Source organism: Ailuropoda melanoleuca, chromosome 4, assembly GCF_002007445.2.
Source record: "Ailuropoda melanoleuca isolate Jingjing chromosome 4, ASM200744v2, whole genome shotgun sequence".
NCBI lineage: Eukaryota > Metazoa > Chordata > Mammalia > Carnivora > Ursidae > Ailuropoda > Ailuropoda melanoleuca.
The window spans coordinates 112,625,807-112,697,895 of NC_048221.1; the positions used below are offsets into that span (position 1 = coordinate 112,625,807).

Genomic DNA, 72,089 nt, shown 5'->3' on the forward strand with positions numbered 1-72,089 from the left:
AAGGCAAACACCAGTTGCTACCTTCCAGGATACCCAGGAGACACCATCACGGGAGAGGAATCAGCAGACCACCCAGCCTGAGCATCAGACCAGGGGACGTACCAGTCCCAAAAATCTTTGAAGGGTTCAGCCTGTGCCCTTTTTCAGTCCTCTTTATAAATACGCCACTATCTCACTAAGGATTCCATTCATATATCCAAAAATATTTAAGGCATTCTTAACCTTTCCTTCATTTCAGGAAGCTAAACAATTTCAACTCCTTTAAGCCTTTCACATAAGATTTATTTTCCTTAGTTCCTTCTTCAATTTTTCTTCTTGAACTTCTCTACTTTCATATCCATGTCAAAATGAAATGATTATACTAGTCAGAAAAACACTATATTAGATCATAGTAAATAAATATGAAATTTGTGGTCAGTTTGCAATCCATTTTTAGCAGTTAGGTTTAGAACAGTTAGATTTGGATTAAACTTGTGCCTCATCTGTCCTTCTCCATTTTTTTTCCTTGCATTTGCTCCCACCAGCTTTATCCTATTATTGGGACATTTTTTCTCAAGTATTTGAATATCGCTCTGATGGCAACTGGGTAGAAGTCTAACCATAAATTTCCCAATCAAGTTATCACCTCATGCAGTTTTCAACAAAGTTATGTGCATGAATGTTTTTATTCTGTGTATAACCAATTGGAAAGAGCAAATACTGATCATATTGAGCAATATATTTAAAACATACGGGTGTCACATTGATCTGGAATTGTCTGGATTAACGATGGTTTCTAATCATTTGTCACAAGTGCTTTGTCTTCTGAGGAAATCCAGCTCTTCAAAACTGTCACTGCTATTTTCACAGACAAGAGCCTCGAAATTTGTAACAGCATCTCTCCCCTCCTCCAATACACACGTTCTATCACAACTCTAGAAACTCATCATTTAAAGAAGCCAAGCTCACCACCGCAGTGAAGAAGACTGCTGCCAACTTAAAGAGTATCTGTGCTCAGCTTAAAAAGTCTGGGAAATCCACGCTAGGATTTACATGCAATGTAGACAACCAGTATAATACCTGGTACAAACTACCATCTACTATCCAGATAAGAGATGTAAACAATTCTGATTAATGTGATTAATCCCCGTGCTACTGCAAAGCTACTACTATTTTAAATTTTTCTTAAAATCTAGAAGAAAGTGATCATCCAAAAATACAAAATTGAGACTGTTAGGCCCAACCCCTGATTCCCTGATTCAATCCCCATTAGTTAATCTACAATGTCTACCAGTGCTTAAATATTAGACACTTGGTTTATATAAAATTTATTATTCCAGGTGAGGGACAAATTCAGCTGAACCCAGCTGTTGACTGGATTTCCATCATTTGAAACTGGCCTGCATCCCCATCCTATGTCTGATGACCCCACGCCCCTCTCTGTACATTCCCTGGTAATAGACCCACACACTTAGGTTTCTCTTACCAGCTCTGCTCTGAGTTTCTGCTTCTGCTGAATTTTCTCAGATCAGAGGCATCCACAGTCCATGTAAAGGGTGCTGCCTTTTTTTCCATATCACAATACCCTGGTACTTTGAATCCTAAAATACCTCAGGCAAAAAGCTACGTCTTGTCCATTTGTTTTACTGGAAGTTGGGGTCACAGAAGAGGGTCCAACACCAGAAACAAATTTAAATTGAGCATTGAATATCCTTAGAAGTTCTTTAGGTACCATACTAAGTCCATCTCTCACTGGTTGTTTATCCCCACCAGCCTCAGTTTCCCACGCTGCTGTCCCACACATTCCCTTTCCTTATCAGATTTTCCCTCTCACAATATTCTCTATCTCCTGTTGACTGTTAGGCAGAGCAGTTTAATAATTTGTATATTTCTCTGGTCGGTGACTTGAAATCTCACTGAATTCCATCAAGGCAATTTCCTAGAGACTATTTTGTACCTAAGATGAATTCTGAAGCCAGCTTTTAAGATTTTTCCCAACCTGGCTACATTTAGATTTTGAAGATTCAAGATAATCTGTATTGTATAAGTTAATCAGAGTGACAGGGCAATAAAGCAACATATCGTAATAAAGATACAAGTATTATCTGCCTGTAATCTAGACGCTCATCTAGTACTAAATAATTCCTGGCGTTACGTCCTATTCTGAAGGTATTTCATGGAAGAACCAAATGATGGCCTAACCCCATGTTGCAGGTTGCATGGTTTTATTTTGTATCTATATTGTTTGCTATTTAGCCAAGTAATTCATATCATTATAAAAAATCATAACATTAAATATAAGTAGTATATTCTTAATTACTAAATTTGAAACTTTCTGAAAAAAGAGTGTCGAAAGGCAAGTCTGATTATGTGTGGATATATAACAGAAAAAAGTTTTCAAGGGTGCTAAAATGTTTTTTTTCAAAATAGCACAAAATGTCCACAAGCAGCGAAAAATTATTGCCCTCTAACAAAAAGAAAAATAGAGAGAGATGAAAACATAATAAGCTTGCTTGCTCCACAGTCCACTCTCAATTCTCATGCCAACAATGCGAGAAAAGTTCACTGAATTAAGCCAACGTGCTGATAAAAATCTTCAGATTCTATTCTGCCAAATACCATTCACATTAAAACAAGGTACTCTCTATCGGTATTTCTGAAGAAATAGAATCTGTCCTTGGTTGTTTTTGTTCATTTGCAGATCATATTTGCTTGAGTTTTAAGGTGATTCTGTTTAAATTGCCACTGATAACACAGGCAAAATAAATGACCATCTACTAGAAAGGAGTGAGTCTTACTGGAAAATGGAAGAGGGAAATACCAAAATATGGGAATCCTAGCCAGTCTGGGACATTTCTGGGGCTTTCCTTGTACTAAGAAATAGGAAGATTGGTAATAACAAGCCTCTAATGGAAAATAATTCATAGTAAATATGCACATAAATACAGCACAAGGAAAAAGAATATTAAAACAACAGTCTGAGTGAGGTGAACATAACTGCAAGAAGAAAATGGCTTTGTTTTATTTAGGCAATACAGTTCAGCCAAGTAAATTGAAGAAAATTGTATATTCAGTCATTTGTTCAGTTAGCAAATGTACCAAAGAAATAATTTCCATACCCTCTTCCCGCTGGGACATTATAAGGGTCTATCAGATATAAATACAGTTTTATGAGCTCAAAATGTATTTAAACAAATAAAATCACATCAAACACCCTAGTGTTTTGAAATATGCATTAAATGTATGTCACACTTTTCCCAAAAAGCACTGGATATACTAAAGTCTATTTGTATATCAAAATAATAATGAAATAATAATTTCATGCACTGCATAACTAAAGCAAGATAATACATATAAAAGAATTGTCTCTCCCTAGATCAAGGCAAGGAGATTGCACCTTTTGAATTTCGATGCTACATTGAAACTACAGTAACATAAACAGTAATGAATAAATAATGTTTCACAAGTATTTAGGCACATAACGCAATAGTTTTCTGCTAAATTTTCTCTTTTCTAACTGTATATTTAAAGGAGTTCAATTCAAGGTGGTTATTGGGTACATATAAGTGGTTTAAATGATTACTATACAACCAATAGCTTTTTCTCAAATTGCTTTTGCTGTTGCAGCCATAAAAGTACGTTGATTCTTTCACAATCTATATTGACTTGATTGGAATGTGTGTCCAACAGACATCTGTGTCTGTATCTGAGGTTTTACCATGATGTCGTAACTCCAGTGAATGCTAAAATTTTATGAAATCTTAAAGTTACTACCCTGGGTTCTGTGAGCAAGAGTTCACTGTATCTCCATCGTGTGTATAAACCTTGGGGAGGTGAGTTTCAGAAGATGGAGAATCAGGGCGCCATGGCGGCTCAGTCGGTTAAGTGTCTACCTTCAGCTCAGGTCGTGATCTCAGGGTCCTGGGATCAAGCCCCACATTGGACTCCCCGGTCAGTGGGAAGACTGCTTCTCCCTCTCCTGCTGCTCCCCCACCCCCACCCAACTTGTGTTCTGTCTCTATCTCTGTCAAATAAATAAATAAAATCTTTAAAAAAAAAGAAGGAGGAGGAGGAGGAGAATGTCCTGATTTGGCAAAGATGCTCAGAGGTAGATGAAAAGCCACAAACATAAATGCTCACTGGACTTCAGGATAAGTTCATTTATTCAACTCCATTTATTTATTAAGTGCCTACTATGCACCAAGCCCAGTTGCTTTCCTTTCCTTACCATATATTGCACTGCATTGTCATCCTCTATGTGCCTCTATTAGCAAGCCAGCACCATCATCATTACCCCCCATTAAACTGAAAGTTTCTCAATGGTTGGAACCTTGTCATATCAACTGATACACTGACATGGACTCAATAAATATTTATGAATGAAAAAATAACAAAGTCATAAAATATGTAAATTGAAGCATGATAGAAAAGCAGCAGAGAACATTCTGGAAGATGTGGCATTCTTCCTGAGCCTTAAAGGAAAGAAAAGGAAGAGATGAGAGAACAGTATAAGCAAAGTCCTGGGAGGAGGGAAAGAGTGGACATTTTGGAAAAGTTGGCAATTGAATCCATTGGGATACAGCAATGGTTTCTGTTCTCTTGGGGAGAAGGAGTCTGGCTCGCCACCAACCCCACTCAACTGTACCAGAACACAGGGGGTGTGAGGGGGTGGGCAAGCGCGACATATTGAAAAGACCCTAAAGGTCATTCTGACAAGTATTCCTAGTTAAGGAACATTATTTATAAAGTATGTGGGGATGATAAAAAGGATGCTGAGGAAGGAGGGGAAGTAGCGGCAAAAACTGCAAAGAAGTTTATCTTTGGGGTCCTTCTATCCCCTTACTGCCCTCCATTGGCCTCACTCCTCTACTTTTATCCCCATACCTCACTCACTCAGGGCCCCTGCTAGTGTGGTGGTCACTGCAATCCCTCCTAGCTGAGGAGGACTTCCTTAGTGAGTGACCTTCCATTTAGTTACCTCCCATCCAATTCAGCACACATTGACTGAGAAACTACCATAGGCAGGCCAGCATGCTTGCTATGGATGCCCAGATCAAAGAAGTCATCCCACCCTCAAGGATCTCACAACCTAAAGCATTTGCATTTTAATATCTAAGTACAGATATCAAACACTTTTCTTTAAAGATTTTATTTATTTATTTATTTATTTATTTATTTATTTGAGAGAGAGAGGGCCTTGCGAGAGCATGAGTGGGGGGAGGAGCAGAGGGAGAGAGACAAGCAGACTCCATGCTGAGTGTGGAGCCTATGGGGCTTGATCCCATGACCCTGAGATCATGACCTGAGCCACTTAACTGACTGAGCCACCCAGATGCCCCTACATCAAACACTTTTAAGAATTAAAGGAATTGCCAATTGCACCAAAACATGGAGATCTCGAAGCAAATAATCATGCCCTAAATTCCTAAAATGGTCCCACTTAAAAGTATATCTGTTGTAAAATTGTTCCCGCCACCTGCCAACTTCCTACTTGTTGAATATGCAATACTGAAACAGCAAAACTCAGCTGGATATGCTAAGCATCTATAGGGATCAGCGGTTCTTTTTCAGTAGAGACATATTTTATTAGAAGCAGAAATGATGGAGCAAAGAGTATTTGAGTAATGAGGAGAGAATGCTAGGCAACTCTTCTCTCAGAAAATCAATTATTTTCTCCCTAAACAGGAGAAACTCCACCTATTTCACCTCTTCTCAAGCACTGTGTGAAAGGCATTCTTGCAAGTGCTGTGCTTCAGGAAGGCCCAAAGGTGAGCAGATGCACTTGCCCCCACCCCGACCCCCACCCCCAACTGCGGCAAGAGTAGCCCCTGACCTCGCTGACCAAACACTCCTGGCGGCAGAAAGACAACAGAAGAAGGGAAAAGAGGATGTTAGGGGAAGATTGGCTCTGTAGGACTGCAGCCTCAGCTCAGTAGTGGTTCTGTCCAGTAAGGCATGTGGCTAGCCATGGAGAAGTCATTTCTTCATCCACCGTGGGCAGCACCACCATAACATTACCCCCATCCACCTCTCTACCTTTATGTCTATCAACTTCCGAACTCATATAAATATGCTCTAATAACCCCTAACTGATGATGTGGCTGTCCCCCACCCCTCCACACACACACATTTGTATCTGTTGCTTCTACTACCTGAAAGGCTACACCACTACCAACACCCCCACCCCTACCCTCCATCCCCAGAGAGTCGTTTAACTCTTACCCAAATTCAACGCTTGGCTCAGGAATGATTTTCATCAGGAAGCTCTCCCTGCTGCCATTCTGTGCTGCCACACCATCCTCGGTATATCCTCGTTAAATCAATCTTACCATTCTCTAAATCCCTTAAAGTCCAAACCCTTGCTTACTCATCTTAGTATCCTCAAAACTTAGTGTGAGGACTGGCAGAGCGGGTGTCCAGTATTTACTGAACTATGTCTGGGTCTTGGGTACAGAATGTAGGAAGTACTACGGTGGTTTCATGGGTCTCCCCAGAGTTGAGTGTAAGGAATCCCAAAGCATAAAGAAGTTGGGATGAGCTATGCCAACTGCCAAAAGAATGAGAACAGAAGTCTGGAGGAAAAAAGAGAAGAAAAGAAAAAAGAAAAGAAAAGAGAAGGGGAAAGAAGGGAAGGGAAGAGATAAGAAGAAAAAAAAGGAAAGAAGGAAGGGAGGAAGGAAGGAAGAAAGGAAAAAAGGAAAGAATTTGTCAAAATGAAAGGATCTCAGAAGAAGTTCTAGGACTGAAACTTTGTAATACTCATGTGACATGATTCCATAAGAATTTTCTTACTACTGTCCCAGTAGACCAGGAGCTGCGGTGGGGTGGGGAGGAAGAGAGGGAATACCCATAATTTGCAAAGGTCCCATTGGGAAGCACGTGAGAGGCACTTGCCAGAAAGATAGTCATTTGTTTAATAGTTTCTATGTATCTTCATATAACTACATATATGACTTCTATATAACTTCATATAACTACAGAGCTAATGCAATGCTGTCCACTTTGTAATATGGGTTCTATCCCTCCCAAGTAATGTTTTCATTGCCAATTGAAAATTCAAAATTAAAGAAGTCCCTTCAATACCGTTAAGAGAGCCAATTAAATCAGGTGGCTCAAACTGGATGGTGCATTCATTACCTTAGTTACCGCAGTAGTGCAAGAAATGTGACCTGTTCCATGAACATAAAAACATTCAGTTGGAGAGTGGGAATTTCTGCTCTTGGTCCTAAGGATTCCCAGCTTTGGCCCAATTCTTGGTGAACATAGAATAGGGCTCCTTATTTGAGGAGAGTAGTGGGGCAGGATGGAGAAGAGGAGAGGAGAAAGTTGGGAGAAACAGAAGAAAGCTCATTATACTGGCTATCATGACCAGCCTCAGCTGTGCCACTAACTGTCCCTTGGCCTGTCTAGGGATCAACTTCCTCGACTTCAAAAAGACGACAGTTGGATTAGATGATACGTATCTTTTTATAGATCCAATAACAGGTCCCAATTGTATCCAGTCCATCTGTGATTCTAAACAGTTCCACATGCCTAATCAGGGAAGTTCCAAGCAGCTAACCAAGAAGACCCGCAGCCACCCCTCCCAGGGGGCCGGACCCCCAACCCCACCCGGGGTTCTCCCCGCCCGCGGGCCTTGCGCTCCGCCCGGCCCTGCGGTCCCAGCGCGCATCTCCGGGAACTCGGGGATGCGCCGCGCGCGCCCCCAGGCCACGTGACTCCGAGCCGCGGGGCCGCGCGCGGGCCGTCATGGCGGCGTTGCCGACAGATTCCGGCTGGTGGCCTGCAGCGGGCGCCCGGTTTTTCTGCACCGCGGGCCGCGGCCTGGAGCCCTTCCTGATGCGGGAGGTGCGGGCGCGGCTGGCGGCCACGCAGGTGAGTCGGCCTCGCTGCGCGCCCCGGCGGGAAGGAGGGCGGCCCTGCTCCCTCCGCGCCAGGGTCCGTGTAGACCCTGGAAAGCGACGCGAGTCCCCAGCTCTCAAGCCCGGGACCCACCGAGGCGATGGTCCCGGGCCTCGGAGTTCTGACACATCCTTTAATTACTGCTGGAAAGAACCACCAGTCGTTCTCCCCTCCACATCTATGACCGCGTGTCTCTCACGCCTGTAGTTTTGGTTTGTATTTTTTTGGGGGGGGGGTGTTGAGGCGAGTTAGTTCCTAGATTCTTTAAAAGAAGGTATAGGATAGTGCCTGTAGTTAGAATTCGATCTGTCAGAGTTAGTTAGAAGCCTTTCTCCATCCTTTAAATACAAATACTATCTTCAGGGTCAGTTACTTGACTCTTGCCAGTTTCCTGATCCTGACTGTATTTACTTCATAGGATTGTTGGGAGGATTATGTGATACAGGGTACCTCAGGCACACCGTCAGCACCGAGTAAATAGTAGCTACAAAAGTAACACGGTCTTGGAGGCCTCACAGTCCAACTTCTGGAGGAAGTTAACAGTTGCTGGTATCTATCTGCTCATTCCAATGAAATGAAGAAGGTTTTAAACTTGAGCTTAGGTTCTAGAACATGCAGAGCTGGTTTCTTGAAAGCAGAGGGAAAAGATGTAATAGAAACAGACTCCAGTAGCTTGATGGGCTCTATATGACAGTGTGAATGTGTTTTTGGAAAAGGAGAACTTCAAAATGAAATTGACCACGCCACTCTAGTAGCGCCTACAGCGTTGGAAGCCACAAAAGGATTTTCCGCCATGGGGGAGTTGGAGGCGTGGAGGATAGAGGGGGTCATGAAAAATGGCATCAGTCTTAGATTACCAGCCATTTGTGGTTTGGGTCACAGAATTTAATAGAACGCTAAATGTAACTAATCTAAAAAAACAACAGTGCTGACATTGATTAAGCATTAAATATGTGTCAGGCCCGTGTTCTTAGGTCTTTCCTCTGTATTCACCTGCTTAATTTTCACAACAACCCTATGAGATAGGTTCTACATTTAACAGAAAAGGAAAATGAAGCACAGGTAAGTCCAATCAATTATTCAAGTCATGTAAAGTGGCAGACCTGGGATTCAAATCCAAGCTGTCTGTGAACTCAGCCATGAGTATATAATCATGTCCAGCCCAGGCAGGCCAGTACCTGGGTCCAGTTCCTTGACTACTGTGCAACTGTTAAATCATGCTAAACTGATTTTTTTTTAATGTTAACTTAGAGTTCTTATTATGAAAAATAGATGGCTTGACCCAATTGGAGTATGTCTAATCAGAAAAATTACCTTCTCTGCTTGTTCTCCATCTTCTGTAAAGACAAAACGAGATGTGGGAGGACTAAGCAGTTCATCACAGGAAAAAAAAAATCAATTAATTATAGGGAAAAATTCTTGGCAATGAGAGGACTTAAATGCCAAGAGATTTAGGTATTTTCATATTTTGATTGTGTATGTTTTAAGGACAGATACGCTGGGACCCCTGGGTGGCTTATTCAGTTAAGTGTCTGCCTTTGGGGGCGCCTGGGTGGCACAGTGGTTGAGCGTCTGCCTTCGGCTCAGGGCGTGATCCCGGCATTGTGGGATCGAGCCCCACGTCAGGCTCCTCTGCTGTGAGCCTGCTTCTTCCTCTCCCACTCCCCCTGCTTGTGTTCCCTCTCTCACTGGCTGTCTCTATCTCTGTCAAATAAATAAATAAAATCTTTTAAAAAAAAAAAAAAAGCGTCTGCCTTTGACCCAGGTCATGGGTCCCCAGAGTCCTGGGATTGAGCCCCACGTTGGACTCCCTGCTTAGTGGGGAGTCTGCCTCTCTCTCTGCCTCTGCCCCTTTCCCTACTCCTTTTCCCCCTCTCTTGCTCACTCTCTCGAATAAATAAAAGATATTTTTAACAAAATTAGAATAGCTATGCTTGAAATGGAATCTGAACAAATAACCTCTGAAATTCCATCTTGGTTTCACTAATACAAACTCTCAAAGTTAAGGCAATCCTGAAAGAATAATGATAGCATCTAACATTTATAAAGCATTTAAAGTGGGTCGGATACTTTTATGTACATTGGACATGATTTAATCCTCAAAAGAATCCTATGTGATAGGTCATTTTTCCTCCATTTTACAAAGAAATAAAGAGAACCTGATGCTACGTGGTGGAGCTGGGACTTTATCAGAAGCTTTCTTGCCTTGAAGCTCGTGTCCTTTACAACTACATTAAATTATGGTGGGAAACTGCCCAGAAGCATGTAGGTTATTTCTGTAACAGCATGGAAAAGAGTGTATGTAGACTTTAGAGGCCAAAGATGTGTTCAAATCTTAATCTTCTTTTAATAGATTTTTTAATTTGGTCCAAATACTCAAATTTCTGAGCCTCACTTCCTTGGATATAAAATGGAGATGATAATACTTACTTTAAAAGATTAGAGCAGGGGCGCCTCCGTGGCTCAGTCTGTTAAGTGTCTGCCTTCAGCTCAGGTCATGATCCCAGGGTCCTGGGATTAAGCCCGACATCATTGGGCTCCCTGCTCAGCAGAAAGCCTGCTGCTCCCTCTCCCTCTGCCACTCCCCCTGCTTGTGCTCTCTCTCTCAAATAAATAAATAAATCTTTAAAAAAAAAAGGGATTAGAGCGATCCTTGAGATAAAAAATTGATAGCACGTGTAACACAATGTCTTGCAATTAGTAGGTAATCAATAAATGTTCCCAAAGAATGAGTTGCACAGGAATACTTAAAATCATTCATGCAGTAACAAGAGTCTTATAAACTTTGGTTTGCTTCAAGAGAATTGATATTGTAAAATCTGAATTTACAAAACAAATTAATTTAGAAGTGATTGTTTACTTTTACAAATGAATCACACCTTTCTAATCAGTGTTTTTCCAGTTTTAGTGAACATAAAAATCATGTAGGGAGCTTGTTGAAAATGCGTGTCCCTTTTGCCACCCCCAAAAACTTTTCTTTCAGCAGGAATGTACTGAGCCCAGTCATTTGCGTTTTAACTTGCAAACCCTTCCCTCCTCAGGGGACTGATTTAGGTGCTTCCTCCAACATGCAGCTTGCAATAGAAAATGTCCTGTGTACTCTGTTTAGCTTTTTATCATGGAGAATTTCAAACATACACAAAAGTAGGATAGTGTGGTGAATCTCACATACTTGTCAACCAGTGGCAAGAACGATCCCATAGTGAATTCTGCTGCATTAATGCTCCTCCCATTCCACCCATGTTATTTTGAAGCAAACTCAAGATACCACTTCATCTGCAAATCACTTCATCACAGCACTTGCCTATATAGTAGTCACCCTTATCCATGGGAGATACGTTCCAGGACCCCCAGTGGATACCTGAGAACATGGATAGTACCAACCCTGTATATACTATCTTCTGCTATATATATACATACCCACAGTAAAGTTTGATTTATAAATTAGGCACAGTAAAAGATTAGCAATAAATAGGCCAATTATAAATATACTGTAATAAAAGTTATGTGAACATGGGCTCCCGCTCACTCTCCCTCTCTCTCAAAATATCTTCTTGTACTGTACTCACCCTTCTTGTGATGATGCGAGATGACAAAGTGATGAGATGAAGTGAGGTGCGTGACTTTAGGTTACTATTGACTGACTTTCTGACGGAACTTCAGAAGGAGGATGGTGCTTCCGGACTGCAATTGAGTTACGTGACCTTACGCTGTTAACCTTTTTTTTTTTTTAAATGATTTTTTATTATATTGTGTTAGTCACCATACAGTACATCCCCGGATTCCGATGCAAAGTTTGATGCTTCATTAGTTGCGTATAACACCCAGTGCACCATGCAATACATGCCCTTCTTACTACCCATCACCAGCCTATCCCATTCCCCCACCCACCTCCCCTCTGAAGCCCTCAGTTTGTTTCTCAGAGTCCATAGTCTCTCATGAAACATGAAAAATACGCTGTTAACCTTAGGTCAGAGCGGAGCTCACCTGCTTCCGGAATCCCGCGGTTGAACGCGGTAACCGCAGGAAGCGATACCTCCGGTTAACGGGACTACCGTATATCTAGAATGAGAGAACTCTTATAGCATAAGAGTTTATGATATAACATAGAAGAGATAATACATATACTGGCTCTTTTAAAATATAAACCACAATATCATCACACCTAAAAATAATTTTCTTAGAGATTTTATTTATGTATTTGACAGAGACAGCCAGCGAGAGGGAACACAAGCAGGGGGAGTGGGAGAGGAAGAAGCAGGCTCATAGCAGAGGAGCCTGATGTGGGGCTCGATCCCATAACGCTGGGATCACACCCTGAGCCGAAGGCAGATGCTTAACGACTGAGCCACCCAGGCGCCCCTAAAAATATTTCGTACCAAATATCCAGTCTGTTCAAATTTCAGCTTGTCTCATAAATGTCACTTTTGTTTCTAAGTTTGTTTATTTGAATGAGGCTGCAAATAAGGGCTATACATTATGATTGGCTGATATTCTTTTAAGTATCTTTTATTTTTCTAAAAAAATTTTTTAAGTCTGTTTTAATCTATAGATTTTCCCTTCACCCCTCTTTTTCCTCCCAGCAATTTATTATTTGTTAAAGAAGCAGGATTGTTTGTCCCATAGTCTAGAGCAATGGTCGGCCAACTTTTTCTTTAAAGGTCCAGATACTAAATATTTTATGCTTTGTAGATCACATATGTGGATCACTTTGTGGTTTCTGTTACATGTTCTTTGTTGTTATTGTTTGTTTTTACGTCCCTTTAAAAATGTAAAGACCATTCTCAGCTCACCAGGCCTTATTTTCTGACCCCTAGTCTAGAGCTATGCTATCCAATAGGGCATGGTGGCTAAAATTAAATTAAAAATTCACTTTCTTAGTCATATTTCAAGTGTTCAGAAGCCACATGTGCTAGTGGTGACTGCATTGGACAGCAGAGGTTATGGAACATTTTCATCATCACAGAAAGTTATAGGACTTCACTGGTCTAGATATTGCCAATTGCATCTCCAGGGTGTAGTTTAACATGCTTTCTGTCTTCTCTGTTTCCTGTAAATTGAAATCTTGTAAGGTGTATCTAGAGTTTGGTCAGATTCAGGCTAGATTTTTTATTCCTCCTGGTGGTGGGGCAAACTTCTTTATAGGTTCCTGGCTATGTTTAAATATTTAATTTATATTGTATAATTTTATATTGTTATATATTTAATATATTTTATATACATACCTAATATATATTTATTTTACCTGGACTACTTTAAAGAAATATATTGGGAAAAATTAAGCTTTACTTTATAATAATGTTTAATGTATTAAATACTGGTATTTATTATAACAATAATAGCAAGAATATTTTTAAGATAAAATTAATAAAATAGAGGTGTACCTAATGCCAGCTAGGCAGAAACGTCCTGTCAGTGGATTAATTCGTCTTTATTAACCCACATAGCAAGACTTAAGGCAGCCAATTTTTAATTTTTTAGTGGAGTGTTAATGATAGATGGTAGTGCGTACATCTAACCACATAATCAGGTTATTTCATAGTTATTTTATTTAATGGGATAATTGTATAAGGTTGATTGTTTTTTAAGATTCCCTGCATTTCTTGTAGATTGAATTTTTTAATTAAGTAAAACATGTTTTTTAATTCTTCTAAAATGAATTTAAAAAGCTCATGTACCACCTCAGCTCTTCACTTAGCAATTTAAAATTAATTCGAAAACTAAATGGCATCTGTAGAATTAGAACTTTGGTATCTCCCTATCTTACTACGCGTTTTTGCCTAAACTTAGTCTTTTAATTTTTGTGTTAGATTTGAGTGCCTCAATTTTAAAAGGAAGGCAAAAATGCTAACTGCTTAGATATGCTAGCTGATAACAGAACTGTTTTTATTTTAATAAAGGCTGTTATTTCGTCTTCAAAAGTGTTAGACATAAAACCAGCTGGTTTTAGACACTTGGTTATATTTAATCCCAAATGGAAAAACAATTGTATATATAAATAAATTTTCATGTAACAAGTATTAAGATGAAATATCCTAAAATGACACATTTCTCCCCTAAGTATTGTAATTGAATATGATCAGTTACAAGCAATAAACTAAACAAAAAGGTTAACACCAGCTTCAGCAGTTTTTGAACTCATGAGCACCAAAATTCATTCTCCCTACTGCTTTAAGATATAGTACTGTATCTTCACCAGAGGTAAACCGTTATAGTGCTTTCATGATATATTTGATTCTCATAGTGACTGTTTTGTAATTTAGTAAACTACTGATTACATGTGTATTACTTGTAAAAAGAATGTAGGCCTTATGTTAATTTTTAAGTAAAGAGAATGTTGTTGCAACATTAGTTTTGAAAATGTATTTAGCATTTTAATGCCTCAAAACATTCTTATGATTTGATTCCCCAAATAAATTAAGCCTTTTAGTTCCTTTTAATTAACTTGATTGTCAGTCATGTTCTTTTTTTGTTGTTCTTCCCACCTCCCCTAAATGATGATATTTTTAGAGGAAGTTCGCTGTATACAATGTTTCCCTTCATGTTCAAATAAGTAAGAAAAGATAAGATCTTTGTACAGTTAAATAACTATAAATTAATATCTAGATCACTGACTAGGTTAAAAACACTGGTCTAGAAGTGTGCATCAGTTTGTTTGTAGAACTTGAATCTTAAAAACATACACATTCAGTAAAATATTTATTTCATTTTCCCCACAATCTTGGCAAGGTATTTCATGTTTGTTAGCTTGTTTTGTGATGACTTTAATATCAGCTATATTTTTATGTCAGGTAACATAAAATCTAAACTTTTAAAAGTTACTTTTTAAAACTTTGTTTTCAAGTTCTAAGCATTTTGAGGTATATATTTAGTTATGTCTTTTGTGGGAAAATGTCACCTTTGTAATGAGAAAGAAGTAAATTCTAGAAACTAGAAATTCTTATTTTTGTAACTTCCTTATCCCCTTAAATGTTTATTCCTAAACATTCTTCTCACTCCCTGCTTTCTCCATCTATCTTGGTCAGCTGCACTTCTGGTACTTGGCTGTTTGGGTTTTATTTTTATTTGTTTTTCCAGCTTTATTGAGATATAATTGACATATACCATTGTGTAAGTTTAAGATGTGCAACATGTTGATTTGACTAATTTTCTATTGCAAATGATTACCACCATAGCGTTAGCTAACACCTCCATCTAGTCATATAACTACCATTACTTTTTTGTGGTGAGAACATTTAAGAGCTATTAGCAACTTTCAATTGTATAATATAGTATTAGTAGCTGTAATCACCATGCTGTACATTAGGTCCCCAAAACTTGTTAATCTTATAATGAAGTATTTGGGTTTTACTTGATGTCAGCCTAGGGCTTCCTCTGCAGAGATTCTTCTTCATCAGGCTAGAATGGTAACCCCGGAAATTACTATCCCAAAAGCTTAATTAGACCATATCAGATCAAAAGTACAAAAATCCTTGGAATTCAAGTTCCCATTGAATGGGAGCTGCCTAAACACATGGCATACTCCAAATTCCCCATTACCTCAGTTCTAGGAGATAACTGAGAACCATCTTAGTCAGCCCATGGCCACCACTAAAAGGAAAATTTTAAGACAATCCACATCCATCCTGAGCTTGAGAGGATTGGGTTGATCCCAAAAGTTTTAGGAGTCCATTGGTTCTGAGCACCATTTGCCATACCTCACCAGACTCTCTATAGTCAGTGCATTTTTTTATTTTCCTTTCTTCTCTGGCTTTTACAACATATCCATCCTGTCTCCAAAGCCTCTTTCTGTGTGATACGTATTTCTTGCTATTTTCCCTTTTCCAGTCCCACAGACAAGTGTCTCATTATTTCTACCTCAGTAATCTACTTCTTCCTCCAGCATCACAATCTACACTTAGTACTTTATGCCTCTTCTAAAGTAATTTTTTCTGCTAGCTAATTCAGTGCTGTCACAGCTTTCATCAAAAGTCTATAATGGTTGACCATTACCATCTGGGGTACTCAAATTTTCATGACCATCTATCAGGCTGGCCTGAGCTACACCATCCATCCACCTGACACTATCAATCAGCACAACACAGCAAATTTTACCATGCTGACTTACAGTTTACTTCAGCCAGTCTGTCACTCCCACCTCTGCGTCGTGCCCTTTCTTCTCTTAGAATCTCTCTTCCCAGATCTTACAGGGCTCTTTCCCGAGACTTTTACTAATGATGGTTCCCTATTCAGGGCTACTTATTGTACCTTGTACCTACAGTTTATCCAATGCATTTATTATATTAACTTTTTTTGTTTTCTTTTGGGTTTAATTCAAGTTATTCTCTTATAAATTTTACATTTTAATTTGTATGTCAGTGTATATGTATTAAATTATCATTAATCTTTAGGACATATGCTGGATGCTTCCTGGTAGACCATGAGGTAGGTGTTTAATCAATGCCTACTGATGACTAGTCACCTGATTTGTCCTAGGAGTGCCTTTGCACACACACACACACACACACACACACACACTTTACAAAAGGTACCATGACATAGATTATGATCTTGGTCACTGTGTGACTTCATACAAGTTATTTAACCTATCTAAGCCTCAGTTTCATAGTCTAAGAAATGGGGGTGATAAAATCTACCTTAGAAGGTTGTTATAAAGATGAAAGGGAAAATCTATTCAGATTACCTAGGACAGTGTCTGACAAATAGCACATATTTTAGAAATTGTTTTTATTGTCAGTCTAGACGCTGTGTTTTAATTCCTTAAGAGGGGGAAAAGGGAAATGACTCTTACTCTGACACAGGACTACATTAATCTTTTCTGTCTCTAGGTTGAATATATTTCAGGAAAAGTTTTCTTCACCACCTGTTCTGATTTAAATATGCTGAAAAAATTAAAATCTGCAGAAAGGTTATTTTTGCTGATTAAAAAGCAGTTTCCACTTAATGTTTCTTCTGTAAGTAAAGGTACGTATATGCCTATTGCGTTTAACCCCATGATGTATTGTACTCCAAAGTTTTCTGCTTGATAAATAATTTGTAGCTATTTCACATTTTTAAGATTCAGTCATACCTGTGGGATCATTAATTATGTGTTTTTCCATATTTCCGGAATATTATCACCATATTAATCGTATTATCAGCTAATTTTGTCTCTTTGCAATGCTGCCTATTTTCTGAGACTTAGTGTCCTAAGTCACATTTTTTTCATTTTAATTATGTTCAGACACCTTCTCTAGAGATACATATGGTCAGATGCATTTATTTAGACCTAGGAGCATGTAATAACCCAGAATGCCTGGTTTTATAAGTTGATCAAAACTGTCACTTTGTACCTTTTAACCAATGAATTATATAATTGGAAAAAATACTATGTAATAGAATCTCCTGCTTAGGGGACCTTAAATTTAAGGTTTTGAATAAATTTATACCCATTTATAAAATATCGTAGTTAAAAGGGGCGTACAAGATTCCTTCTCCCCTTTCTAATTTTATAAATATGCTACTAAAATAATTTAAGGATCTTAATAGAAGCAAGGGTTAGATACTGTTAGACTAAACATTGCCTTAAACTTCATTTTAATTTCTGAGATCATGTAATATTATGGTCTGTACTAAACTGTGTCGATAAATATATGAATGGCAAGGAGTCAAAACAGGTCAGAAAAGTTATTATAAAGCAAATCCTAAGGTGTTTTACCATGGGGTCAATATAATTTCATCCCAACATTCCACACATTCTCATCTTTAGAGAACGCAGCCATTACTCTTGGGTCACCTTGATGAACTTTGTTCATCAAAAAAAGATTACATTGTACTGAGCACGCTGGCAAGTCCCTAGGTTATGAATGGGTTGTGTATCTGAAGTATTACTTTATGAAAACTCATTTTATGATGTACGCTAATATTGTATGGTCTAAGATAGTTTCAATATTCATTTGCTCTCTTTTGCAATTTATTCTGTTTTTTTAACTTAGTTTTTATAGGCAAGATCAGCATTATTTCAAAAATCAATACATACTCTAGGTGTATGCATATATTGAAGATATAGATATATATTATCATAGGACAAATGATCTTGCTAAAATATAATTCTATAGGAATTTTAAAACAGTTTTGATTTTAAGTATGGAATATAAGAATGAACTTTATTTGCACAATATTCTTATGTTAAATTATATAAATTCCAGGTGAAGGTGAACTCACTATTCATGTAGCAGTTTAGTAAAACTTATTTTAAAGAAATAAAGGTAATGGAACTTAGGGGTGTGAATGTAATAGACTGTCTTTAAGACTTTAGTATAGGATAAACTGAGATCTTATTTATTTAGGAAAAATATTTAACGAAATGCAAAGACTTGTAAATGATGATCCAGAAAGTTGGTTGAGTGCCATTTCAATTTGGAAAAATCTTCTTGAACTTGATGCAAAAGAGGACAAACTTTCTCAGAGAGATGCTAACCCACTAAAAAGAAAAGTAGAAGAAAATGACATCATCAATCCTAAGAAATTAAAAACAAAACAAATGCAAGAGCTACAAGAGAGCAGGGAATGCCAGCTGGAAAAGCAAATGGAAGAAGCAACAGTGGAGCAGGGAGATTTCCTCACTAATAGAGAAAAATCTCAAGAAGCATTTCAGAATGATGTTGTGAAAGCAGTTGCTGCCCCAAACCAGAAGGACTTGACTTTCAGAGTTTCTTGTCGCTGCAGTGGATCTATGGCCAAGACCTTTACAGCACAGGTATGCTCACCTCCCAGGGTGAAGTTCCATATTCTGAAAGAATTAACCACTCTTTAGATTTCAAATGAGATGACAGCCTTTCACAGAATAGATAACTCGGCCTAGGCAGATAACTAGGCCTAATTTCATATAATCATTTTTTTTAAAGATTTTATTTATTTATTTGACAGAGACAGACAGCCAGCAAGAGAGGGAACACAAGCAGGGGGAGTGGGAGAGGAAGAAGCAGGCTCCCAGCAGAGGATCCTGTTGTGGGGCTCGATCCCAGAACCCCGGGATCATGCCCTGAGCTGAAGGCAGAAGCTTAACGACTGAGCCACCAGGCGCCCCTAGTTTCATAAAATTAAGTCTCTTTAAAAATGCATTTTCCTTTTCAACTTTACCTCAGATGCTTAAGAGTCATGGTGTGCCATTCCATTTAATGACCTCCTTTTTTTTTACTTTCTCCCTCAAAGTTTCCTTGAACTCATAGATATCCTTTACATTTGGAAATCCTAGTCGTATTGTCCTAAGCTTTTTGGGTTTCTCTACAGTTCTATGTTTATTAAATGGTTGCTCTACACTACACCTTGTATGTGTGATTGTCACCAGGACCCAGACTGCAGAGACACACATGCGGTCAAAGTCTCAACTATCTAGGGGAGAGTGAACACCACAGTTGCCTTCAAAACACTTTATCACTTGGCTCTTAACAAAGTTCAGTGACATAAGAGCACAGGTCTGGATAATTTTCACTGTATATGCATCTGTAGTATTTGAATTTTTTTTACTATATATACTTTTTCAAAAGAAAGGAATTTATAGAAATAAATCTATGCTCCCAAATTTTGCTGTTTTATTTTCCCGTAGGTAAATAAAAAACTATGTGTAGTCAAAAAAAAAAAAAAGCACAGGTCTGGGTCCTTTGGCGCCGGGCTTAAAATCAGATAAACTAAAGATTGAGTCTAATGCTATTGTTCTGGTAATTTGTAAACATGTAGGATTGTAGTAGCTCAAATAGTTCATCTTTCGCCTTGCATTATTTCCAAAAACCCACAATGATCATCTTTCTTGATTCATGATCTAGTTATTACAAGAATAGAGGTTACACAGGAGTAGACATCAATGCCATAGAATGTTTTGGGGGGTGGAAGAGGTAAAATGCAACCTTCTTGCCTTGAGCAGAAAATGCTTTCGTGTCGTATTTTAATATTGTAACCCTAAATTACCATCAGATAGTCTGACTCATGCTTTTAGTTTTTGTTTACACTTAAATGTAAAATTTTCATTTTTAGTATTCTTTTCTATACCTTTCTGCTTTTTCAGGAAGTAGGAAGAGTAATTGGAATTGCTCTTAAGAAACAGTTTGGATGGAAAGCAGATTTGAGGAATCCAAATTTAGAGGTACTGAATGTTTGTTTTATTTTATATGCCTATAACCTAATTGTTTGAAGACAACGTCAACTATCTGTATTGTACTTTTCAGTTTTGCTTGAGAGTTTTTTAAAAAGCATGTCTACATGGATCCAACGGTCTATTTTCTCTTAGCAGTAGAATAGTGCAGATAATTTTGCAAGTACTTTTCACTGTGAAAAATGTCTTATCCAAATAAGATGTTTTGGGATGGAATTGTTTTGTCACAGTTGAATTTTTAAAAATTTATTATAAGGTGCAGAGATGCTCTCTGCAATTACTACAATCTGTAACAAGTCTCTAAAATAAAAAATTCTAGCTGATATTAAAAACAAAAAAAGAAAATGAATAGAAAACCAAAAGGCCCAAACAAAATTCAATAGTATTTTAATAGGATTTTTGTTAGGATTCTGGGATTATGTTTTTCTTTTTGTTTTCTCTATTTTCAAAATTAACTTAATGAGGTTAAGTGAGATTTTTTATTGGAACAAAGTAAAACACTTATATGGGGAAACCAGTGCTAGCTATAAAAAATATTCTTCACAGGGCGCCTGAGTGGCTCAGTTGGTGAAGGGTCCAACTCTTGATTTCTGTTCAGGTCATGATCTCAGGCTCCTCTGTGCTCAGCAGGAGTCTGCTTGAGATTCTTTCCCTCTGCCCTTCCCCCCACTCACGTGGTTCTTTCTCTCTCTCAAATAAATAAATCTTAAATATATAGATATAGATATATTCTTCACTTTTTTAAAAACCATATGATAAATTTGATAGGTAGTTTAGTCATTGGCATGATTCATTGACTCATAAATTTATTCTTCTATAGCTCTGAATGGAGTAATAGCTGGCCATATCAGAACATTTTGTGTTTTTATATTTCCGTGTTTTCATTTGATATTTTCACTTTTACAAAGTAATGCCTGATGTATGTTCTTCATTACTGTCATGAAAAATATTTTGGGGCACCTGGGTAGCTCAGATGCTTAAGAGTCTGCCTTCAGCTCGGGTCATGATTTCCAGGCCCTGGGATTGAGCTCAGCAGGGTGTCTGCTTCTCCCTCTCCCTCTGCCTCTCTCCCCTGCTTGTGCTCTCTCTCTCTCTCTCTCTCTCTCTCTCAAATGAATAAATAAAATCTTTTAAAAAAAGAAAAAGAAAAATATTTTGACCCCAAGAATGTTTTGACATGAGGGTGTCCTCCTTCCATCTCTCCTTTCCAGTTCTCTTATCTTATGCTCTGCTGGTTCCTGTCTCCCTATTCCCCTTGGCCCCATATCACTGCCTCAAAATTACACTTTTCTCATAGTTTAGCTCCTAAATAAATATAGCTCATTTAATTCCTATCAGACATTTAGTGTAATTAATAATAGCTATTAACATAATTGACAACAATAAAAGCACACAGTAAAATTTGTGAGCAAAATTAACAGAAGAATCAAACCTTAATAAATTTTGTTCAGCAAAATTAAGAGAAAAAATGTTATTGTGGGAGAAGCTAGTCTTAATAACATTTGACATATAAAAATATCAGCGTACCTTCTCTCAAGTATCAATTTTAAATAGAAAGGAATCCTAATAAATACTTTTGCTGAAATGAATAATGCAAAAAATTGGAAAGTTTAGCTTTGGTGATCAAGGATTTAAATTGTCTAAATGGAGTCCATTCCACGTCATTTTTTTCTTAATAAAAATTTGTCAGTATTGGAGTAATTCTGATTAAACTACATAGTAAAAATAACCTTGGGGTCAAAGTATTAGGGATCAGATGCTCTTGATGTCAAACAGCAGAGTCAGAATATTCCATAAATTTCATAAGACTACAGAAGTAATATTCTAACTTTTAAAATTTAAATGGGGCACCTGGGTGGCACAGCGGTTAAGCGTCTGCCTTTGGCTCAGGGCGTGATCCCAGCGTTATGGGATCGAGCCCCACATCAGGCTCCTCCACTATGAGCCTGCTTCTTCCTCTCCCACTCCCCCTGCTTGTGTTCCCTCTCTCGCTGGCAATCTCTATCTCTGTCAAATAAATAAATAAAATCTTTTTTAAAAAATTTAATTGAGCTACTAATTATAACTTGAGACATTTAAATCCTCTTTATGGCCTAACAGAAGAATGGTAGTAGAGAGGACGAGGCTCGCCTACAGATAGTAGATCGAGAATATTCACCCTTGCTATGATCTTTTGGCCTTATTTTGTTACCCTGGAAATATATGTTGCCTGTGATGGTCCTGTGTGACCTCAAGTCTTATTTGAAGTTAGAATTAAGGTGGGTTTAGGAAGTCTTCTCTAACCCACAATGCTGAAAATTCTGATCCAGTTATAATTCAGAGAATCTCTGGAAAGCAAGAACTCAAGGTCTCTTCAGAACATGAGTCTCCCTCTGCCTTGTATACTGAATGAGCCTCAGAATTTTTCTATGGAATGTACTAAAAATTTACTTTGCTCAAGAAAAAATATTGTGGAACGTCTTTCCATATATGATAAACAAGGCCTTAGATTTTTTATTAAAATATAGTTATTAAAAAATTAAAAATAAAATTAATTTAAAAACAAAACATAGTTTCAAAATGGAACTTTTCAAATTGTCAGTGCATTTGGTAATGCATTTCCTGTTCTGTTCTAACTTCTCTATTTGTTCTTTCAGATTTTCATACATCTAAATGACATTTACTCTGTGGTTGGAATCCCTGTATTCAGGTAGATATTGTTCTCTAAGCTTCATGTTTGTCCCTTAGAGTTTGTAAAAGTAAGAACTTTATGTTCTTATTTATAATATGAAACATCGATATAACACAGGGGGGCTAAAGGCAAAGCATTTGAGTTCTTTACTTGAGTGTTTTCTTGGTGCTTAATGCGTATGATTTAATCTGGCTAGTTTGAGCTGTAAAAGATTTGATTACAATCATTCACTGATTACGTGATTCATACTGAAAATTATATCTAATTCTTTCTATTATTAAATGATTTTCACAGGCCCTTAGTCTGTTGGCATCTGGAGTTTTTATTTAAATAGAAAATAGAGCACAGTTCTTAAAATTCACATTTGAACAGTCTACAAATTTTGTTGCCATTATTCTTTTATTGTGGGAGAGTATTTCCAGTTTTTCAAATCTACTTCAGGTATCTTTCTAATCTTGCAGGGTACTATATGATAATAAATGCAAATGATTCGTTTCCTTATTCTAAAATATCTGTTGAACACTTACCATATAACTGGTACTTTTCTAGATGCTTTGGGAAGAAAGAGCTAGTTGGATGAATATAATGATTTCCAGTTCCTTGGAAGCATGTAAATATTGTTGGCATCTTTAAAACATTTTATATGCACATCCCTGTGTACATAGTATAATGTGATATAGATTCCCTTTTTCTAGATTCTAGGCGTGGAATATTTTTAAAGATTATAAAAATTCAATAGGAATACCCTATTAGCTCTAAGATCACATTTATGCATCTGTAAGCCAGGGTGTAAAAAACAATGCTTAAGGTTATTGTAATAGCTTTTCTCAAGCTTTCTTGTTCATTGCATTAGAAAGATAGAAATAATATTTTGAAAACTCCTATCAAATCTGGAAACACTGATAGTAACAGCGACGAGGTAGAGGATAAAGTATGAAGTGATATATAATGGAGGCCAGTGAACTCATTTGGTAGGTGTCTGCTTCAGCTCTTCATTCTATAAATTATTTTAGACAATGCAATGTCATGCTTCATTTCATCTTTTGAGAAAGATGCAAATGAGCAAAGAACAAATTTATAAAAGCGATTTTTTCTAGAAAACAGATTTCAAGGGTTAGCACCTCTTCAGTCCTACTTCCCATACTACATCCATATCACAAAACGGTATGTTCCTCTTGATGACTCCAGATCAGCAAGAAAAGTTACCATATATTCCGTATGGGAAGGCAGGACAGTATATTAACATTTGAGAAAGATTTTTCCCTCCTACGTGATTTGATTTTTTATAAATGAAACACCTAAGAGTTTAAATTTCAGTGTCCAACAAATTTACCTTTCTTTTCTTTAAAAGATTTTATTTATTTATTTGAGAGAGAGTACAAGTGGGCGGAGAGGCAGAGGGAGAAGCAGGCTTCCCGCTGAGCAAGGAGCCCAACAACACAGGACTCCATCCCAGGACCCTGGGGTCATAACCTGAGCTGCAGGCAGGTGCTTAACCGACTGAGCCATCCAGGCGCCCCACAAATTTACCTTTCTGAAATACCACACTGGCTGGTGAGACATGGTGCCTATTAGAGAAGGTATTTTTGTAATAAGGTTAAAATATTCTGTAACTTAGCAGATACGTAGCTGTATGTTAGATGAATGTGTTAAGATGAGTCACAGATGTGAACAGGTTAATCATTTTTATTTATATCATGATCTTCTTTACCATACAGTAATACTGGGTGTATCATCAGGTCTTTTTCTTTGTAGAGTTCCTTTAGCCAGCAGAGCTTACATCAAGACAGCAGGCCTGAGATCTACCATAGCCTGGGCAATGGCCTCTCTCGCTGAAATTAAGGTAAGGAAAATATTTGCATTCTTATTGATAGCCAGGTTCTTTGCATAATCAGCTGATTGGTGGACGTCTTGGTTGCTTGCTTTCTTTTCCTTTCTGTTTCTCTTTTTTTTCTATCCGTTTCTTTCTCTTTCTGTTGCCACTTACATTTATCAACTGCTACAGCAATATGGTTTATGTATTGTTGAACTTCTGAGAGTATTTTGGCTATGAAAAAGCTGAGTCCAAAGATAGCTACATTTTTATTACTTCTAATCTTTTATGTCACAATCACATGGCCTGTAAAACCTCTACTCAAATTTTAAGTTTTTCTCTGTGACCAAGATCTGGATCAATTTTTGGAAGTGTTCTGTGGATATAGAAAATAATTTTATTTTTTAGTCAAGGAATGTCTGCTATATTACTGTTTTACTATCTGCACAATTCTGAAAGAGGTATTTCAAAATCTCTTTAGGTTAGTATATTTATATTTTTAAGTTTTTGCACTTTTGCTACTTTTTGCCTTAGTCAGCTTCTGTCTAGTTTGGTATATGCACATTTATGACTTTTATTGTTTCATCAGGAATTGTGCCTTTTTATTGTAACACAGAGTTCTCTTTATCTTGATTAGTGAATTTAAACTTAAATTTCATGTCCTATTAATATTTTTATTCCTTTCTTTTTCTTTGCATTTGCTGCATTTCTTTGCCACTTCTTTATTTTCAACTTTGCTTTCAGTATGTTTTTTTAGAACACACAGCTCTGTTTTTATCCTCTCTGATGGTCTCTGTCTTCCCATGAGAGTTCAATATTATGACAGACATACTTGATTACATTCTTCATTTTACTCTGTTTATAACTTTTTACACGGTTTCTTAGTTTTATTTTTGCTAGTTTGATCAAGTTACTTGATAATTATTTCATTGCTGTCCTTGAGGTTGGAGATTATACTCTACTGTTCTGTTCTACTAATGGTTCCTGTTCCCAGCTCTCTTGATTAAACACATAGAACTCTGGGGCGCCTGGGTGGCACAGCGGTTAAGCGTCTGCCTTCGGCTCAGGGCGTGATCCCGGAGTTATGGGATCGAGCCCCATGTCAGGCTCCTCCTCTATGAGCCTGCTTCTTCCTCTCCCACTCTCCCTGCTTGTGTTCCCTCTCTCGCTGGCTGTCTCTATCTCTGTCGAATAAATAAATAAAATCTTTAAAAAAAAAAAAAACACATAGAACTCTGCTGTTTCTTTAAAACAAGATATCAACTCTTTTCTCTGTCAAGACACTGTTTTTAGCACCAAGGTACTCCAAACTTACCCTCTTTCCTATCATAATGAGGGCCCTAGAGTGCTTTTCTTCTCTTCTCCTGACCCATCTCCTCCTCCCTTGTAACATTTTTATACCCTTCCACTCTCAACCCCCAATGACAAGATTGAAGTAAATTATTTATCATGTGTCAGAATTTCCTTTGAAATATGCCCCTCCTGTTTCAAAAGTTCTTATTTTGCACTTACATTAAACAGCCTGTCCTTAATCACTAAGCTCTAATTGTGTATACACACACACATTCTTGTATAAATATGCAAAGACATATCACGAGGTGTGTCACTCCTCCCCATTGTGCTTCACTTTGTCTTTCCGTATTTGAGGTCTCTGCTCTGGTTTATTTGTTGCTTGGTTATAGCCTTTTCTTAGGTAATTTCCTCAAATGTGGTTTCCAAATAATACACTGTCTGAAATTCCTATATATCCTCAAAGTAGTTTTTCATCCTGGATACATACCCATCTTGGCTGGATGTTAGAGTCTTGAGTGGCAGTTCCTTTCCCTCAGAGGTCTGTAGATGCTGTCCTGTTGCCCTTTACTTCCCTGTGTTCTAGATGAACAGTACATGCCAGTATGGTTTTCCTTTCCCTGTACAGCTGCCTGTTCTTGCTGCTGGGAGGCTTGGAACACTTTTCTCTTCAACACTTTGCAGTTCAGGGGATGGGTTAAATGGCTGATGGGCATTAAGGAGGCCACTTGTTGTGATGAGCACTGGGTGTTTTATACAAGTGATGAATCACTAAATTCTACTCCTGAAACCAATACTACACTATATGTTAACTAACTTGACTTTAAATAAAATCTTGGAAGAAAAAAAATCCTCTGAAGTTCAGGAATATTAGCAGGATATACTTACATATGTGTGTTTTCTACTCAGCCCAGAACTTGGTGTATCTGACTGCCTGAGTTCTAATTCTGGCTCCACCACTTACTGACTGGGAAACTTTGGGCAAGGTATTTAACATCTCTGTGCCTCAGTTTCTCATTTGTGAGATGAAAATAATAATCTCCTGGGGGGAGCACCTGGGTGGCTCAGTCAGTTAAGCGTCAGACTCTTGATTTTGGCTCGGGTCACAAATTCGGGGTTGTGAGATCGAGCCCCGCGTCAAGCTCCACGGTCAGTAATGAGTTTGCTTGAGATTCTTTCCCTCCCTCTCCCTCTGCTCCTCCCCCCACCCCCACACATGAGCTCACTCACTCTCTAAAATAAATAAATCTTTAAAAAAAAACTCCTAGGGTCATGTGAGAATTAAGTGAATTAGCATTTATTAAGTGATTACGACAGTGCATGGCATATAGAAAATGTTTAAGTATATTAGCTGCTGCTAGGGTAATAAAGTTATAATAATTATTTGGAATATATAATAATTATAAAAGTTATCATTTCTCTGGCTCAGGCACTCTTTCTTTCATTACTTATTTGATTATTATTGCCTCAACTGTTTTTGCTTTAGTGACTTTTACCTTAAACTACTTTATTTTCTGCTTCTGAAATAAACATGTTAAGCTTCCTGGAGCTATCCTCCATGTTGCTTATCCTTTCTCACATGGTTTCCATCTCTTTATATTTTGGGTCTGCATTTTGAGTTATTCTTGAACATAATCTTCCAAGCTATAACAAAAGTCATAGAGATATGTTCTACTTTATTCATCAGAATTTTTAGCTTAAAAATCGTGGTCTTTTAGCTTTGAAAAGTTTTGTGTGTGTGCACACTACATTTGAATATCTCTAGAAGTTCTTAGTTCTTTTCTTCAAATACTTATCTGTCTCCTGCAGGAGCTCTGTTTCACTAGATGTATGTTCTGATTGTTCTGCCTATTTACCCTCTAGCTACTCATGGACCCCTGTCCTTTGGATGCACCATTATTTTCTCGTTGGCTCACTGGGACTCAACTGTGGTTATTAAAATATTTTAAATGGCTAAAATCCTCTAAATGGTAGAAGGCAAATGGATCTCTTGTGCCACCAGGCTTGGCAGTGTAAGGAGACTCTGTCAGCCATGCTGAAAACTTTTCTATTTCTAGGTGACAGCTTTTCTATTCACTGGTCTCCCTGAAGATCTGTAGATCTCTGAAGACCAGGTTCTCTCTGGTTCCAATGATTTCCCCCCAAACCCGGGCTCCAGTGCTGTTCTCTAATCTCCCACCCAGCCATGGCTGAGAGGCCCCATAGCAGCTCCTTCTGGGACCCGAACGAAGCCCAGGGCTTTCTCTTAGCACTAGTTGCCTCTACGTCTGAGCGTCACTTGGGCCCAGGGGAAGTAAGTAGCTTGGAGTTGAGAGAAAAGGAGAAAGCTACTTTAAGATTATCATGTTCCCAGAATCCAGGATCCATGATTTTCTTTTTTATTTGATTTTAATCTTTAGTCCAAATTTCTTTTAGTCTAAGGAGAGAGAGTTATGGTTACCAAACTGCCAGTGATCTCACCACAGTTTATATAACTATATAACTATATATATGTATATGTATATATATATATATATACATATTATATAAATATAAATTTATATAACCACCTTATACAAGTTTGAAATGTTACCTTTATCTTGACATAAACATCCATTTGTCAGAAAAGTAGAAAGTAAAATATCCAAAGCTGATATTAGATAAAATTTTTCCTTACTGTGGGTTTGCCTTGCTAGAACCTAGAGTAAGAACTGTCTCTCTAAATGTGACCACCAGCACAGGAAGCCTGTTGAAGCATGTGAAGAAGTAGCACGGCACAGTTGTTTTGGAGGAGTTTAGTAATTGTTACAGGATTTCTTTTCCTTTACCGCCCCGTGGTTCTTGGTCACGCTGCTTCAAAGAATGCAGAGGTACACCAGATGAAGAGTGGTGGGCAGCAAAGCAGAGTTTACTGAGAATGCAAAGCTTCCGAAGAGGGAGGGAACTGGAGAGATTTGCCAGTTTAGATCTAGGGGTTTTATGGGCTTGTTGGGCAGACTGTTTTAATCTGATTGACCCTCCCTGCGCCTGTCAGGTTCTTGTCATCTACCTATCCCATGAGAAAGGAGGGCTACTTCCAGGGTGGGTGTAAAATCCTTTTAAGATGGTTTCCCCTTAGCGCACGGACCCTTTGTCCCTGTCTGCCTTTCTTCCAATTATCCTTCATTATAATAACCCACAGTGTAAATGATCCCAGTATCCAACCTTGGGTATGGCAGTGCCACTAACAGTGAAATCTAAACATGAGGATGTTAGATTTTTTTCATGTTTACCACAAACTCTTCTCCTTCCTACATATCCAAACAGGGGAAATCAAGTTCTGTAAGTCTTAGTTATTAATAATAGAAGCATACAGAGGGGCACCTGGGTGGCACAGCGGTTAAGCGTCTGCCTTCGGCTCAGGGCGTGATCCCGGCATCATGGGATCGAGCCCCACATCAGGCTTCTCTGCCTGCTTCTTCCTCTCCCACTTCCCCTGCTTGTGTTCCCTCTCTCGCTGGCTGTCTCTATCTCTGTCGAATAAATAAATAAAATCTTTAAAAAAAAAATAGAAGCATACAGAAATACTTGTCGACTTCTGCCCAGTTACCCAAATGTCATAGCTGGAGAATGTGGTAACATAAAGACATTAAAAATATTTAAGGTCAGATTACACCATGGAGTATGGACCATGTTGGGGGGAGGAAGAGCATAGTGTTTGACACAGATTAAGATCTTAATAAAAAATAGTTCTCATACCATTGTTATTTTTAACTAAATTGTCATTTAGACCATTATTCATTTTACTGAGAGCCCCTTCATGGGGTAGCCAAAGGATACTATCCTTAGAATTTCCACCCAGAGGAAAAATCTCTCTCTCTCTCTCTCTCTCTCTCTCCTGAAGGACATTATGTTTCTTTCCATTAGGTGCCCTCTGGCTCGGACTGAAACCTGGCTGTCCACTGAGCACTCTGCTTCCTCTGTAGACCTATCAAGGGACCATGGGCCTGGAGGGGTAGGTGTTCTGCTTGCTTCTCTTTGCTCCTTCTGCCCAGAACCTCTCAGTGAATTGAAGCACATACCATGAAATTAGCCTGGTCACATGCAGACCTCTCTTCCTGTCATTTCTATGAGAGTATAAGCCACTATTCCTGTCATTGTTCTTTATGATCTCAATGTCTGCTCTGTAACCTGACCCCTTAGCGTCTTGGTTTCCCTACCTCTAATGATCTACCTTAGTCATATCCTGGACCTATCATACCCAGAGGGGTATACCTTCCAAAAATCTCAATTTCAGGAATCCTGCTCTTAGCTTCTTTCTCTTTCCTGTTCAATTCCTCTAGCATGCTACCACACAGTTCCTTAACCCTGCGGCCTCTAGTCATTTGACCTTACCATTGTGCATTACTTACTACCTGTCTTCACCCCTCCTTCACAGCTTGGATTCTATGTTCTACCATTATAGTCATTTCCTTCCCCACACTTTTCATTCTCTTGCTTCTTATTTGACTTAAATATTGGAATCAGAAAAGAACTTCGGCATGTTCTCCTCACCAAATCTACCAACATATTGGAGTCTGTGCCCACGTACTTTGCATTATCATCATTGCAATAAGTGAACTGTCCTTGTTTCACTCTTGTACTTGCTTCCTGGATTCTATTACCTCATGCCTACTTCAGGACTTTTCTCTCTATTGCACATTCCCAGCAGCATGTACTCTTGATTTAATATCTTGCAATTTAAGAAAATAACCCTTTCCTGAACTCACATGCTCCTTCTCTGCTTCCCTTTACAGAAAAACTCTTAAAAATAGTTGTCCATATTTGGTGTCGCTACTTCCTCTCTTCCCCTTTTCTCTTGTGCCCACTTCCATCAGGCTGTCGTCACCAGTGACTCCACTGACACTGCTCATCTTACTTACCTATTAGCACTTGGATACTGTCATCACTCTCCTTCCTGAAACGTGTTTTTCCACATTTTTTTGGAACACCACTCTAGTTCTCCTCCTACATCAGTATGTGCTGCTGTCAGTATGCATTGCTGAATCTTCATCTACCAACATCTATACTTAGGAGATCACCAGGGTCCAACCCATAGACTTTTCTTTTTTAACTTCTCTCACTTTCTAGATGACTCATCTAGTTCTGATGCTTTAAATATCATTATGACTAACACTGAGTGCTCCCAACTTTATATCTGTAGCCTGAACCTCTCCCCTGAACTCCAGACCCATATGTTCAACAAATCACTTGACATCCATACTTGGTCTAAGAGGTATTTCAAAATTAACATGTCCAGAACTATACTCTTGTCTCCTTTGAAGCTTCTCCTTCCCATCTCAGGAACAGGGAACTCTTCCAGTTGATCAGGTCAAAAACTTGAGTCATTTCTGATTATTGTCATTCTTTAACATTCTACGTCCAGTCCATTGGCTCCACCTTTAAAATATATCTAGAATCTAACCACTTCTCACCACTTTTGCCAATACCATTCTTTTTTTTTTTTTTTTTAAAGATTTTATTTATTTATTTGACAGAGATAGAAACAGCCAGCGAGAGAAGGAACACAAGCAGGGGGAGTGGGAGAGGAAGAAGCAGGCTCATAGCAGAGGAGCCTGATGTGGGGCTCGATCCCATAACGCCGGGATCACGCCCTGAGCCGAAGGCAGACACTCAACCGCTGTGCCACCCAGGCGCCCCTTGCCAATACCATTCTTAATTCAAGTCACCATCATCTCTTGCCTGCTTCCCCTAACTAGACTCCCTAACACTCTTACCCTTCTCTTGTCCATTGTCAGCAGAGCAGCCAGAGTGATCCCTCTGAAGTGTAAATGTCATGTGACTTCTCTGCTCAGATCCCTTCAGTAGTTTCCCATTCTGCAGAATAGAACCATAATCCCTGCAGTACCTACAAGATGCGACACGATGTGACTCCCCCAGAATGGGAATAATTCCTTTCTTCTCCAAATTTCCTGTTTTCCCCAGGCACAAGTAGGATTACACTTTCCTGGCCCCTTCAGATCGTGTGTGTCATGTGACTAACATGCTTCAGCCAGTTAAATGGCAGTGGAAGTGATGTGTCTCACTTCCAGATGGCACCTTTAAGGGCCAGTACACCATCTGTCATGCTTTTCTGCCACAGCCACGGCACTGCTCTGGATGGTGACCACTTCATGAGTCTGGCTTCCACAGTAAGAAGCAGAAGCCTCAGATGCCCTACTGTGGGCTGTAGCATGAGCTGTGTATTGTTTTCTACCTGCAAGATGCGGGATTGCTCCTCCATGCCGCATATAACCCCGTGCATCTTGACAGACTCTCTAGCCTCCTCTCGTGTAAACACCACATTTTCTTTCACACTCACTGTACTTTGGTACAACCAGGGACCTTCCTAATCTTCATGCATCACATATATGCCGAGCGTACACCTGCCTTACAGCTTTAGCCACCTGAAATTCCTAATACAGTGTAAAAAGCAATCATTACTCTTGAAATGTGGCTTTAGGTTTCAAGTTTTAGGTTCTTTTATAATACATATTTATGGTAGGCTGAATAATATGAAATCAATATTTCTGTCTGTAGGCTGGTGCACTTGTCTTAGATCCAATGTGTGGACTTGGAACAATACTTTTGGAAGCTGCTAAAGAATGGCCAGTAAGTTCTAAAGTTTGATGAGCCAAGCAATATATTTACTTTAATCATTATATGTATATTCACTTCCCAGTTATTTACAAATAGCTTGCCTTTTTAGGATTATTAGCTTTGACTACATGAGTTGCTATTGACTGTTGTCAAAATGGATTATGAAGGGTTAATTAAATAGCTTAAAATACTATGATGAATTTAGGAAAATGTGAGCAATTTCAGTGATTAGTCCTAACAGATTATGCTAATCCCCAAACTCTTTAGACATTTGTTATTGTAAAATATGGATAGTTTTGTAAAATTAATGAATCCTTCTAATTTTTCGCTATTGAATATCATTTTAAAGAAATACTGTAAATGTGTTTTAAACTGAGTTAACAAATCTATTAAATTCATTTTCATTATCTGGGAAGAAGCAAGTAGGTTTTCTTAACTACGTAAAATGTCCGATAGTTTAATTCATACTTAAAATATGACTTTCTTTCCTCATAGGATGTGTATTATGTGGGTGCTGACGTCAGTGACTCACAGTTACTAGGTGCATGTGATAATTTGAAAGCTGCAGGCCTTCAGGATAAAATTGAGTTACTTAAAGTCTCTGTTATAGGTAAGATATTAAAGTCTCTGTCATAGGTAAGATATTAAAAATGCAAACACCTGGGGTTACTAGGTGCATGTGATAATTTGAAAGCTGCAGGCCTTCAGGATAAAATTGAGTTACTTAAAGTCTCTGTCATAGGTAAGATATTAAAAATGCAAACACCTGGGGGCGCCTGGTGGTGCAGTCGTTAAGCATCTGCCTTCGGCTCAGGGCGTGATCCTGGCATTATGGGATCGAGCCCCACATCAGGCTCCTCCACTATGAGCCTGCTTCTTCCTCTCCCACTCCCCCTGCTTCTGTTCCCTCTCTCGCTGGCTGTCTCTATCTCTTCAAATAAAAATAAAATCTTAAAAAAAAAAATGCAAACATCTGGGAAAATGAACATATGTAAATATATTTAGAATCATAATATTAAACGAAATTCACTTTCCATATATAAAAGTTGAATTGTTCGTACCCTATAGAATATCTGTAGCACTAATCCTTGATTTATTTCCAATAGTATAATTACAATCAATCTTATTTTTCAAAAGATTCATTATTAGTAACAACATTTATTCAGTCTCCCCAAACATTTAAGCAAAAATACCTTTTTAAGATGTGTTTGTTGTATCTGAACCATTTCTCAAATCATAACCAGGGATCACTTAATATAAGCATAAAATAAAAAGGACAGTATGATGATGATAATAATAATAATAAAACTTCAGATTTCTTTGAGATAAACTGAAATGTTCTGAATTATCTTACCTTTCCCATTGTCACATTGGACAGTATTCCTGTGGCGTATAGGAATGAGGTAACCAACCATCCCTGTTTGCTAAACCAGTACTTCCAATGCTAAAACTGGAACAACTGGGGCAAACCAGGACAGTTGGTTACCCTGTGAGGTAGAGGGAAACCTCTCACTGATGGGGGGTCAGCAATGACAAACGTGACTAGAAATCAACTCTGCCCAGTCCAATCAAAATAATATTTCCTTAAAACCCAGAGTATTTAGACCATTTGAGACAAGCTTCACATTCTTTATTTCTTCCCCTCTCCTCTAGTACATCTTTCTCCCTTAAAAACGAGGACATTCAATTCCCAGCTGAGAAAATGGTATTCTCTTGACACAGTGTGAATAGGTAGATAGTAGATGGTCCCAGTGTTGAACCTAAAATCTGGAGGAACAAAATGTTGTTTTAAAAGTTTTTATTGTAGTGGGAAAGTAGTAGAGTATCAAGAAGAAAATATTAAGGTGACTTATGCATAAAAACATAATAAAACAGAATAAAGAAGAAATTGTATTGTTGATTGAGATCTCATAGTTGTTTGCTGCCAACAACTACTTTTTCAACCTTTCTGTCAAGGTTTTTCTTGTTTTCTTTTTAAAGATTTTTTAATTTATTTCTTTTTGTGAGAGAGAGAGAATGTGAGCGTGCACTCACGAGTGGTGGGGGTGGGGAGAGGAGGGCAGAGGGGGAAGCAAACTCCCCACTGAGCAGGGAGCTCCATGCAGGACTCGATCCCAGGACCCTGGGATCATGACCTGAGCCAAAACAGATGCTTAACCAACTAAGCCACCCAGGCGCCCCTCTGTCAAGGTTTTTAAGGGGACTCTGTACATAAGACACAGGTTTCTAGAGGAAACCAGTGTATGATGAGGCTGAAATCAGCTTTTATGACTCTAATGTCTTTCAGAAAGCTGTTTTTGGGGGACTTTCAAGAAGATTGGGATGGCTTCCTCAGCTGTTGCAGAGCAGTGATTTCTCAAACCCTTTACAATCTCCAGAGTGCTTCAGAGGCATCAGGAAGGAAGTACCCAGCTGTCTGTCTGACCTCTGCCATGTTTCCAACTCCATTTTTATCTACTTTCATGTGGGGGGCATTTTCCATAAGATTTCACTTTAAAAACAAGCAAAGGGGTTCAAGTGTTGTTTTTCAGTGTTGAAAACAAAAAGTTCTCTGTGGCACCAAGCAGACAAAGGAAGGATCATTCTAAGTGCCATGTTAAGACTAGACAATAGCAGGGAGGATGGAACCAGGAAACAAAGAAACTAGTTTCAGGCTGTTGCAATAACCCAGTAAGAAATGAGGTGGCTCGGGCCCAAGTGCTATTTACAGAGGTGTTGAGGAGAGGTCAGATACTTAATTTTTTGAAGATAGAGCGAGCAGGATTTATTGTTGGATTGAATGTGGCATGTGAGAAAAAGAGCAAGAATGACCCAGCTTCCTGGCTTGCGCAGCTGGAGGGTGGGGTTGCCATTCACCGAGTCGGGGAGAACTGCTGGGGAGCAAGTTGAAGTTCTGGCGCCTGTTAAGTTCCACGTGATCATTAGGCACCAAGTGGAGAAGACGGCAAGTTAGTAGCCCCAGACCCAAATCTGGTGTGTAGGGGAGAGGTGAGGCATCGTCAGTATAGTTAACTTTCAAATCCAGGAGATCGCCTAGGGAATGAGTGTAGAGAAGAGAAAGAGGCCTGGGGATGAACAGAGCACTTGAGAATCGAAGCTATGCTAGGTTACACCAGCGGCAGCTGGCAGGGCACATTTCCCTAAGACATTGCTGAGGCTAGATAGTATCATCCTATTGCAGTATTGCTGTCTTGGAAACTATAAATTTGATACATTTTTCAAACTTTTCCTCAATTACTACTGCGATAAAACATTTTTCACATTATGTCATTTGTAGATTGTTCTTTTGTGAATTGTACTCAGAGTAACTTTCTGGAGGAAAGAATAAACCATCTATTTTAAATTGCTTCATCATCCTAACCTTTTAACATTAAATTTCAGTCTAGAGGGAACCATATATATCTTGTGTACATAGGGCCCAGCATTAACTATTTAATAATTAGCCCTTCATTACACATCTTTACTTGAGAGGTGGACATTATAGCTAGAGCCAAGTGTTTATTTTCTTCACTGATTTGGTTTTCCCTTTAAAAGCTTTAGTCATAAACACAATTTAGAATGTCGAGACCCATGAATCAGTCCTTTTTTCAACATTGACAGGTGTGAGGATCTCACACCTTTTTTTACTGTAGTAAGAGCACGGAGACACTGGAGAGTCAAACAGACAGAGTATAAATCCTCGCTTCCTCATTGTTTCTCCAGTGTGTGGCCTTCAGCAAAATCCTGGACCTCTGTGTCTTGTCGTGTAAATGTGAAGATACTCCCTACTTCATAGAGCCTGTGGTGGGGGTTTACCACATGAGCACATTGAGTACATTGCCTAACTCACAGCACGATTAAAGACCCCTGTAAATGTGGATATGTTTAGGAAGTTAGTAATACTCCCATCATGATTTGTTTCTGCAGAATCACTGTCTTTGTTCTCTTTGTGCTTTAATGACTGTATTTTTTTTCTACTTTTTTAGTGATGTTTACTTTGTAACTTTCTCCTGGTATGAAAGTAGATGATCCTTTAATATGCAGAAATTGCTTGTGTTTATTCCTAAGTTTTAATTATCATGAAAGTTTGGAACCAAATGAATATTATGTTACAGGCTATCTTAGGAACTAATTAGTCATTGGTCAGGCTTTGTTTTTTGTTAATCTACAGATATATATACATTCCTAGGATAAGACAGAGAGCTGTAGTATATACACATTTGAGCAAAAGAAACACACGTATAAGTTAATTAAAATGACAAAATTGTTGACAGGTGAAAAAAGGAATGTTTTCATTTCCAGTTAGACACTATATTGTCTGTCACACATTACTTTGGGGAGAGTTTTTAACAAGCTTATTGCCAACAACTGTGCTTTGTTCTCAGGTGTCATTCATTTCAACCCTGTAGGAGGAAGACGTGCTTTTTTCAGTACACCCATAAGCTGCCATAATGTGCTGGTTGCGTTTTCTTTCATATCAGTGTGAGTTTTCCTGCAGTACCTATCCTGCCCTTGCTGGCCTGGGCCCTGTGTTCCAGCCACGTGCCTTATGGCCCATGCCGTATTATGTGAGACTCATGAAGCCTCCAGGCTGCCCACTGGGGAATCAGAGGAAATGTGGGAAGTGAAGGGTTAGGTGTACGTGGAGTATGTGGAAATAGGGAATAAGAAGTTTACCCCAAAGAGTTGAGTGTTTTTTGGTATAATGGCTTTTAGTTTGTTGTGTGGTATCAGTCCTTTTTTATTATTTGATAACACTTGTATTCTGTAACAAACTCCACAGTAGTAAGTTTTTTAAAGCATGTGTTGAATGCGAAAGTTAATAGTTTCCATTTCTCAAGAAAGCTGATGAACACATTACTTAAGTAAAATGTTTGTAGACATTTATCATCCACTGAGGGCCATGGTGACATCACGGATCAAATGAAACCAATCTGTGTATAGGAGCATTAGCATTTACTCCAGAACATAGTAGTTATTTTAAGGAGACTGAGCCCTAAGACAGCTAGTTATCAAGTGCAGCTAAAGAAAATGCATCTAACTCTCATTCTGTGAAGCATGACTTTTCATTTAGATCAAATGACTATTCTAAATTAACTTTGCTCATTTTCAATTCCAAGTTTTCTTATGTACATAAACAAAATGAAGTTATAGCTATTAATTTATTGGTTCTGTTAGAAGACCTTTGCAGACAGTTAAAGGTTGCCGGTTTTATATCAGTGTTATCAGATGCTTCAAGAAAATCCATGAAATCTGTTCCAGTGCTGCTTTAGGTTTTCTTTTTCCCAGTTCTTGGAAATTTAGGAAGTTTCTTCTGTCAAAGATAACATCTTTCATGATTGTGAGTGCTATTGCAAATTCAGCTCAGAACTGCATGTGTGTTTCTTCATGCAGTATCTAATGGTAATTAATATTCTACCAACGAAATCTATGAAGCAGAAGTGTACTTGGAGTTTGGCCTGGTACCCGCATAATTCACAACTGTCTTCAAACAAGCTCTGATGTCCTATAAATGAAATAGAAACTTAAGTTATCAAAAATAAACTTTTCAAAAAACATGTTTTCAAAAAACATTTTTAAAATATACATGGGGTGACTGACTTGCAAACTTTGTGATGAAGATTGTTGCAAAAAAATAAACAGACTTCATAACAGAACACATTTTATTCCCTTGCCCTTCATCAGTTGGGTTTAAAAATATTTAAGCCTTCAAAGAATGGCTTTGTGGATCAGCCAAAGTATTCTACAATTGTCCTATAAAAGTTTTTTTAAATAAACCAATAGGTTCATTGTGGTTGCATTTTTTTTTTTAAAAAATCCATTGGAAATCTGTAATCAAAGAATTTAATGTAATGCCCCAAAAGTTAAGTTTTTGCAATTTTTGATGAATTGCAGCTATGAATAACAAAGCTGGCAACAGGAGGACATTAAAATCTCTAAAAACACCAAGGAAGAAATGAACAAGTTAAAACTGAGAGCTTAATAATGCACAAGATTTAATTCTGAAATTCTACAAATACACCTTGGATATCTTATAGGAAGAATCTTCTAATGGCTTTCTTTAATTGGATAAATGTATATTCTAGAATGGAATGAAATCAAATTGAAAAGGGCTTAGATTCTACAGCCTCTGCCCTTGATAAACCAATTAAAAGAACAGTAGAGACAATTTATCTGAGGCTTGTGTTGCGAAAATGTTTGTCAAAGGCACTCTAAGTGGAGAGACTGAACTGGAGAGCTGAAATATTTACACTTTCCCTATGAAAGAAAGAAATAGAATTGAGAGTATCCTCCAGTTAGCAGAATTTGCTCGGAGCTCTACTGTTACTTTAGAACCTATGGCTCTACTATTACTTTAGAACCTGTAAATAAAGTATTTTCTCAAAGAAAAATATTAGAGTCTACAGAGAAGTTTATTAGCCATACAAGTGAAACTTTGAAGAGTATTGCAGGCAGCTTTATGAAAAAAATTTGAAGTCCCTATTTAAAAAAATACTATATTCTTCAGAAAAATATCCACAATGGCATCAGATTAGAGACTGATACATCTAAGAAATGAATCAGTATAAAAATACAGACCACAAAAAGTCATTGTACTTAATTTTAATGTTAAAATAATATCTTAAGAGTTTGTGGGGTTTTTTATTTCAATGTGCCCAGATATTATTTTTTGGTCCACTGTAATAATAAACCCAATTTGTGAGAAAATAAATATTTCAAAAAGTATGTAATCTTATTTCTAATCATCTTGTTCTTGAAAATGTTCCTGTTTGGACTATAAATTAAAAGGTCATCAATTCCAGATGCCAAACTACATTTTGCATATTTAAGACTAATTATGAGCTTCTGGATTAGGACAACAGAGTGAAAATTTATTGAAGGATTCATATTCTCCTGCACTTATTGAAATAAGGAATAATAAAAATAGAAGGAAAAAGAATCAGCATCAGCAACCAAAGAAAGGGCATAATCTATATGCAATAAACTTCAAAATCTGGCCACAATGGAAAGAAACAGGAAGTTATAGAGCAGTATAGTGAATAGAATAGTGGCTGTTTACAAGGCTACTGACACTAAGTGTGACCCCAAAAATATGCCCATCCAAGATGTCATTTTAGTACAAAGACGTTTTCAAATATAAAGTTCAGGTGGGGGCAGCTGGGTGGCTCAGCCGGTTAAGCATCTGATTCTTGGTTTCAGCTCAGGTCACGATCTCAGGCTGGTGAGATTGANAAATCTGGCCACAATGGAAAGAAACAGGAAGTTATAGAGCAGTATAGTGAATAGAATAGTGGCTGTTTACAAGGCTACTGACACTAAGTGTGACCCCAAAAATATGCCCATCCAAGATGTCATTTTAGTACAAAGACGTTTTCAAATATAAAGTTCAGGTGGGGGCAGCTGGGTGGCTCAGCCGGTTAAGCATCTGATTCTTGGTTTCAGCTCAGGTCACGATCTCAGGCTGGTGAGATTGAGCCCTGCGTGGGGCACCACACTCAGCATGGAATCTGCTCAGGATTCTCTCCCTCTCCTCCACCTACCCCTTGCCCTGCCCCCACTGATGAACACGCTCTCTCACTCTCTCTCTAAAAATAACATAAATAGAATCTTTTTTAAAAAAAGTTCAGACATTTCACTAATAAACCCTTTAGTGGAAAATTTTAATAAAATCTAAACATCTAAGAGATAAATCAATTGAAGAATACAGAAAGCCAAGACAAAATGATTGGTCATGAGGCCTGAATCAACTTAAATATACAACTGATTTTAAACAACTGTGAGAATTACAGACACAGGACAGAATACAAATTCTATAAATCCAGACAGTGGAAAGAATGTTCAAACAGTAGAAAGTATGAGGAAAGAAAATTGGAAGGGTCTGCCCAATTTTGTAGAAGATCTTTATTTATTTAGTCATTTGTCTGAATATATGCACAAAAAGGTATCTTAAAGGCTCTTAAAACCTATTGGAAGAAAATATATTAGGGCTGTAATCCTGAGTTTTAAGCAGTTCTTACCCATTTTGCTCCTGGAAAGAGGGAGAAATAGAGCATTTCTTTTGTTCAAGACACACCAGTATGTTAAATTTTTTTCATGGTCTTGAATCATCCTGCAGAGTTGTAAAAAAGAGATGATTTTTACATATTTGTTTTGAGCTATGTTTCTATTTCAGAATTGTATCTCCCTAGTTACAGGCAAACTCTTTGTTCGCAGGCAGCTCAAAGCATTTAATAATTTAAAAGATTTTACTGTGTTGAAGATCATGGGTCAGGTGCTCATGATTTCAGGAGTTTCCTCATCAGAAACCCCAGAGGTGGGGCCAACAGTCTGTTTTACCAGGCCTTCAGTCAATTCTGATACACACTAGGTAGTAGATTTGGGATGAAGAGGACGAGGATTTGCATTTGCAGTTCCCAGGAGATACTACTGCTGGTAGCTCGTGATGACGCTGCCTGGGAGATACTGAGGCTCTGAGAACCACCGCACGAGGAAAGGAGTAGGAAAGAGGCCCATCTGGAAGCAGTTGCCCTGCATGGCCTTGGAGGAGCTGGGGGAATGACGTGCTATGTTCTGCAGAGCTGCTTTGAAGGATTCTGGCCCCCTGGTCTCTACCCGGCTGTCATCTTCCCGTACACCTGGAGAGGACATTGTGCATAACAACCACAACAAGACCTAACCGTTATTGAGTGCTCACTCCGTGCCAGGCACTGTTCCAAATGCTTTCCATAAATGACCTGTAAACTTCTGAGATAGGTCCTCTTAGCACTTTACAGACAAGGAAACTAACACAATAATTTCCCAAAGTCCCCTAGCTAGTTAGTGGAAGAGCCAAATCTAAGCTGTCTGATACCAGGGCCTGCCTGTCCTTTCATACACATCCACAAAAGCTTATTTTATGTTCTATTGGAAGAGAGCATTGCTTAGTTCTAGAACTTTTTGAAAGAATTGTTCTGTTAAGTTTGTTCCTTCAACTTCTAAAATTATTTAAAGCAGTTTAGCAGATTATATAATACAGAGTAGGAAAGTTGCAAATAAAAATAGAGACTGACAAGAAAAAAAAAGTTAACCAAACCTGAACAAATTGGGCAGCTAGTGTGTGTGTGTGTGTGTGTGTGTGTGTGTGTGTGTGTGAATGCAAAAGAAAGACGAGGGCTCAAACCTAAGAGTTAACTACTTTGTGGTTTCTCATGTATAAAACATCCGATAACCATGATTGCCTTCACTGTACATTGCCTTGAGTAGCTCTGCAAAAAGGATAGAAACAGTATTTAAATGTACATGTCCTAGATCAATACCCTAAAACTAAATGCATGAAGTTAAAATATGACTTGGGTGCACCTGGATAGCGCAGTCAGTTGAGCAACCGACTCTTGGTTTCGGCTCAGGTCATGATCTCAGGGTCACGAGATCAAGCCCTGCATCGGGCTCCACACTTGGCACAGAGTCTGCTTGAGATTCCCTCTCCCTCTCCTGCTGTGCTCTCCCTCACCCCCAAATAAATAGAGAAATCTTTAAAAAAATGTATGACTTAGAAAGAAAAAAAAAATTCATCCCTGGCTTTAAAAGAATATTATCCTGAGACTTTCTCTAACAACCTATTCTTTCTTCTACTAATTTCAAGCAAGGGTTAGAACTAGGTGAGATTATCAAGTATTCATTAGACTTTCCCAGGTAATGGGACTTTTTGTTTTGTTTTTAAATTTCCAGCCAACAAAAATTTATATGGTATTCAAGTAGTAATGAATATTTAAATTTTATTTGATTTTTACAGAATTAGATGCTATTCAAAATGAAAATTGGGACATCTACCTTATGAATATCCAATTTACATGATGGATGGCAAGTAAAATAAGTAGAAAATGAAAAGTATACTCAGAAAATGTAGAAGTTAAGATTATGTGTACTACCTTCTGATAATCTAATTTCTGAGAAATGTAAACATGAGAAAAAAGTTTGGATTTAGTAATCAAACACTGTATTCAATTTTGTTTAGTGATAATGTTCATTTTGTTGATTTGTTTAGCTTCTTGTCTGGTCTTAGGACTTAAGTAGATGTTCTTAATTAACCTTTTGGGTCTCCTTTAAAATTTCAGTGAAAGCTAAGATCATCTCCTTTAAAAGCAAATAGACCTACACATGCAAAATTATAAATGTAACTATGAAGATGGAGATGAAAGTTATAGAATATCATTTGTAGAAGGTTCTTGTAGACAAATGAACGTTTTTCTTCTTGGATCTGGCAACTTTCTAGTCATGTAATATGTTTAGAGAATTCAATTTTCTGATTAATTTAAGATTCTGCTTAATTTATGTCATTTTACATAACAGAAAAACCAATTTTCAAAGGACAGAATATAATAACGTTACCATTTATTTTTTAGTAAAAAACCTTTTGGAAACATAATTTCTTGGAAACAATGTTAGCAACCCTAAATTTTATTTAATATGCAAAAGTAATTCTGCATACTTCAATTTTCTCGTATTTAGGTTGTAAATATTTGAACTTAACGTAACTGGATTCTCTGGTTTCTGTATTTCAGAATTGCCACTGCCCTCGGAGAGTGTCGATATTATTATTTCTGACATTCCATTTGGGAAAAAGTTTAAGTTAGGGAAAGACATCAAAAACATTCTACAAGAAATGGAGAGGTAAGTTGTTGAGTTTATTTTTATAATTTTTGAGTTATTGGGCATCTAACTAAAATATATCCTAAGTCTTCAGTTAAGATTTGATTGCATCTTAGTAATTCCCCAAAGCTTTTGTAGTTTAATTTTCTGAGGCTTCAAATCAGAAGCTTATAATTGAAATAGTTATTCCATATTGACTTATACTATGACAAGTTTTATTCTGAAAAAGATACTAATTTGTCATTCTTGCCTGAAATTTGAGCATCTGAAATAGTGACGTGTATTTTATTCACCGAAGTAGGTAATTTACGTATTTACTCCTAATCCTCACAAAAACCCTGCCTCCTCTGTGTTAATCCTCAGCACTTTACAGATGAGAAACCGGGACCCAGAAAAGATGAACTTTCTCAAGATCACAGCCACTAAACCACACAACACTTCACATAAGGAACATTCGGTAACAGAGCGGTTACAACACTGCTGACTGTAGAAGGAAGATGCAGAAATGTTATTCATGTCATGGTCTCTAAGGTCAGCCTCAGGGAATCTAGTTCAGTGAAAGTATTTCTTTGAGAGGTTCAAACAGTGAGACCAGTTTTCTGATCATTTAAGCTGAGAAAGGAGAGAACCTAGAACACAGTGAGGAATAAAAAGATATGACTAAGAGGTCAGTTCATGAAATTGTCTCAGTTGGGCATTTGATAGAGCAAGACAACTTAGATGTTCGACAGCCTGTATATAAATAACGTCACCAACAGAAAAAATGAGCCATGGGTTTTGGGTGGAGAAAATTCAGTGTCAAGGCTGACATTCCATAAGAAAAATTAAAGCTTGATGTAAAGTCTAAGCCCGTCTAAGAGCCATCTCAGCTCCATCGTGTGAACTGGGCGCTCCACACTCCTTTGTGTATTATCTTATGTCTAAGCAGCTTCCCCTGCTGCACAGTTACCTAACCCTTGACATGTGAGGTGAGATCTCTTTCTGGGCAACACCTACAATTCAGACATTTCCTCAGCTCCTGTACTCCCTTCTGCCTGATAACACGTTTCCCTCAAGCAGATTTTGCAACCCTGACTTCATATTAAAACCATTTCACGAGCTTTTGAAAAACTCTGACACTCATTCTCCACCCCTCCCCACTGTGGTTCTAATTTAATTGGTCTGGAGTAGAACGTGGGTGTATTTCTTAACCACTCTGGGCTGATTCTGTTGTGCAGCCAGGGTTAATAACCATAGCCTTTGTGCCTAACTAGGTAACTCACCAGCCATACTATTAAGCCAGCTCATGGTGAAATACTAATATGTGTGAGCAATGACTTACATTTAGCCTGGAACTTTCCAGAAGGTATTCAAGATTTCCCCTCTAATCTGAAGGCCTCAGTAGGATCAGTGTATGTTATTTGGACATAAGGAACTTCTATGACCATGCCTCCCTGACACCTGCTCACAGTCTTTATGGTTTGATTTTTTACTTTTTATATAGTTCGAGGTTTTATACAGGCAGTGTAGCGTAAGACAGTGTAGTTGGGAGACAAACTTGTCTTGATTTGCTGATTGTTGAGGTGAGAGAAAGCTACTTGAGCTCCTGACATCTTTGTCTGGCATGGGGGAGATTCCCTGAAACTCTTGGCCCTTGAGCTGTCACCTATTTCCTTACCAATACAGCCAAACTTATTGAAAGAATAGTCTACACTTGACATCCCTGCTTCCTCACCTTCCAGTCCCCCTTCGATTCTGGCAGACCAACATTTGCTCCTGCCCTCAACCACAATCGCTGTGTCCAGGTTCACTAACGACTTCTTGTAATCCTAGTCACTTGTACGTCCTGCAGCATTAGACGCTGTTGAGACCATTCCCTTCTGGAAAGTGTACACCTTTGTCTTCCATGCCATCACTATTGTCCAGACTTTCTCGTAGGGTTATGTTTCATGGACCCTCATCCTCTCTCCTCCCTTAAGTGTGAAGTCTCTGTTCCTTGGCCCTTTTTCTCTTCTCACTCAGTACTGCCACCCCCCGCCTTTTCCTCCACTGTTATGGCTTTATCTACATGTACTATTGAAAACTCTGAAATCTCTACCTCGAGCCCTGGTCTTCTCCTTGCCTCCAAGCTGTATATCCAACTGTGGATTAGAATTCACCCCACCCTGTTCCTTAGGTCCTCACCAGATTCCAAACAGTGTTCTTTCCCTCCCTCCCCTCCCATCCTCTCTGATTCACCCTCCTGCTGAATTCTTTCAGTGCCGCCTCCTCCTCGCGGCTCCTGTCTGCTGCTCTTCTGCCTCCAGCTCCCTGTCTTGCTCCAGTCCCTCGCTGTCGCTTAGCCTGCCTCGCTTCCGCTTGTCCTTAACTCACAGTGCAGGTCTGGGAACCCCCCTGATGCGTTCCCGGGGCACCTCAGACTTGCCTGGATGGTAGCATTTGCCACCCTCCTTAACTCTCTACTGGCCTCTCTCCAACTTGCAGTAATCCCTTCAGCAGCTCGTTGGACGATGGTGTGCGTCCTTTTTCCACCTAGACGTGCTCTGCAGAATTTGGTCAAGCGATTGCATCTCAGGGTCTTCCCTTCCTTTCCTGCTCTTCCCTGTTGTCCTTCCCTTGAGCTAGTCCTCACTCTCTCTGGTGATTTTCTTCTGCCATCAGCCTACTACCTCTAATATATGCTGATTCTGTAGGATTCTTTCATTTGCCTTTTCCTTTGTACTTATTAGAATGTGACTATGAATTACTTGGAGGCTTGCCTTTTAAGTAGAGTAAAAATAGATAATTAAAGCAGATTTGTGCTAGTGATTCTGTAATTACTATAATGAATATGCATTATGGAAGATACTACCTAATTATCAAAATCCTTGTGTTTAAATAGATAAAATTAAATTTCAAATTAAAAACACCAAATATTTTAAATAAAGTGGGATTGTTTGTTGTCTAAAAAGAAAGAAATACTCATGCCGATTACCATTTTTCGTCAGAGTGCTGCACGTCGGCGGAACCATCGTGTTGTTGCTCAGTGAAGATCACCACAGGCGCCTTCAAGATTGTGAACCGGGCGGCATCCCTCGGAATTCCAAAGGCAGCCACACAGATGAACCTGGAATCGAAAAGTGCTTGAATCCTGGAGGGAAGACTGACCTATCAGACACAGTGTCATCCTCAGCCGAAACCGGTGGCCAGGGGGATTTAGACAAAATGCCACCGTTTGGCTCTTTGGTGCCGGTGGACCACTACAGAGTGAGCCTAGGGAGGACAGGTGCATTCATATGCAGGTACAGGAAGTCGCCCTCTTCGGGCCGCTAGCCAGCTTGCTGCTGTGAGCCGGTTCCAGTCGTCACAGGGCAGCTGCACAGCCCTGAAGGCGGTTGTCTCCGGATCCTGGTAGGCCCCGCAGTCCCACAGAAGCAAACTCCCCTGAGGATGGGAGGCGTGGCTGCTGGTCGCAGGTTCCCAGTAGAGTTCCGCTTTATACCCTAAGGAGCTAAATGTCGCCGACCAAGACCGATGAATGAATATTTATACTAAAGGACTCTTAAACTTCGTATTCCGTCAGAAGGTGAAAAGTTCTGCCCTGCCTGCACTGTTTCTGAGCAGACGCTGCAACTTGGAGCAAAGGTTTTCAGAGGTTCACGTAAAGTATGTTGCAGTCATCAGAAGGTTGGTGATGTTTTCACCATCAGATTTTTCTTAATGTAGAAACTTTTTTATGTCTTCTTTTGATACTAAATTTGATTTTTAAACATGCAATTTTCTTCTCCATTGGAATAAAAATAATTTTTATTTGCAATACCTTTTATTTGTCTCATGCGACATGAAACATTAATGGGAATAATAACAGTATCAATCAAGCCAGTGTCCTCCAATATGATAGAAAATAAAGTTTGCTCTTTTTCTAAAAGCATTGATAAATTATCACCTCTCTCATTTAAATTAAATACATTTCTGTGTTTACTACTTGAGAAGATCTTCTTAATAGGAAGTTGATGAAAATACAATTTTCATTTTTTTCCATAGTCTAAAGTAGTGGCTTGGCTTCTTGGCTGTTTTAGTACTATTTCAACAACCTTCCCGTGTTTGGGAAATTTCTCACCTTGTGAATCCCACCTCTCCAAAGGAGAAGTTGAAAAGTTCTTTTCCAGCTGGGGCATGGCATGTAACCTAGTCCACTAATCAGTGTGGGGCTAGTGAGGCACAAGTGATGTGTGGAATTTTTACCTGAGAGCACTTCACAGTAATGCCAGTGGGAGCCGAGCCTGTCACGTATTCATACAACAAATATTTATGGCATACCTATTATCTGCCCAGGCATTGTTCTGGGTCCTTGGAGCACATCAGTGAACCAAAGATGCTTGCTCTCATAGGACTTAAACACTCTAGTAGGGGAGATAGATAAGAAATGGTAGACATAATGAATAATTTATTTGATGGGTTAGAAGGTGATAAAGTGTGGGGTTGGGGGAAGGAAAGCAGAGTAAAGTGATCGGGCAAACACAGGAGGATGGGGATAGAACTGTTCTGCATTTTTTAATAGGCCAAGCCTCATTGAGAATGGGAGATTGGAGTGAATATTTAAAGGACGTGGAGGAGTGTTCCAGGCAAATGGAATAGCCAGTTGCAAAGGCCGTAAGGCAAGAGCGTGCCTGATGTATTTGAGGAACAGCAGAGAGGAAATCGGGCTGGAGCAAAGTGAGCGAGGGGGAGAAGGAGAGGTTGAAGAGCAAGTCAGGGGCAGGTGGCGCTGGCAGGTTAGACAAAACGGGGCCTTGAAGATCGCTGGGAGGACTGGCTTTGACTTACAACTACCGGACAGATTCGAACAAGAAGAAATTTAACATATATTTTACGGAACCACTGTGACAACTGTAGTGTGGGGAGGCAAAGGTGAAAGTAGACCAGTTGGGAGCTTTTTGCAATAATCCAGGCAAGAGACAATGGTAGCTTGCCCCAGGCCGGTAGCAGCGGAGGTGGTAAGAGGCAGCTGGATTCTGAAATATATTTCATTTCTCAAACCAGCAGATCTGCGGATGTGTTTGATGGGTGGTGTGATACGTGGAGAGGAGGCAGGAGTGACTCTAAGATACTTGGCCAAGCCCCCTGAACAGGGTGCTTCCATCAACCGATCAGGGAAAGAAAGGCTGCGGAGGGGGCAGGTTGGGTGTGAGATGGCAGACGCTCATTTTTAGACTCACTGACTTTGAGGTGTGCGTGAACCGTCCCAGTGGGGGTGTGGAGTAGGCAATTGAATACATGAGTCTGAAGTTTAAGACAGAGTTCTGCCCTGGGGATTTAAATTTGGGGATTTTCAGCATAATGGTGCCATGAAACTGGATGGGATCACCAAAGGACTAAATGGAGGAGAAGAAGGAAGAGAAATAGGGCTGAGGCCGGGGTTCCTCCAGCACTAGGAGGTCAGGAGAAGGGAAGGGAGCAAGAGGAGAAGGCAAATAAGCAAAGGACACGGAGGAGGCAGTGATCTGTTAAATGCTGCTAGGTAGGATGAGGACTAGAAATTGACCTTTGGAGTTAGCAGTGAGGTCATCAGTGACCTGGACCATGGGAATTTTGGTGGAGTGGGGAAGGAGCAAAGCCACACTGGATTGGAATGAAGAGAAAATAGAGCGAAGAGCCAGAGATAATGAATACAAACAACTCTTGCAACTAGTTTTGCTGAAAAGAGAAGAATGAAGTTAGTAGGTTGGAAAACAATGTGGAATCAAGAGAAGGAGAATTTTTTTAAGACGGGAGAAGTAGCAGCATGTTTTTCATATTGAAGAGAATGTTCCGGGAAAGGCGAAAAACTCATAAGGTAGGAAAAGGATAAGAGCAGGAGCAGTGTCCTCAAAAAGGGGTTTGGAATACATTCCACACATGGGGGAATTAGCGTTTGATAAGAGCATGCATAATTTCTCCATGGTTACAAGTGGGAAGGCAGCATACAGGCATTTATGCAATAACATGATAAACATACTCCCAAAAATTTTTCATTCTCAAATTCATACACTAAAAATAACAGAATTTACGGAAGAAATACCCGGGAGACCACTCCAAACCTATCCAACTTTGGAAATTGCATACTAACAAAAACACCAATTAACATAGTTTTAAAGAACAGGTTAACATTCCCAATAAATAAATACAGTTGACCCTTGAACAACCCAGGAGTGAAGGGGCCCTGACCCCCACAAGGTCAAAAACCCACATATAACTTCTGAGTCCCCACCAACCTAACTACTAATAGCGAGCCTTTGAACTGAAGCCTTACTAACAACATAGTTAACATATATTTTGTTGTATGTATTATACCCTGATTCTTACACTAAAGGAAGCTAGAGAGAAGAAATGTTATTCAGAAAATCATAAGGAAAAGAAAATACATTTGTAGCCCTGCAGTTCTGTTTGTTGAAAACAAACCATGGAGGCCGGCTAGGTGGCGAGGCAAGGGCAACGGCAGCGGTGGGCCCGGCCCTGGGACAGCTCAGTCGCCAAGCGTGGTGGCCCCAGCTCAGCAGCAGCAGCCACAGGGCTGGCCTGTGGGTAGGGCCATCAGCCTAGCACAGCCCCGTCTGCCAGAAGGTGGACCTCCAGCCCATGGCCAGCGGCCGCTGGCCTCCCAGAGGCCACGGGGAGAGATCTGTACCTGGCCCGCAGAGGCCCAAGGCCCATGGCCACCCCAGGCCACCGTGGAGCCCAGCGTCAGGAGGACTGAGGCGGGGCTCACCATTTGCAGGCCTGCCCCCTGCCTTCTGGGCATTGTCCTTCTGCTTCAGTCCAGCCTCCTCCCTGCTCTCATGAGCTCTCCACCCACAGGCTGACCTGCAGCCTGGCTGAGTCCTGGGCCCCAGCGGTCTGCTAATGGCCTCTGATGGCCTCACCAGGTAGTCACAGGGCAGCAGGCATGACCTCTGCACCCTTCACCTATGATTTGGTCCCATGGAGACTGAGGCGGTCAGCTATAAATAAATGCCTTGTGGCTTTTGTTGCCAACTCTTAAAAAGCAGGGAGGGGCACCTGAGTGCCTGTCATTTAAGCCTCTGACTTTTTGTTTCGGCTCAGGTCATGATCTCAGGGTCGTGGGATCAAGCCCCATATCGGACTCCACCCTGAGCACAGAGTCTGCTTGAGATTCTCTCTTTCCCTCTCCCTCTGCCCCTCCCCTCCCCTCCCCACGTGTACAAGGTACATAAATAAATCTTAAAAAAAAACAAACATGTAAATGTGGACCCCACAGTTCAAACCCATGTGGTTCCAGGGTCAACTATATATCAATAAATGAAGGATTTCACCTTTCCAAGAAAAGGACAAAGGCAGCTTGATAGAATTTGGTAGAAGGAAGGTAGAAGCTGCTAGTACACAATCAGGACTTCCAAGACAGAACCTGTGGCCCAACGGAATCAGTAAAAAGATGGAGTGAAAAGGCCTCATACAAATGACCTTATTCTTTCTGCAGTTTACTCATTCAGCTCATTCCATTAGTGTCTTCACATTCAGCCACTCTTATCTGGTGGCACAAAACAATAATGTGCTGGGGGGAAAATTACTTATGAACCGACCCAATTTCCACATTAGAGTGACATCATCCCCCACCAGCAATAATATTTGAGTTAATGCCTGTTACAGAAACGCGCATTGTAGAACAGACCGTAAGTGGGAGCAGATGCTGAAGGGTGGGTGGATGTGGTGGTGGTAGACTGTGCAAGTTCTCTTCTGACTGCTTCAGCTTTCTCAGAAATTATGTGGTAATTTCCCCAGATCCTGACTCTATGCCTGGAATGGCGCCCTCAGCAAATGCAGGAGCCCCACAGTGGCTTCCAAACCATGGAGTAAGGGTGTCTGATATGGGAGGACCAAGATCCCATCTTCCCCAGGCTCCCCCCATCCAAGCAAACTGGCCAAACAAAAGCAATAACTCCTTTGTAGGAACTGCAACTATTAGAGCCATTAAGAAGAAAGAAGTACAGCTGCTTGATGGAATTCCTCGGCATCAGAAGGCAATCTATGTCACCTTTGGGTTTGCTGCTCTGACTCATTTACTTTTAATGGAGGCTTGTGCAAGAGAGGATTCTCCAGCTGGTCCAGGCCCGCTGTGAGCAGCCCTGCATTTTTGCCCTTATGACCCAGGGGATCTAATGGTGCTCAGAATGTCTGTGAGCAATCTGGATGCTGTGAGGAGCCCACAGCAAGTCCTAACAGGGGAAGTATAGCTGCAGCCTCTTCGCTTTTGGAGCAAAGCCAAGCTCTCTTGTGCAAGAAATTATTCTCCTTTTAGAAAGAACTCTTGGCTGGCAACTGAGGGCTTGACCACAGGACACCAGGAGACTATGTGACCTAACCTGCCCATCTTGAACTGAGAGTGATTTGATACACCAAGCCAAAGATCAATGAGCCCGGCCCACCAGCCTGTTCCCTTCAGGTGGAAGCGGTATACATCAGCACTGAGTTCCACGGCTGATGGCCCCCATGAGCTCCAGGAGCCATCAGCACCTTATCGGGCAATGTGCCTCCTGCCCGCTGCACTCCAAGCCTCCCCCGTGCCCAGAGTCCCATGGGAGATTTCTCGATGAGCAGTTCACCGAAGAGGAAAAAAGCCAAATCTGGCTTACACGTGGTTCTGCACGTTTTGCTGGCACCTGCTGAAATTTCACTGCTGGGGCTTTTCAGCCCCACTGGGGCCAAGGGGCAACGAGGAAAGGGAATTTTCCCAGGGAGCAGAACCTGGAGTAGTCCACGTGGTCCGCTTTGCCTGGAAGGAGAGAGAGCCTGAAAGGTAGAAGCTCACCGTGTCAGAGCAGGCTACTAGTTGGAAAAGGTGGCCACTGACATGAAAGAAGGTCCGGGGAAGAGACACGGCGTGAACGTCTCAGGACAGGGCCCAGTATGGGAGAACATTCGTGTCCCAGGTTCGAAGCACACAGGTAGAAGATCGCCAGCCCTGTGCCTTCCCATTTCCCTAGCCACCCTTGCTCACTGGCCTCACGGACAAGGTGGCTGTGGTTTCAGGAATGGAGAGAACGTACTGGCCCAATGAAGGACCTGCCACCAATTGCCGGCTGCTACTGCTGATTAACTTTCAGCAGCAGGGACCAACCCTGAGACTTGTTCTAATACCACATTCGGGAGGAAGACTATAGTGGAGACCCCCTCCCTTGCGGAGAGGACAATAATTGGTCTTCTCTGGAATAGCTACTCCGTAGATTTGCATTCTCCAGGCCAGCAGCACCTTTCATGGACTTACCAAACTACCTTATCTGTGGTCGTTTATTTCATGCAACGAGGCTTCCCACCCGAGTTCAGTTACAGGGATGGAAGTGAGACCATAGGCCTGTGCTCATAGGATTTCTCACTGTGGACGCCACCACCTGAACAGAAGGCCTGGTGGCAGGCGTTTCTTACCGTGCTAGCAGAGGGAATTCCTTGAGAGGGTGAGATGCCTCCCTGCCCAACGCCGTGTGCTGTGAACCAGTGACCAATAGATGGTGCTCTTTCTCCCAAAATCAGAATTGAGAGCCCAATGGATGAGAGTGGGAGGGGTAAGGGTACTTGTTACTTACCACTTCTAAGTAAGCAGACAACCAAGATGGAACCCACTTTCTGGAAGGGGGGCAGAATAAGCGTCTGGGCTCAAGAGTCAACAGGGACAGAGGGCAGCCTTCAGGGTCCAACACCAATGGTGCAAGCTGCGGTGTGGGCGTCCAGCAGAGGCCGCCATGGCTCACGGTGGCAGCAATCCCATCATGGGTTTTAAATGGTGTTTGGGTTATATGGCCAACCAGACAAATTTTCTGGCCCTCTTGAGCACCTTAATATATTTTAAAATGAACTCCTTCTCTTCTAAACTACCTAAAGTGGACTGTGGATCGCACCTGGGAACCCTGCCCTGCACACCTAGGTTTCTAAGCACACCCATGTTGTATGGGTATTGTCTGTGTCCGTCTAGCTGGAGGGTTTCCATAGGGTTTGCTTTTTCCCTTTTGCCGTATTTTCCAGGTCTCAGTTTTAATGTTTTGGCTTCAACAATTTTGAACAAAATGGTCTTTTTTACTCTGTGCTGAAGACTTGCTTTCATCTTCGGAGAAAAAATACACGTGGGGGTGGACATCTTTGTGTGTGTAACCAAGATGCAGCAAATGACAGGTAGAAAAATGTGTTTTTTCAGTGACTTGAATGACAGTGGCAGAGATCATAAGAGGCAGTGGTTCTAATTAACTTAGTGTATTTCACAGAATTGAATCATGGTTTCAGGTTCTGCTAAAGCATCTTTAATATCAAATGCATAAGGCAATAAAACTTTTTGAGGATTTTCCAAAATTTGAGGTTATCTTCTAGTTGGAATACTTTATAGTATCCCCCCTCCCCCACTTCGGCACAGGGAGTGGCACATCAGAACGATTCCTATATCTTGAACTAAACTGTACTGGGTCCTGTTAGAGGGGAGCAAATAAATGCTGGTGATTCTGAGGACAGTGAATCAAAGCGACGCTCAGAAAGCCATGCAAGAGACAGCTGTCAGGGGGACACCTAGTTCCTCTATGACCTAGAAAGCTAAGTCTCACTGGGGATTCAAAGTGTATTAACTTTCAAGAGGAACCACTCACTTGGATATAAGGGAAATATGATTTTTCAAAGAGCTATGCAGGAAAGCCTTTGGATTAAAATTAGGTGAGATGCAAAGTCTTCACAGAGAAATCCTGGTCATTAAGAAATCTCAAGTATTTTTATGCATATTATACCAACACTATATCTTATAGTGTATGTAGATTTTTCTGTTTTCCTATTCTTTCACTCACTCACTTACTCCTTATTCACGGAGCTCTCAAGCACTGACTGAGTCCTTGCTATGTGTCAGGCTCTGGGGATGTTGCTTGGTAGACCGGCCTTGCCTGAAATGCTGCCTTGACAGCTCTCAGGAAAGGGGGGGTAGGGGAGGAGCGCCAGCTGGAAGTCTGAGTGTAGGAGAGAGAAGATTATCCCTGACCTCTAGAAATGGAGGGATGAAACCACTCTCTGAAAAAACTCGACCGAGAAAGATGAAGGAAGTCCAGGAAAATGTTTGAGTGACAGCAATGGATTTGTTGGGAGTTTAAAGAAACAACTGAAAACAAGCCTGGGTACAAGAAGAGCTCAGCTTTCTTTGTCTTGCAGTTAAATTCCATGAATGTATTATGTTCAAGAGAATCAGGAGATTTGAAGGATAACTTTGCCATCTGAATGCCATAATCATTTAATATTGTCAGTTTTCATCAAGTCCCTTCAGCAAGTAACGGCTTTCTTGGGAGGTGTAACAAAGGAGAGCAATTACCCCAGGTGCCCCTCCCTGCTATCCCCCTCTCTCTTACTCCTTATTTCTACCACTTCGTGGTCACGCTTCTGATGCCCTTTTGTGACGACCCTGGGTACAGCCACACTATTAGAGATTGAGTTCATCTTGGAAGAGTGGGTATATTAACCGTGTGTTCTGCCTGTTTGCCCCAAAGGCCCAGTACTGGCCTCTTGATATTGACATGGAAACCAAGGAAAATTATTTCACTGAGCCAGAAGCTTTTGTCTTTATTTTTGAGTAAGTCATGTTATGCCACTCTCCTGCTCAGAACCCTCCAGACACTGTCATTTTACCCGTGTCCCCATCTGCCCTCTAACCTCATCTCTAACACTCTCTCTTGCATTCTGCCCCCCTTGCTGACCCTGGAATATGCAAAGCTTCCTCTCATTTCAGGCCTTTGCACTTCCTGTCCTCTCTCCGGGGACATTTCCTCCCACACCTGCATCGTTCAGGATCTCCACTCCAATGTCCCCTTACCAGCAAGGCCACCCCTGGCCTCCCTGTCTCAACGAGCCACCACCTCACCCTTCACACTGCTCTCCTCACCGGCTCTATTTCTCTTCATAGCACCTTCCTCCAGCACAAGAGACAGGTTTGCTTATTGTCTGTCTCTCCAGCTCCTGAGGGGAGTGGCTTTGTTGATTTGCTCACTGAAGTCAGTCTCTGGCACATTCTAGTCACTCATAGATCTGATAAACAAATGACCACACACGGGTTACTTTTCACCGTCATCTGCCAACCAAGTAAACAAAGCCAGAAAGTTTCAGGATGCTAGACCCAGCCCCGCTTCACTTCAACCAAATCCATGCATTCCAATGTCACAAAGGAAAAAAGGAAAAAATGTTGACCATTATTCCCTGAAGGAAGATTTTTTTTTTCCTTTTTTCCTTTGTGACATCAGGATGTATGGAATCATGCAACACAGAACCCAGTCGTTCCTAGGTAAAAGCTCAACATTTTCTGTCACACCCTTCTTGATTATGTAGGCGTATCACAGCCCCACAGGCTGATTGCTTTAAAAATAAATGAAATCACACTAACTTCCATCTTAACCCGTTGCATTCTTCACTCATCTGGTTGCCTGCAGTAACTGGTATTTTTGACAAGGCTGAGAGAAGAGGGTGTCCACATGTCCTGATGGCGTGGCTTCACGTGGCTCTCGTGGCTCTGCCCTTCAACCCACCCCACTCCACCTCCCACATTCTTCCCTCACTTGGCTCCAATGTTCCTGAAAACCATTCCCCACTCCTGTGAACACTCTTTAAACTGTTACTTTATTTGGAAAACCCTTTGTTTAAGAACCAGCTCATCCCTTGAATCAATACTGCATTAATCACTCGTGTTATCGCCCCCAGATTACCTTTCACAGTTGGTTTAGTTTCAATTCCCAAGTCCATTTTATTTGAGAAACATGTTGGCATGAGAGCGATGTACTGTAGTCACCGCAGACGCATATCAAGCAGAGGCTAATGCTTCATCAAGGTGTTTGCAGAAATACAGATACTTAGATTTGCGGACCTCAAAACCTACATAGCTCACTCGCTGGGGACGCAGACACCTTGCCAGAGACTGGCCGAGAGATGTTAGGTTACTGCTCAGAGCCTGTTTCCTCTATACCTACAGGGATGACAGCTGGAGCCTCCACACACCTCCCAAGGCTGTCTAGATGTTTTGTTTTGAAGTCACTGCACAGGGACGAACCTCTCAAAGAGAAACAGAACATGACTTGCCCTACTTGATGTGTACTGAGAAGCTGGGAAGATATCCTTGTATTGACTCGGCATCAGAGAGCTTCGTTTCATTGTTTGTGTCATTTACACGCTATGCTTTTAAAACCAGTTCACATCACAAAAGGTGAGTTCACGTTCAACTTGGAAAAGAATATAAAAGTTTGCAGAGGTGTTCAAAGTGTTGCAGGGGCTTGTTCCACGTGCGGCATTACCCGTGTCCCTGGAAAGCCCATCGGTTCCTGAATGTCTCCATAGGTCCAGGAGAGATGACTGGCTTTCAGGAGCGCACAGCTACCCGGTCACGAAACCAGAACCAAAAGTCCTGCGTCTCGGAGTTCTTCACCTATCTCTTAACCACAAGACTATCTAGCCTTCTTTGAGTCCTTGCTTTCACTGAATAGTTTTTAAAGAGGCACCAGGGATGTTTCCCAGGACAAAGGAAGCAGGATCTACCCACTTAGATATTAATCTTTGAGCAGCCCTGGTGACATGCGAATTTCTCAAAACATTCTGTGAGGGCAGTGCCAGGAAGGTAATTAAAATGGTTGTCATACTTTTAGGCTCCTGCAGGGGACAGGGGCTCCTGAAGGTCAATCGGTAAGGAGAGGTTCTGTGCTTATAAAAATAGGTCTGGCATTCTTTACAGAATTACAAAGGGCAGTGTGTGCTCTGGTTTAGAAATGCAGCTGCTTGATTAAAAACTGCAGAGCAGGCGCGCCTGGCTGGCTCAGTCAGAAAAGCATGTGACTCTTGATCTCAGGGTTGTGAGTTCAAGCCCCGTGGTGGGTGGAGAGATTTCTAAAAAATAAATAAATGAACTTAAAAAAACTGCAGAGCAGTCACTTCCAAGGGGAACCACAAAACCATGGGGGAATGTTTATCTATCTAGATGCATATAATCTGGGGAAATAAGCTCAGAAATGGTTAGAGAGGCACGATTGGTGTTTGTGCTGGGTCTCGGGTAGGATGTGGATGGTGTGTGGGAAAGTGGAAAGAATCACGACTTTGGAGTGAAGAGGCCAGAATCCAAATCTTGGCTCTGCCACTTAGTGTCTTAGGGATAGGTTATTTAACCTCTATGAGCCCTAGTTTCTCCATCCATAAAGTAGAGGCAATAACAAGAAGATAGACTTCATAAAGAGCATGGCTGGGCACCGAGGAAGTGCTGAGTCAGTCCTAGACGCAGCATCTCATCAACACCAGGAGACAGGACTGGAGGGGATTCTGAGAAGCAGAACTTTCTTTTCCACTTCCTATTTATATCTAACATTTGCAAGGATGTAGGAACCCTCTGAACCGACAGGAATGGGACTCCAGCACCATCCTTTTGGAATCAAGTGCTTGAAAGAGAGAGGTGGTTTTTTGAGCCCCAATAGAGTCCAGAAATAATAAAAGCTTTGGGAGAAATGAGAAAACCTCAATGATCTCTGCAGTTTTCTGGGTTCCTTTGTGCGCCTATGCTTAACTGTGCCAACCAGCGTGATGAGACGGGATGTGCTTTAAGTGTGTGGAATGAGTTTGAAGCCCCCCGAAGCCACCGCTGAGTAAAGTTCAGGCACATTTCTAAAGCAAGGATTTATGTGCATGTCACAGCCAACCTGACTGACAGGCGAAGCCATGAGGATAGAAATGAAAGGTGCTATACGGTTTAAGAACCAAACACGCTGGTCTTGACATCTGGCTGTGATTGTGAGGTACCATTTTGGGTTCTGCGAAGGTAGTCAAAGGAGCCCCAGGCCCTCCTTGTCCAGATCCATCTAGTGGATCCTCCATGAACCTGTTCTAGCAAGGCTTCCATGTACTTTCCAGAATTCCCAGACGCTGTCCCTCCACTTCTATGCTGATATTGAGGGAGTTTACCGCTAAGGTCCTGTGTGGATTGAGGACATTTCCTAGGAGCCTGAGGCTGCAGTTCATCCGTCCCCACAACCCACCCTCAGGGCAGTGGTGTCATCAGAGTCTTGGTCGTGCAAACTGAGCAGATCTCGGGTAGTGGTCCGTGCATCTTGAGAATGTTGGCAATGCCAGCCTTAAGACATAATAGGAACTTAACAAAAGTAGGCCAACAGTCTCTCGGGTGTGATCTGAGCTGAGGAGGCCAGTGGGTGACATCTGTTGCTTCCATTAACTCAAAATCACTACATGCTTTCCCCTTGTGGCTGGACCGAAATCTTCACAGTCACCACTAATTGACAAAATTCACACTCAAACTGAATAGTGCGGCTGGCATAGGCAGCTTCTGGAGAACAACCAGAATTTAAAGAGGATGAAGCTGACAGTTNAGGATTATCACCACCCTTATCCTTTCCCAAGTGCCAAATCAGTTTTTATAATAAAGTAAAAGTATATCTTTTACAGAATTAAAATCTGAAGCGATGTCTTACTTCTGGATGGACATCTTCCCTTATTCTACAGAGCACCTTTCATGCACCGAGTGTGTGGGGAACAGGGTAATGTTGGAGTTAAAAGGAAAAGCTTGGAACTTAGCTGGCGCCAACCCTTCTATCTAAACATAAGGAAACACAATGGAAGGATTTTAACTTTTGTCCTATACCCCGACAGAGGAAAAGGATTGAGAAAAAATGAAGCAAATGTTCTGAGGCTGATTCTCAACTTCCTTATCATAAAAATGGAACCATTGTACCTGTCTCATAGAGCTTTTGAGAAGGTCACATGAAATCATACCTGGAAAGAAATCATAGCCCAGTTACTGGCACACAGTATGTAATAAATAAATGTTAACAGCTGAGATTACTGCGGCTCTGACCCCAAACAGTGGCTCTCAATCCCAGCTGCACGTGAGAACTTTCTAGGATACTATTTCAAAAACACTCAAGCCTGGGCCCAGCTGCAGACACTGAGTCAACTGGCCTGAGGAGGGGCCCGGTTTATGTGTAGTTGAGGAATTCACCAGGCAATTCTTCATGTGCTGCCCAAATTGAAACCCACTGGCCCAGGAGATCCAGGGATGAAGGAGAGACCACGTACCCTCAGCACTAGCCTACTACCNGCTAATAGGTATTAGAATAAGTTGAAATCTTGCTTTGAAGGTTGGCAAAATATAGGTTGTATAGGGGTGGGGAATATATTGATAGCCAAGTTCCCAGTGTCATGGGGTGCCCTGAGCATCTTCAAGCATTTGTGGTTGTCCTGCAGCAAGGACAATTTCCTCTCCTGCTAATCTAAGGACAGGGTCCTGGAGAGACTCAAATAATACAATTTAAAAAGGGCTCTTGGTCAGTATAGCTATTTGCATTCAAAGGAAGTCATGTTTGAAGCACTCCTTTCAGAATTCCAATTAGAGATTTAAAACATACCCGCACATAAATGGGAAAGCTTTAAATGGAGGTGTAGAACCATATTGAGGTTACTAACTCAATACTGTTTGAGCCATCAGATAAATGTTCCATAGTACTTAGTTCATAAAACATTTCAAGTTATGTCTGGGCTAGTTTGGGTTAACAGTCCCTTTAATTATTCTAATGAGGCTTACTTGCTTGCCAAGCTATATTCTCATTCCATTTAGTCTATTATACTACCGTATATTTTTTGATGGGCTCCCTAGAATTGGTGCTAAGGGAGTCACTGCTGTCTGGGGAAGATGAAAGTTTATCTTTGTGATCTGAAGTCATGCGTTTATTCCGCAAAGATTAATGAGAACCTATTATGTTCCTAGGCTGAGCCCTGGAAACAAAACCCAAACAGGACACAGTTTTTGCCCAGGTAGGTAGGGGTGAACGAGTGATTAACATGCAGAGCGTAACCGGTGACAGGCAGGCTTCAGGAGGGTTGTTGCATGGAAGCTGAGACACAAGGAAAAGTCAGCTTGAGACAGGCCGAGTGGGAGTGGCAGTCCCCAGCAGGGAAGACAGCCTGAGCAAAGACGGAAACAGTGACCGGGTGGCATTAGCATCCCAGGTGCACTGACCTTCACTGGGTAGCTTAGCTTAACCTTGTGCCCTCTGAGTCTCTAGACCCTAGATTCCTCTTCATCTTAAGCTCAGGTGACCTTAAAAGCCCAAGAACCTGGGCTCCTTAGCTCAGGTAATGAAGTCCACCTGTGCAGTCCACCTTGGTGGCTCTCAGTTTAAATTTCAAATGGGAAATCTTTGAGAGATCACCCCCCCAAGTTAATAATGTGTTTTTTATGGAACTGAGGATAGATTCAAATAAGAATGATATGAAGTGAAATGCACAGCCAATGAAAGCATAATTCAAAAGAAACTTATTTTAATAACTGTATTGAATTACTTTTAATCCAGGACTTATGAAATCATTTGGGGCTTGAAAGGGTGACTTTAATTTTTACTTATACTTTACTGCATTTTACTAGAATTTTACTTGTATTTTACTGCATTTTACTACCTGGGTATAAACTGTGTCTTGTTTGTGTTTTGTTTCCAGAAACTTCGTTCTCCTTCATTGATGTTTCCTAAGGGCCTGGAACGGTGCTTGGCACCTAGTAGGCAGGCACTCAATCAATATTTGTTGAAAGATATAGTGACTTTTATGAAGAAATTACATTCTGTGTAAATTCCCTACATTGTGGACTGTTGACTGTCAAGGGTCCATAGTACTCCAGTGAAAGAGGGATTAGGGTTCCCTCAGAGTGGGCTGCAATAGTTCTAACATTGCAAATAAACCAAGGATGACACTATTAAAGGAGGGGCATGTGGGGCTTATGATTGTCTCATCAAGGTTTTGGATAAAGCTCTCTTTTTTGGTAAATATTGTCTATACGGCAGATGGACATGACTGTTAGCCTACAATCCCCAGTATTCTGTAAATCCACTTTCTAGCCCTATCTTGCAGGAATGGGGGGAAATTGGCCCCCATTCATTATTGGGGACATTCTCATACAGTTGTGCCAATATCCCTGAGCCTTCCAAGGGTCAGACTGGCTACAACTGAGAAGCCCATTGTTCCAAAGGCCTCAGTTTCCCCGGACACCCCACACAGCCATCCACTCTGTGGTCCTGATACCTTTAGGGAGTGTGCTGCCCAGCTAATCACGTGGTTGCCATAATTTTCTCTTTTGGTCTCTGGGATGCCCTGGAACACTTTTAGCCCCCAACCTCAGTCCTCAGCCTATCCGCCCTTCTGGATCCACTGCTTTCCTCACTTCAATGAGCTCAACCACCTCTGCTTTCCGTCCTACAGAAAAATCCCCAAGGCAAAGAAATCCAGTCTTGGTATGGCATGCAGGTAGAAGTGGGACAGAGAGAACTTCAGAAGAACAAACAGATTGCCTCAATAAATTATTCTGCTCCATGCACTACTGAGTGGCCATTTCCATCATCCTTCATTCATAAGCCAATGAAGAAAACACCCCTTAAAGAAGCCCCTGGACTGGGGACCCAATGCCTGACTTTGACTACATTTGCTCACACTTCCATGACAGTAAATAGAAAGCAAGGGACGTTGGGCACATCACTCCTTTCTCTGAGCTCACTTTGGCTGGAAGGCATTGAGTCTCTGTTTTTGCCAGCACACGTTTGAATGTAACTGAACTCGCCTGGCTTCTGGGCATCTTTCTGGTGTGTGAACCCTTCAACCTTCTGTCACTCCGAGGCTTTCTTCCATTCTCACCTCAAATCCCTAGGAAACTTCTCAGAAACTTCAAAAGTCACTCACTCAGACACTGCTTTGGTGGTTGGAATATAAATGTTGAAGAGTCTTGACATCTTCTATGGGGATCTTTAAAGAAGACTTCAAAGAAACAGCTCTCCTGCTTTGAGAATTTCCCACATAAGTAATAAGTGAAAATAATTCCTCTTTCTACATGTCTCTGATCTCGTCCAGAGGGATGGGTTTATTAAACAGGCCTGAGAGATTGCTGGGGAATCTCTCCACAGGTCTTAGGAGCTTGTGTGGTCACCGGATTCATTGAACCTCTCTGAAAAGGCTCACGTGACAATGTTTGGACACTATCATTTGCAAGTCAGGCTTTATTTGCGGAGGAGGGGTGCAGGATTATCACCACCCTTATCCTTTCCCAAGTGCCAAATCAGTTTTTATAATAAAGTAAAAGCATATCTTTTACAGAATTAAAATCTGAAGCGATGTCTTACTTCTGGATGGACATCTTCCCTTATTCTACAGAGCACCTTTCATGCACCGAGTGTGTGGGGAACAGGGTAATGTTGGAGTTAAAAGGAAAAGCTTGGAACTTAGCTGGCGCCAGCCCTTCTATCTAAACATAAGGAAACACAATGGAAGGATTTTAACTTTTGTCCTATACCCCGACAGAGGAAAAGGATTGAGAAAAAATGAAGCAAATGTTCTGAGGCTGATTCTCAACTTCCTTATCATAAAAATGGAACCATTGTACCTGTCTCATAGAGCTTTTGAGAAGGTCACATGAAATCATACCTGGAAAGAAATCATAGCCCAGTTACTGGCACACAGTATGTAATAAATAAATGTTAACAGCTGAGATTACTGCGGCTCTGACCCCAAACAGTGGCTCTCAATCCCAGCTGCACGTGAGAACTTTCTAGGATACTATTTCAAAAACACTCAAGCCTGGGCCCAGCTGCAGACACTGAGTCAACTGGCCTGAGGAGGGGCCCGGTTTATGTGTAGTTGAGGAATTCACCAGGCAATTCTTCATGTGCTGCCCAAATTGAAACCCACTGGCCCAGGAGATCCAGGGATGAAGGAGAGACCACGTACCCTCAGCACTAGCCTACTACCGAGCAGATGGGAAAGGGAGAGAAGAAAACTTGAAGTACCAAGATAAGGTTTTCAAAGAAGTTTGAAAATGACATCTTTTGTCAACAGCAGATTAATGACCAACCTAACTGAAATGAAGCCATTAGTAAGGCTTCATAAGAGTCTTACTAAGACAATAGAGTCTCCCTCTGTCCACATGGCTAAGGAGACCCACGGCCACGGCTGAAAGAAGACACACCCAGGTTAACAAGAGGGCAGTCATTTAATGCAGAAATCCAGTTAACAGAAAGAGACAGAGTTTAAACAACAGGTAAGACATGGAACAATACTGCATAGTGTCACGGATTAGCTCTTACACGGTTGGTCTGTTTTCCTTAGGATTCAGAGTCCAGTACGAAGACAGAGATTTCAATAAATAAATAAATAAATAAATAAATAAATAAATAAAAACAAGGCAACAGAAGAGGAATCTTCCTGCAACAAGGAACATCCACAAAGAATGCACAGATGTTTGGTGCGACACAAGACACCATTAGGACAAGTTCCGAAGATACTGCATTAAAATTTCACAAGCATGGGACAATGACAAGAAAATTATACTCGCTTTGTTATGAATCCTTTTGCAGATAGAAATGACTCTCAGGTAATCGTTATATACAAACTTTCTGAAATAAATGGCAATCATACAAATTTTCCCACTGCAATTTCCTCTTTTTTCTAAACCTAGAAGTGCTCCACGGCACTGCTCCTTATGTCTCACAGTCAAAGCAGAAATAGTCATTAAAGCACTTGAATCCACAGTAGTCTTGTCCGGAGAAAGGTATGGAGTTTTGCATGATTTTCTATCAGTCATCCAGAAAGGGCTGGCAGGCAACAGGTTGGAATGTAAAAAGACCGTTTTGTGCTTGGGATCCTGACTTGAATTCCACTCTGTTCCTCTCAGGACCCGTCCGCACTGTTGGACAGGCCACCGAGCGGTGAACTTGAGCGTGGACAGTCATACCGTGGAGTCCCTGCCAGACTTTAGATGTGCAATCTTGGTCCGGCTAATAAACGGATAAGCAATGCAGAGACCTCCAGCTGCCACGATAAAGCCTAAGCTGCACCAGGCGCAGAAGATAGACCAGCTGTAGCCATGTTCCACATCATCAGGCAGGCTGTAAATTAGCTTCGGGAGCCGGTTCAAATCATAGGAGATGCTGGCAGCGTACGTGCAGAGGGAAATGGTGCAAAATATCCCTGTAAATATTGCAAAGAGAAAAGAATGACTGGTTACAGTGTGGCCTGCTACGAGGCCAGACACGCCTTTGTGAAAATCAGGTCAGCTGATGAGCTGGTCACTCCAAATTAGTCAAGGATCTATAATTCTTGCCCTNACGTGCCAGACAGGCCTTTGTGAAAATCAGGTCAGCTGATGAGCTGGTCACTCCAAATTAGTCAAGGATCTATAATTCTTGCCCTGGAATTAACCTGCATTCGCTCAACAAACATTGGCAAAACCTTTATGTGCCAGACTGTACACAAGGTATTAGAGGTATACGAGTGAAGAACACAGGAGAAAATTCTGATAACTTGAATTATTCAGGATTATCTTGCTGGGATGGTATGTATATTTGAATTTATTTTTGGTTTTGGTTCTTAAAACAACAAAATAAAAATTCTCACTATTTTTAAGAAAAAGATCTTCTAGAATCACTCACACCTAATACGAAACAGTCTTCATTTCCCCTTGTTCTATACCTGATTTGACACATTTTTATAGAGTTGCAAGTATCATACAATGTCTGTTTTCTGTTTCAGTTACCATTATCGTTAGTACTTATCATGTTCCCTATAAATAATTTTAAATGAATTTTTCATGTGCTAAATTATATTTTAAGGTACAGAGCATGGCACGTACGAGGACCTCAACAAATCGTGGGTTTTTTCAATGAATGAATAAAAGCTTTTGTTTTTTTTTAATTTTTATGTATTTATTTGAGAGAGAGAGAGCATGAATGGTGGGGAGAGATAGAGGGAAAAGCNGTAAATAATTTTAAATGAATTTTTCATGTGCTAAATTATATTTTAAGGTACAGAGCATGGCACGTACAAGGACCTCAACAAATCGTGGGTTTTTTCAATGAATGAATAAAAGCTTTTGTTTTTTTTAATTTTTATGTATTTATTTGAGAGAGAGAGAGCATGAATGGTGGGGAGAGATAGAGGGAAAAGCAGACTCCCCACTGAGCAGGGAGCCTGACATGGGACTCAATCCCAGGACCCCGAGATCATGACCCAAGCTGAAGGCAGACGCTTCACTGACTGAGCCACCCAGGCGTTCCAATAAAAACTTTTAAATGATACAAATTAAATCCAGGATGTGGGAATTGTCATAAAATAGCTGAGTAAGGGGCTCATATACTTCAACCATTCAGAATCTAGCAGACGATTTGGGTGACATAAAGCGGACAGACCCCCAACTTCACTCTTTCATACCAACACATGTATGTATAATTAATTGTCCTTCCAGAACACTAAAATCAGGACTCTGATAAAAATTCCCCAAACACAGTACTTTAGGTACTTAAGTGATGTTCCAGGGATATAGATGTTTCTATTCCACCACAGTGGACCCCTAAGGATGCTCCTTTGGGATGGGCAGGGAATCAGNCGGGATGGGCAGGGGATCAGAATGAGCTGTTGCAGGAGATGGGTAATGAAAATAGAAACGAACACCCAGTGAAGTATTGGAATGTCCAGTTTGTTCCNTGGGATGGGCAGGGAATCAGAATGAGGCTGTTGCAGGAGATGGGTAATGAAAATAGAAACGAACACCCAGTGAAGTATTGGAATGTCCAGTTTGTTCCAAATTCTGTGCATCTCTTCTTCATACTTTGGTTTAGCCCACCATACAATGGAGGTTGCGTCTATTGGCTGGAAAATTGCTTTGGGGATATACTGAGCATCTCTATAGGTAACAGAGACACAGATTTGGGGACTAAAAAAGAGAGGGCCAGAAGTAAAAGATTTCTCCTGATCCTTTTACTAGAGCTCTGGGGATCAGAAACACTAGCAGAAAAACCGAACTCAGAGCAGGCAGCAATTGGGCGGAAATCAAGATGACCTCAACGCCATTTTTAAGTGCCAGAATTCTCCCTGCCCTCAAATCACATAAGGGCATATTGCCTGAACCCTTTCCCAAATGTGCATTTAGAAAAGAAACGTTTCAAATTAAAAGGACACTTGATCTGCCATAATTTGATATTTCCTACCCTTTGTCTAATTCTGTTTTTGAAATGTAAAGTGATTCTGTTTTTCCAAAAAGGATAAAATCTTATCTGCTTACTTCCTGCTCCAGATTATTATGGCAAACATATCACTTTGAGTTCTCCAAAGATTGTGATGGAAATAATTCTTTCATAAAGGGACGGACTCGTCAAAAAATATTCCTCTGCTTTTTTCAAACTCTGCGAAGAGCAAATGTTCCTACATTTACGTGACTGTTTTCACTGGCACCACAACAAAGACAATGTTTATATATAACAAGGTCTTTCTAAAGAATGCTGGTAATAGAACAATAAGACAGAAAAATTTGATCTCTGAAGTATCAACAGGTAAAATACAATAANCAACAAAGACAATGTTTATATATAACAAGGTCTTTCTAAAGAATGCTGGTAATAGAACAATAAGACAGAAAAATTTGATCTCTTGAGTATCAACAGGTAAAATACAATAATAGAACAATGACCCGATCACAGAAAAAACAACTCTATTCTACATCTGTCTGCACAGAGCTGAGTGCCTAAAAGCAAGGCTTCTTACGAGTAATGTAGCTTTAATGACCTCTGAAAACTTGAGTTCAAACTAAGACTTTTAAGCATCCTTTGATGTCCAAATGCATTGGGCTGAGATGCAGGAAATGTGTATTCTGGCCCCCAGATCTACTATTAATCATTGTGCTACCTTGAAATTACCTAACCTCTCTGAGTCTTAGTTTCTTCATCTGGGGGGGAAAAATGGGGGACTTGGGTCAAATTCCTGTGATTCTGTTATTCCAAAATAAGGCATGGAGCAAGCACATTGCCCCACCCCACCCTGCCCCCCAAAAAGAAGAAAGCGTGTATATACTATATGCGCTCCCTTTGATTTTATACTAAATGTTGATTTTGTTAGCACCTCTCCCCGCCAGCTCCATAAAGTTGCTTTTGGTAAAATGAATTTGAGCGGAACACCACCAGTGCACGTGGAATAGAAAAGGATTATAAGAAATAAGCTAACTTGAGGACTTAACCGGAAGTATGATTTTCTCTGCCCTCGGTGTCATGAATGATTGTGCCTTCTGTCTGTGGACCTCATGGACACTGTGCATGATGTCACTGATAGACATTTCCGTCTCTGATGGAGTTGCTGGAACCTAAAGCAGATCAGCGGCCTACCATGAGCGGAAGTTGGGTGCTCATGTCATGCTTTCTGCTACTGACGTCACGCTTAGACCCATCTGCCCCACAAACCTGATCCCTCCTTTATCTTATTTGTATCACTTATTTGTATTTATTTTATGGTGGTATAGTGGTTGCTCTGTACCACCGAAGTTCTTTTTAGGAGAGAGCACTTGTCAAACCTCGACAAAAACCTGCCTTATTTTCTGTTGCCTTTACTCACTGTGCTTCAGGTTGACGGGGAGGGTTACTAGGAGCCCACAANTAAATAAATAAATAAATAAATAAATAAATAAAAACAAGGCAACAGAAGAGGAATCTTCCTGCGACAAGGAACATCCACAAAGAATGCACAGATGTTTGGTGCGACACAAGACACCATTAGGACAAGTTCCGAAGATACTGCATTAAAATTTCACAAGCATGGGACAATGACAAGAAAATTATACTCGCTTTGTTATGAATCCTTTTGCAGATAGAAATGACTCTCAGGTAATCGTTATATACAAACTTTCTGAAATAAATGGCAATCATACAAATTTTCCCACTGCAATTTCCTCTTTTTTCTAAACCTAGAAGTGCTCCACGGCACTGCTCCTTATGTCTCACAGTCAAAGCAGAAATAGTCATTAAAGCACTTGAATCCACAGTAGTCTTGTCCGGAGAAAGGTATGGAGTTTTGCATGATTTTCTATCAGTCATCCAGAAAGGGCTGGCAGGCAACAGGTTGGAATGTAAAAAGACCGTTTTGTGCTTGGGATCCTGACTTGAATTCCACTCTGTTCCTCTCAGGACCCGTCCGCACTGTTGGACAGGCCACCGAGCGGTGAACTTGAGCGTGGACAGTCATACCGTGGAGTCCCTGCCAGACTTTAGATGTGCAATCTTGGTCCGGCTAATAAACGGATAAGCAATGCAGAGACCTCCAGCTGCCACGATAAAGCCTAAGCTGCACCAGGCGCAGAAGATAGACCAGCTGTAGCCATGTTCCACATCATCAGGCAGGCTGTAAATTAGCTTCGGGAGCCGGTTCAAATCATAGGAGATGCTGGCAGCGTACGTGCAGAGGGAAATGGTGCAAAATATCCCTGTAAATATTGCAAAGAGAAAAGAATGACTGGTTACAGTGTGGCCTGCTACGAGGCACGTGCCAGACAGNTGCTACGAGGCCAGACACGCCTTTGTGAAAATCAGGTCAGCTGATGAGCTGGTCACTCCAAATTAGTCAAGGATCTATAATTCTTGCCCTGGAATTAACCTGCATTCGCTCAACAAACATTGGCAAAACCTTTATGTGCCAGACTGTACACAAGGTATTAGAGGTATACGAGTGAAGAACACAGGAGAAAATTCTGATAACTTGAATTATTCAGGATTATCTTGCTGGGATGGTATGTATATTTGAATTTATTTTTGGTTTTGGTTCTTAAAACAACAAAATAAAAATTCTCACTATTTTTAAGAAAAAGATCTTCTAGAATCACTCACACCTAATACGAAACAGTCTTCATTTCCCCTTGTTCTATACCTGATTTGACACATTTTTATAGAGTTGCAAGTATCATACAATGTCTGTTTTCTGTTTCAGTTACCATTATCGTTAGTACTTATCATGTTCCCTATAAATAATTTTAAATGAATTTTTCATGTGCTAAATTATATTTTAAGGTACAGAGCATGGCACGTACGAGGACCTCAACAAATCGTGGGTTTTTTCAATGAATGAATAAAAGCTTTTGTTTTTTTTAATTTTTATGTATTTATTTGAGAGAGAGAGAGCATGAATGGTGGGGAGAGATAGAGGGAAAAGCAGACTCCCCACTGAGCAGGGAGCCTGACATGGGACTCAATCCCAGGACCCCGAGATCATGACCCAAGCTGAAGGCAGACGCTTCACTGACTGAGCCACCCAGGCGTTCCAATAAAAACTTTTAAATGATACAAATTAAATCCAGGATGTGGGAATTGTCATAAAATAGCTGAGTAAGGGGCTCATATACTTCAACCATTCAGAATCTAGCAGACGATTTGGGTGACATAAAGCGGACAGACCCCCAACTTCACTCTTTCATACCAACACATGTATGTATAATTAATTGTCCTTCCAGAACACTAAAATCAGGACTCTGATAAAAATTCCCCAAACACAGTACTTTAGGTACTTAAGTGATGTTCCAGGGATATAGATGTTTCTATTCCACCACAGTGGACCCCTAAGGATGCTCCTTCGGGATGGGCAGGGGATCAGAATGANAGGTACTTAAGTGATGTTCCAGGGATATAGATGTTTCTATTCCACCACAGTGGACCCCTAAGGATGCTCCTTTGGGATGGGCAGGGAATCAGAATGAGNCATACCAACACATGTATGTATAATTAATTGTCCTTCCAGAACACTAAAATCAGGACTCTGATAAAAATTCCCCCAACACAGTACTTTAGGTACTTAAGTGATGTTCCAGGGATATAGATGTTTCTATTCCACCACAGTGGACCCCTAAGGATGCTCCTTCGGGATGGGCAGGGGATCAGAATGAGCTGTTGCAGGAGATGGGTAATGAAAATAGAAACGAACACCCAGTGAAGTATTGGAATGTCCAGTTTGTTCCAAATTCTGTGCATCTCTTCTTCATACTTTGGTTTAGCCCACCATACAATGGAGGTTGCGTCTATTGGCTGGAAAATTGCTTTGGGGATATATTGAGCATCTGTATAGGTAACAGAGACACAGATTTGGGGACTAAAAAAGAGAGGGCCAGAAGTAAAAGATTTCTCCTGATCCTTTTACTAGAGCTCTGGGGATCAGAAACACTAGCAGAAAAACCGAACTCGGAGCAGGCAGCAATTGGGAGGAAATCAAGATGACCTCAACGCCATTTTTAAGTGCCAGAATTCTCCCTGCCCTCAAATCACATAAGGGCATATTGCCTGAACCCTTTCCCAAATGTGCATTTAGAAAAGAAACGTTTCAAATTAAAAGGACACTTGATCTGCCATAATTTGATATTTCCTACCCTTTGTCTAATTCTGTTTTTGAAATGTAAAGTGATTCTGTTTTTCCAAAAAGGATAAAATCTTATCTGCTTACTTCCTGCTCCAGATTATTATGGCAAACATATCACTTTGAGTTCTCCAAAGATTGTGATGGAAATAATTCTTTCATAAAGGGACGGACTCGTCAAAAAATATTCCTCTGCTTTTTTCAAACTCTGCGAAGAGCAAATGTTCCTACATTTACGTGACTGTTTTCACTGGCACCACAACAAAGACAATGTTTATATATAACAAGGTCTTTCTAAAGAATGCTGGTAATAGAACAATAAGACAGAAAAATTTGATCTCTTGAGTATCAACAGGTAAAATACAATAATAGAACAATGACCCGATCACAGAAAAAACAACTCTATTCTACATCTGTCTGCACAGAGCTGAGTGCCTAAAAGCAAGGCTTCTTACGAGTAATGTAGCTTTAATGACCTCTGAAAACTTGAGTTCAAACTAAGACTTTTAAGCATCCTTTGATGTCCAAATGCATTGGGCTGAGATGCAGGAAATGTGTATTCTGGCCCCCAGATCTACTATTAATCATTGTGCTACCTTGAAATTACCTAACCTCTCTGAGTCTTAGTTTCTTCATCTGGGGGGGAAAAATGGGGGACTTGGGTCAAATTCCTGTGATTCTGTTATTCCAAAATAAGGCATGGAGCAAGCACATTGCCCCACCCCACCCTGCCCCCCAAAAAGAAGAAAGCGTGTATATACTATATGCGCTCCCTTTGATTTTATACTAAATGTTGATTTTGTTAGCACCTCTCCCCGCCAGCTCCATAAAGTTGCTTTTGGTAAAATGAATTTGAGCGGAACACCACCAGTGAACATGGAATAGAAAAGGATTATAAGAGGGGCANGTTAGCACCTCTCCCCGCCAGCTCCATAAAGTTGCTTTTGGTAAAATGAATTTGAGCGGAACACCACCAGTGCACGTGGAATAGAAAAGGATTATAAGAAATAAGCTAACTTGAGGACTTAACCGGAAGTATGATTTTCTCTGCCCTCGGTGTCATGAATGATTGTGCCTTCTGTCTGTGGACCTCATGGACACTGTGCATGNGTTCCCTCTCTCGCTGGCTGTCTCTATCTCTGTCAAATAAATAAATAAAATCTTTAAAAAAAAAAAAAAAAGAAAAGGATTATAAGAAATAAGCTAACTTGAGGACTTAACCGGAAGGATGATTTTCTCTGCCCTCAGTGTCATGAATGATTGTGCCTTCTGTCTGTGGACCTCATGGACACTGTGCATGATGTCACTGATAGACATTTCCGTCTCTGATGGAGTTGCTGGAACCTAAAGCAGATCAGCGGCCCACCATGAGCGGAAGTTGGGCGCTCATGTCATGCTTTCTGCTACTGACGTCACGCTTAGACCCATCTGCCCCACAAACCTGATCCCTCCTTTATCTTATTTGTATCACTTATTTGTATTTATTTTATGGTGGTATAGTGGTTGCTCTGTACCACCGAAGTTCTTTTTGGGAGAGAGCACTTGTCAAACCTCGACAAAAACCTGCCTTATTTTCTGTTGCCTTTACTCACTGTGCTTCAGGTTGACGGGGAGGGTTACTAGGAGCCCACAAACAGGCCCCCATTCCCCTGCCCCCATTCCACAGATGCTCGCACGGGGGTGCCCTTCGGTGACATTTTTAATTCTTCCAAGACGCTTTTGAAGTTGTTCTGAGAAAGAGGAAAGTGAGGACTAACGAAAAAGCACATGCAAGAGTTCCTCTTTGTTAGACCCTCCCATGCCTCAGAGAGTTCTCGAAGAAGGCTGCCACAGCTATTGTTTGTGGAATGGGCAGGCCTGTGTCTGATTATTACCAGGAAACATACTGACAGGAGAGAAGCATTGTTTCCAACTTGCCCAACAAGATTTTGTAAAAAGAGGCCTAACTGACTGCAGGTATTTTA

General features: G+C 40.5%; 2 protein-coding genes across 8 annotated transcripts in view; one reads left to right on the forward strand and one right to left on the reverse strand.

Moving 5' to 3' along the window:
- Positions 1-7,711: 7,711 nt before the first annotated feature.
- On the forward strand, positions 7,712-46,855 carry THUMPD2 (THUMP domain containing 2). Of its 7 annotated transcripts, none has more exons than XM_034659614.1 (12): positions 7,712-7,854; positions 16,710-16,845; positions 18,210-18,619; positions 19,925-20,002; positions 22,648-22,700; positions 24,438-24,525; positions 29,648-29,758; positions 32,323-32,394; positions 32,878-32,992; positions 42,903-43,011; positions 43,354-43,447; positions 45,957-46,131. In XM_034659614.1, the coding sequence occupies exons 1-12, from the start codon at positions 7,729-7,731 to the stop codon at positions 45,996-45,998; spliced, it is 1,434 nt and encodes a 477-aa protein (XP_034515505.1). In that variant the 5' UTR covers positions 7,712-7,728; the 3' UTR covers positions 45,999-46,131. The 7 variants fall into 7 exon arrangements, with proteins under 7 accessions (XP_034515505.1, XP_034515506.1, XP_034515503.1 ...); XM_034659615.1 differs by having other exon boundaries at positions 43,354-43,521; positions 45,957-46,092; XM_034659612.1 differs by lacking the exon at positions 43,354-43,447 and having other exon boundaries at positions 45,957-46,854.
- Positions 46,856-67,434: 20,579 nt separating this feature from the next.
- Positions 67,435-72,089, reverse strand: part of TMEM178A (transmembrane protein 178A) — a 48,337-nt gene continuing 43,682 nt past the window's right edge. The window contains exon 4 of the mRNA XM_034659617.1: positions 67,435-68,212. Within this exon, the coding sequence (XP_034515508.1) occupies positions 67,971-68,212 (242 nt within the window). The 3' untranslated portion in view covers positions 67,435-67,970. The remainder of the gene's footprint in view (positions 68,213-72,089) is intronic.

Excerpts from the sequence above, each read along its gene's own strand:
- THUMPD2 (XM_034659612.1), top strand. The coding sequence starts at position 7,729 with ATGGCGGCGTTGCCGACAGATTCCGGCTGGTGGCCTGCAGCGGGCGCC. Across the intron at positions 24,526-29,647 it reads CCTCTCTCGCTGAAATTAAG|GACATTATGTTTCTTTCCAT; the intron begins GTAAGGAAAATA and ends TCTCTCCTGAAG. Across the intron at positions 32,993-42,902 it reads ACTTAAAGTCTCTGTTATAG|AATTGCCACTGCCCTCGGAG; the intron begins GTAAGATATTAA and ends TCTGTATTTCAG.